General features: G+C 67.0%; 3 protein-coding genes across 14 annotated transcripts in view; 1 reads left to right on the forward strand and 2 right to left on the reverse strand.

The window, feature by feature from the left end:
* The window catches only part of TTYH3 (tweety family member 3), a 27,604-nt gene extending 10,068 nt beyond the window's left edge, over positions 1-17,536 (reverse strand). The window contains exons 1-8 of the mRNA XM_070414277.1: positions 17,208-17,536; positions 4,738-4,907; positions 4,061-4,172; positions 3,718-3,938; positions 3,362-3,457; positions 3,042-3,114; positions 2,446-2,521; positions 623-678 (exon numbers count right to left, since the gene is read on the reverse strand). Coding sequence (XP_070270378.1) covers positions 623-678; positions 2,446-2,521; positions 3,042-3,114; positions 3,362-3,457; positions 3,718-3,938; positions 4,061-4,172; positions 4,738-4,907; positions 17,208-17,330 — 927 coding nt within the window. The 5' untranslated portion in view covers positions 17,331-17,536. The remainder of the gene's footprint in view (positions 1-622; positions 679-2,445; positions 2,522-3,041; positions 3,115-3,361; positions 3,458-3,717; positions 3,939-4,060; positions 4,173-4,737; positions 4,908-17,207) is intronic.
* Positions 17,537-24,273: 6,737 nt separating this feature from the next.
* IQCE (IQ motif containing E) lies at positions 24,274-48,043 on the reverse strand. Of its 12 annotated transcripts, XM_070414282.1 has the most exons (23): positions 47,252-47,464; positions 44,733-44,780; positions 43,479-43,524; positions 43,120-43,248; positions 41,774-41,844; positions 39,627-39,740; positions 39,482-39,532; positions 38,899-38,969; positions 37,144-37,216; positions 36,890-36,939; positions 35,929-36,092; positions 35,034-35,089; positions 34,208-34,443; positions 32,948-33,052; positions 31,561-31,651; positions 30,940-31,110; positions 30,492-30,548; positions 30,035-30,145; positions 29,504-29,625; positions 28,538-28,629; positions 27,587-27,652; positions 26,190-26,356; positions 24,274-25,045 (listed from the first exon to the last, which is right to left on the reverse strand). In XM_070414282.1, the coding sequence occupies exons 1-22, from the start codon at positions 47,285-47,287 to the stop codon at positions 26,190-26,192; spliced, it is 2,127 nt and encodes a 708-aa protein (XP_070270383.1). In that variant the 5' UTR covers positions 47,288-47,464; the 3' UTR covers positions 24,274-25,045. The 12 variants fall into 12 exon arrangements, with proteins under 12 accessions (XP_070270383.1, XP_070270387.1, XP_070270388.1 ...); XM_070414286.1 differs by lacking the exon at positions 27,587-27,652 and having other exon boundaries at positions 30,517-30,548; XM_070414284.1 differs by lacking the exon at positions 24,274-25,045 and having other exon boundaries at positions 26,098-26,356; positions 30,525-30,548; positions 30,940-31,107.
* A 391-nt stretch (positions 48,044-48,434) lies between these two features.
* Positions 48,435-60,700, forward strand: BRAT1 (BRCA1 associated ATM activator 1). Its single transcript, XM_070414292.1, is given in 15 exon segments — positions 48,435-48,502; positions 49,331-49,472; positions 53,486-53,640; positions 53,968-54,115; positions 54,480-54,852; positions 55,070-55,186; positions 55,449-55,540; positions 56,149-56,267; positions 56,345-56,437; positions 56,439-56,538; positions 56,727-56,800; positions 57,427-57,529; positions 57,643-57,741; positions 57,879-58,271; positions 58,274-60,700. Coding segments are annotated over 14 exon segments (2,700 nt in total). The 5' UTR covers positions 48,435-48,502; positions 49,331-49,345; the 3' UTR covers positions 58,981-60,700.
* Positions 60,701-60,948: the final 248 nt, after the last annotated feature.

The following is a 60,948-nucleotide window of genomic DNA, read 5'->3' on the forward strand; positions in this document are numbered from 1 at the left end:
CTGCTCCGGAGAGAGGCCGCGGTTGCAGCAGGGCCAGTGCCAGCGCCCCCCCCCCCCCAGGCCCTGCCCACATGGGGAGTCCAGGTGAGTGGCTGCACCAGGGCCCGAGGGGGCGCCAGCACTCTGCTCTGGAGGCTGGCGGGACACCCCTCCCTGGCCAGCAGGGGCCCCGGCACCCGGAAGACACGGCATCTTTAAAGCAGATGGTCCTCAGTCACGGGGAGTGGCGGGCAGCGGGCTAAGGGTTCCCCTCAAACCCACGCCCACACCTGCCCAGCTATCCCGAGGGGACACAGCACCCTCCCTGACGAGGCTTCCCGGGGACCCGCCACGCCCACCACTGGCTTTGCCTGTAGGGCTGGCCAAGGGCGACCCAGGAAATGAAAGGAGGGAGTCCCAGGGGTTTGGGGGCACCAGCAGGCCACCCAAAGGGGCACTGAGTGACATCAGCCCGCTGTTCGCCCAGCTGTGTCCCCACGGCCTAGGGTCAATGGCCGAGCGGGCCCGTGGGCTGCGGACGTCCGAGATGAAGGGCGGGCCTGCCTGGTGCTCCACACTGTGCCCTGGGACGGCCTCCCATGGGCGGGGGCGGGGGGTGGGGGTTCGGCAGCCGCGCTCTCACCTGCTGGAAGGGGCTGGCGGCGCGGGGCGAGCAGGCCAGGTAGTACTGCAGGGTGTCTGCGGAGAGAGCCGGCAGCTCAGCGACTGCCACTTCCGTCTGTGCGCGCATGGCTATGTGTGCGCTCACACAAGCACCCGTGTGTGCACGGACACGCCTGTGTGCCTATCTGCGTGTACTCTGCATCCTGCGGGTGCACGTGCACTGGCCTGTGCGTGGGAACCTGCACGTGGGTGGACATGCCGTGCGTCTGCCCGCACTGAGTGCCTACATTCCCGGGGGAGGGTGGGCGGCCTCCAGGGAGCCCAGGGCAGGCCCGACCCTCGGCTCTGAGTGTGTCCCCGCGAGGTTCTCTCCCGGGGGCCGCGCCGTCCCTGCCTCCCTCAGCAGCAGACAGGGCCCTGGCGGGGGCCGGGGGGGCAGATGACCCGGAGCACCTGCTCAGGGGTCCGTGGGGGAGAACACTCCTGAGGCCAGCGTCACCCCAAAGAGAAAGGCACGCAGCCCCGAAGTCGCAGCTGAGGGCCCAGCGCACACAGGCGGCCTGTCCGTCGCAGCCCCATTGAGCAGGCGTCTACGGACGGGGACTCCCTCAGTTCTGACCTGCAGACGCCAGCAGACCCCAGCCTGGCTGCAGCCAGAGAGGAGCCCTGGCCCGGCTGCCTGGCCCACAGGCCCCTGGGGGGTGGGCACTGGCTCTAGGCACCCCTTCCTGGGACTCTGGGCCCCGCGCGGGATGGAGGGCAGGGCTGGGGTTCCAGGTCTGGGGTCCGCCAGGAAGCACCGCTCCTCCGCGGCCGCCTGTGGGCGGAGCGGGCACGGGCCCTGAGGCGGCTGTTCGCGCTTGTCCAGCGCCCAGAGCCGAGCACCGAGGACCCGGGGAGGCCGGGCTGTGGCACCAAGGTGAGCGACAGTGGCAAGGACAGCTGTCAGGGCGCTGCCAGACCCCCCACAGACCCGGTCCCCCTCCCCCGCATGGGGGCGCCCAGGCTGAGGTGGAAACGGCTAAAACCCAGCCTCGCATGCACCCTGGGGCTTTCCTGGGCAAACGGGGGAGGGTGGTCCCACGAGGGACACTCAGCACCCCCAGGCTCTGCCCCCCACTCAGCCCACAGCCTGGGTCCTGCCGCCTCCCCCTGCACCCACACTCGTGGGGAAGTCCCGCCAGCCCCGCCCCCTCCGCACAGCCTGCAGGCTCCACGCGTGTGCAGGCAGCAGACACACTGCGCTCCAGGCCCCTTGAGGCTCAGGGCGCCCCGTCTCCGCCCTGCTCCCTCCTGAGGCCACCGCACCAGCAGCCCAAAGCGGCCGAAAGTCCTCCATCTCCCCTGCTCCCCACCCTCCAACGGCCCCAGAGTCAAGTCCAGGCTCCGGCCACAACCTGCCCCGAAGCTCCCTCATCCTCCCCTCTCAACAGGTCTATTTTCTGCCTCAGAACACATGTTTGTCTCTGCCTCAGGGCCTTTGCACAAGACACACAGCGTCTTCTGGTTCAATTTTAATGCCGCCTCTTCGGCAGGCCACCCTGACTACGTGCCTGAGCAGCCACCGTCACCCGCTCCCCTCGCCCCTCCCCACGGCCACCTGCCCCCTCCCCCGCCTCCGGTCATCGCTGGACTCACGGTGCCTGTCCTTGTTCCCACAGCCTCCCACCCGTGTTACTGCTCACTCACCAGCCTCCTGTGCTGGGAGGTCCTGCCTCCCCCAGACCCAGACCCAGACCCAGACCCAGACCCAGGGTCCATGAGGGCGGGGGTGCCTCGGCCTCGCTCAGGGGGTCTTCCCAGCCCCGCCCCTGGTGCCAGCTCAGGTGGGCGCAGGCTCACCCCCACTCAGCACCGAGTGCTCCTCCACCATCCTGGTCACATAGGTGTCGGGATCCACACAGAAGTCACTGGAGCCCTGGGATGGACGTAGGCAGGAAAATGGGGTTACCAAGCTAGGCCCCCCCAACCCTCCGCTCTCAGAGGTAGAGCCTGGTCCCCACTCCTGGGTCCCCACCCCTAACAGGGACACTGGCTCTAGGCCGGTGGTTCTCAACCTTCTGGCCCTTTCAATACAGTCCCTCATGTTGTGACCCACCCATAACATTATTTTTGTTGCTACTTCATAACTGTCATGTTGCTACTGTTATGAATCATAATGTGAATATATGATATGCAGGATGGTCTTAGGCGACCCCTGTGAAAGGGTCGTTCGACCGCCAAAGGGGTCGCGACCCACAGGTTGAGAACCGCTGCTCTAGGCACTCCCTGCGGGTGCTGGGCAGGCCAGGCATCCAGGCCCTGGGGCACTGACTCGCTGTGTGCCAAGGACAGGACCCGCCCCTTTGGGCCCTCATGTCCCACGGGAGGGGGAGGGGCAAGAAGTGTGGCTCCCCCATGACTCGGCCCAGCAGACAGGGATCCCCGCTGCCACTCACCACAGACGCAGCCAGCTCCAAGCCCAGCGCACCCCAGCTGATGACCAGGGCCAGGACCCCCAGCAGGCAGACCCTGGGGCAATGAAAGCCAATCAGCACCCCCAGGTGAGGGGGGAGGTGAGGGGGTTCATGCCACCTGCTGGGATGCCAGCCAGAGGGCCAGGCCCCAGGGCACCCCTGGGGGTCCGCCCACACAGGCCTGTGGCTCCTCCCCAGGCAGGCCCTGTGTCTGACCCGCTGAGGAAGGAGGGTGGGGAGGGGCTGACTCAGGGAGACCGGCTTGGGCGCCTCCCCACCCCTGGTGGCAGGCCCACACTCACCCGACGAGGATGCCCTTGGAGCTGCGGATGAGGCCGACCAGCGCCAGCAGGCAGATGGCCACGTCCAGCAGCAGCAGGCCCAGGTAGCCCAGCCACCTGCGGAGCACGGAGGTGTGGGCTGGGGGGCACAGGCCGGGCAGGCCATCCAGACCGAGGGCCGCAGCGCCGAGGCTAGCAGCCGGGCCCCGGGGCCGTTTCTGGGCAACGTGGCCTGGAGTCCGTAGACAGACGGCCCCACGGGGACTCCTGCCCGAGCGGCTGCTGCAGACCCGGCCGCTCCAACCCACCCACCAGGCGCTGGTGCTGGAGGCCTGGCCCTGGAGGGGCGCTGGGAGGGCGCAGGGGAGGGGGCGCACCTGTACCAGTCGTAGAGGTCCACCTGCTCGGCCAGCGCCTCCAGGGACACCGCGGGGTTCCCCCAGAACGGGATGGCGGCCGTGTAGCCCAGCAGCGCGTCCAGCAGGCCCTGCAGCCGCTGCACCGCGCGCAGGGGCTCGGGCCGGGCGGCCAGCTGCTGCTCCAGGCTCTGCAGGCCGGGCTCCGCCGTGAGGTTCAGGGCGGCCGCGGTGTCCCACACCTGCGCCAGGTCAGCGGTGAGCACGGACCGCCCCTCCACCCGCCCACCCTCCCCACGGGCTCGGGCACCGCAGACCCGGGGGCAGCGGCAGGGAGCGCCCTCCCGTCTCGCCAGCCACTCACGCGGTCCTGCACCCCGGCCACCGTGCGGTTGGCGTGGCGGAGCGAGTAGGTGGCCCGATGGACGCCGTCGCTGGTCTCCCCGTTGCCATAGAAACCCACGGCGATGCCGGCGCTGGGACAGGGCAAGGCCAGGTGAGCGCGCGGGGAGGCCCCGCCCCGCCAGGCCCCGCCCCGCCCGGCCCCGCCGCTCACCTGCCAGGCCCCGCCCCGGCCCCGCCCCGCCAGGCCCCGCCCCCACCCAGGCCCCGCCAGGCCCCGCCCCCACCCAGGCCCCGCCGCTCACCTGCCAGGCCCCGCCCCGGCCCCGCCCCGCCAGGCCCCGCCCCCACCCCAGGCCCCGCCGCTCACCTGCCAGGCCCCGCCCCGGCCACGCCCCCACCCCACCCAGGCCCCGCCCCCACCCAGGCCCCGCCCCCACCCAGGCCCCGCCCCGGCCCCGCCCCGCCCCCACCCAGGCCCCGCCGCTCACCTGCCAGGCCCCGCCCCGGCCCCGCCCCCACCCCGCCCCCACCCAGGCCCCGCCGCTCACCTGCCAGGCCCCGCCCCGGCCCCGCCCCGCCCCCGCCCCGGCCCCGCCCCGCCCCCACCCAGGCCCCGCCGCTCACCTGCCAGGCCCCGCCCCGCCCCGGCCCCGCCCCCACCCAGGCCCCGCCCCCACCCCAGGCCCCGCCGCTCACCTGCACACCAGCGTGGCGATGACCACGCACCAGGCGGTGCAGCAGCAGTCGGCGTCCAGGTGCTCCTCGCTCTTGCGCCGCCGGCAGCACAGCCAGAAGGAGTAGAGGAGCAGGAAGAGGAGGTCCAGGGCGAGGCAGGCCAGCGCGGCGGCCCCGAGCAGCAGCAGCGCCTGCGGGGGGCGGGGGCGCTGGAGGTGGGGCTCCCGGCCCACCGCTGGTCCCAGCCCAGTCGCACGTGCTCCCAGAGAGCCCCCAGCCTGGGGACCGGCCCCCAACCCCTCAGGCAGTGCCTGTGGTCGCCCAGATCTGGGAACCCCCGCCGCCTCCTGGGCCCCAGAACCCAAGGCAGGTCGTTTGCACAGGGCCCCCCGCAGAACCCGTGAGGAGGCGCGGGGCGGGGGGGGGGGGGGGCGGGCAGGGCTCCCAGGAGAGGCAGGCACAGCCAGGACACCCACGCGTGTCCGCGGTGGGACCGGGCGCACAGCAGGCCCGGGAGGCTGCTAGCATCCGCCCCATCCTGGCCCTCCGCCCGCTCTGGACCCGGCCGCCTTTCCAAACCTTTGAGCCCCCGAAGCCCACCGCGTCGCAGGGGGCTCCCTCCTGGCACGGAGGCTGGGGGCCCCCCAGGGAAGCAGCTGACCTGCGGCTCAGCCCGGGGACCGGAGGGGGAGGGGGCAGCACAGACCCCCATTGGCCAAAACAGGCGCTAGCCCCGCCCCCTGGGCCCCTTCACCCCATTCACTGAAACAGACCTTCAGAGAAGGAATGGAGGAAGGACACACACGCCCACCCACGTCCCGTCCCCTCCGGGGTACAGGGCCATGTGCACCCCGCGGGGGCGGGCGGGGCCACACAGGAGGCCTAACACGTGGAGGGGCCCCCACAGCACCATCATAGCTGCGCTGTGACCACGGGGCGCCCCTCAGCTGCCCGCTGCAGCTGCCCAGCCCTCAGGACCCTGGACACGCCCTCCCTCCCCACTCAGCAGCGGGGCCTTCCGGGCCTGAGCTGGGAGCTGTCGGGGGTGGAACACCCCAGGTCCACCAGCCCCCAGCCGGGCCCCTGGGACAAGAGACTGGACCGGAGGCACTGGGACTGCTGCCTCGCAGCCCTGCCAGCTGCTGTCTCCCGGGAGACGGTTGCCAGGCAGCAGGGAGAGGAGGCGCTGGCTTGGGGAAGGCCAGGGCACCAGCCCTTCCCACAGGCCGCCCAGCAAGCAATCTGGGCACAGTGGGCGTGGGGGGGGGGGGCTGGCGCCTCCACTGCTGCTTCAGGCGGGGGTACAGCCACCCACTGCCTCGCACCAGCCCAGAGCCTGGCAGGCCCCATCGGCCCGACAGCCCCTGCCTCCAGCTGGACGGCGGGTGGGGAGCGGCCTAGTGGGGCGAGCACCAGAGCCACCTCTCAGCCCCAGGCTCTCTAGGTCCCCGGACTCCAAGGATGGGGGGGTCAGCTTGCCCAAGGTCACGGGGAGACAGGCCGGGACCCCGTCATGGTGGGGGCACATTCACTGAGGGCCTGGCACCAGGCAGCACCCCGACCCCACCCAGCACTGCCCCACACCGGGAGCCAGTAAACACTGGGGGCTTGGGAGAGCGCCATCTGTGGGTCCCCGGGGCGACCTCACGCGGAGCTGGACCCTGGTGGGAGGTGCCGCAGTCCTCCAGGCCTTCTCAGGGTCCGAGGCACAGGGCAGGGCGCCCACTGCCCCGGGGCCGTGGCTCCAGGGGATGTCTACCCTTTCACAGCCAAAGCCCCATCCAGCTGGCAGCCCCCAGGCCCCGCCCTGAGCTCCCCACCAGACACCCCCACCCCCACCTAGAAGCCGCCTTGGAGCCCCAAGACCTGCCCGCCCTGCCCCCGCGGTTCTGCGGGCCTCACGACTGGCCCATCTCCGCCTGCGCTGGCAGCCCTGCTGGATGCTGCCCTCTCCTCCCTAACAGCCTCCCCCTCGCTGGGGGACACAACCCGGGGGAGCAGGGCCCTACCCCCACTTCCAGAACACAGCTGGCTCGGAGCTGCTGCTTAAAGACAGCACGCAGCCCGGCTGGCGTGGCTCAGTGGTGGGCGTCATCCTATGACCCAGAGGTCACGGTTCGATTCTAGGTCAGGGCACAGGCCCGGATTTGGGGCTCGATCCCCAGTGCGGGGCGTGGGGAGGGGGGGCGGGCAGCCGATCCATGATTCTCCCTCATCATGGGTGTTTCTCTCTCGGGCCCTCTCCCTTCCTCTCTGACATCAACTTAAAAGATAAAAACATGAAAAAGACAGCAGCGGGCAGGTGCTCTCCAGAGACGCTCCTGGGTAGGCGGCGCAGCAGGGGCGGGCGGGGAGCTGGCCAGGACGGAGCCCGGATCACCGCCTCGGCGGCGCCAGGACACCCACTCCCATTCGCCAGATGAGAAAGCTGAGGCTAGATAAGATCCTGGCACGCGGGCGAGGCCCGGCTGGGCTCCCAGGTCTGGGCGGTGCAGGGCCTGCCCTCCCCCCGACCCGCAGCGGGCGGGCGGCGCCTGTACCTTCCCTGGATCTTCCTCTACTTCGATTCACTTCGTTTTGTTGCTGTGGGTTGTTTTTTTGGGTTTTCTTGTTTTTTTTTTAGCCACAAACACATGCTACTTTATAATTAAAACACAGAACCAGAAACCTGTGAGCAGCTCTTTTCAGCTGGGCGTGGGAGGCCTGGGGCAGGCCCTGCCGTGGAGACAGGGCCGCACTCCCACCCGCTTCACAGGGCGAGGGCCCGGCACCCCAGGCCCGTGCGGGCTGCCTGTCGCCCAGTCCCTCCGGAGCCGAGATCACGGAACTTCCTGGATGCAGCCACAGGAGGCCCAGGGGAGGGCCTCCTGCCTGGCCCCACAGCCCCCCCAAACTCAGGCCCGAGGGGAGCCCAGCTCTCAGGGAACCAGGGCGTCGAGGTCCACCCAGGCTACCTGCCTGGTTCTCGATGTGAGGTGGAGTCCGACTCTCACCTCCGTGCTCCGTGCCTCCACAGGGAGACGGAGGCGTGATGTCACTGCTGGTCACTTACTCGGGCTGAATGAGCTCGTGTGTAAAGGCTTAGAAAGGCGCCTCTGTGGGGAGCCCCATGGGGTGCTCCAGGGCCCCCTGCCCACAGGCAGCTGGTGGGCTGCGGACAGGAGGCGGGGGTGGGGGGGCAGCCTGGCTGTGGGGGAGGGCGCCCAGGGCAGATCACAGACAAGGTGAGCGTGAGCACATCCACACGTGCATGCCCCCACACGTTCACACCCACACACACACATTCACACCCACACCAGTACATTCACACATGTTCACACCCACACACCCATGTTCACACCCACACATCCACAACCACACCGGTATATTCACACATGTTCACACCCACACACCCATGTTCACACCCACACATCCACAACCACACCTGTACATTCACACATGTTCACACCCACACACACGTTCACACCCACACCCGTACATTCACACATGTTCACACCCACACGGGCCTATCACAGATTCACACCCACACACCCATGTTCACACCCACACATCCACAACCACACCGGTATATTCACACATGTTCACACCCACACAGGCCTATCACAGATTCACACCCCCACACACGTTCACACCCACACTGGTACATTCACACATGTGCATGCCCACACGGGCCTATCACACACACACACACGTTCACACCCACACTGGTACATTCACACACGTTCACACCCACACTGGTACATTCACACATGTGCATGCCCACACAGGCTATCACACACACACACGTTCACACCCACACTGGTACATTCACACATGTTCACACCCACACACACGTTCACACCCACACCCGTACATTCACACATGTTCACACCCACACGGGCCTATCACAGATTCACACCCCCACACACGTTCACACCCACACTGGTACATTCACACATGTGCATGCCCACACGGGCCTATCACACACACACACACACGTTCACACCCACACTGGTACATTCACACATGTGCATGCCCACACAGGCTATCACACACACACACACGTTCACGCTTGCACATAAAGGAGTTGCCCCGTGAGCTCCCGGCAGCGGCTGTAAACTTTCTGGGACTGTGGGTGAGGGTGCCCAAGCACCTGGGCATCAGACAGACACTCGTCAGAGCCTGAAGGGGCAGAAGGGGCCGGCAGTCACCTGCCTGGGGGGGAAGGACATGCCCATCCTGGGGGGACAGCCTCCCTGCGTCAGGGAGCTGGTCAAGGGTGGGACCTGTGCCCAAGAGAGTGAGCCTGTGGCCTGGGGCTCCGAGAGGGATACCGCAGGCAGGAGTTACTCCAGCGCGGGAGGCAGTGGCAGTGGAGGCCCAGGTGCCCACCGCGCCCTGAGCCCTGCGCACAGGGGGCCAGGTGTCCAGCATCAGGGCCTGCCCCCAATCTGTCTGCCAGATGCTGTCATCAGGGACCCCCTCCCACCACCCGGCCCGGTCTCTCTGCCCTCTTCCCCCAGGGGTGCTGGGAAGGCCGCAGTGAGCTTGCCCATGAGCAGGGTGGTGCCCTGTGGCCCGGAGCCTGGCACACAGTGGGTGCTCAGAAACTCAGGGCCTCTGGACTCCCCCAAGCTTCGACAGACTGGGCAGCTTCCTCCTGGGGCCTTAAAGCAAGGACAGTGGGTGCTGGTGTGGCCTGGGCAGCCCTGGACAAGCCGGTCCCTGTATCCACAGCCCCCAGGGGGGAGCAGGAGCGAACCCGGGTCCTAGCCCAGCACATAGGCCAGCACACGTGTCCTCCTGTCCCCGGGCCAGGTGCCAAGCGTGACCTTTGCCCCAGTTCCTGAAGGCAGAGTCTCAGGGATCAGGCTGCGAGGCTTCCCCGGCCCCTCCCACCCCACTCTGCCTGCCCGCTGGCTGGCGCCCGGCGCCCCAGCTTCCCAGGGCCCATTCAGAAAGAGCAGGGCTGTCTGCTCAGCATCTGGGCTCCGACCACATGGAATTTTCCGTCTGTGATGGAAGTGATGTCAGCACTGGGTCAGCGAGGAGAGATGCTTGGGCCGCATCCTGACCGCCGGCCACCGCGCTGGCTACCAGCCACCCGCAGCGCCAGGAATGCCCTGGGCTCGGCGAGGACGCAGGCAGCCAGGGCTCGGGTGGCCGCACGTGCACCGGCGCCCCAGCCCACGCGCCCTCCTGACCTACCGCTCCATTTCCAGCCTGGACCACGCATCCTTTTCAAGGACCCTGCAGCCCCCGCCACGAAGCGTATCCAGGAGCGGCCCTGCCCTGAGCCCACACTTTCCCGGTGCCCTAAGGCCCCCAAAGCCCCCCCCCGCCCCCGGAAACACGGATGAGCCAGAACTCGGGTCGGAAGTCTGTCTCCATCCCAGTCCAGGCCCAGGCCCAGGCCCCGGCCCCCACCAGGCCCTGGCAGGGAGACGGGGCGGGAAGGGGCCCAGGGCAGTCCTGTCCTGTGGGAGGCAGCCCCACGAGGGGCGGGCTATGCACCCCGAATCTTACTAAGAGCCATGCAGCCTGAGGCCCAGCTCCACCCGAGGGCACAGTGCCGGAGGGTGTGGGAGGTCGTGGCCTCGAGCCGGGCAGCCAGCCGCTCCTTCCTCGGCCTGAACACGCCTGTCAGATACCGTGTGGGCACCCCACCTGTGCAGAGTGGCAGCTCAGCACCAGGCCACCCCCAAATGCCCTAGACTACCAGCACCACGCATGGCCTGCCCAGCACATCCACGTGCCCCCTGCGGGGAGCACACCACCCCTGGCGCAGACACCGGACCCACAGACAGCCTGCCTGCTGAGCACGCACCCCCACGGCTCCCGGTGCCGGCTCTGGCCCTCTGCCCGCCCCACAGTCCACAGCCTCCGCCCCGGGAGACCCTCACAGGGACCCTGACCCGGCCCCAAAGGACACATCCCACACCCTGCTGCCCGGCCACAGCGTGACCCCTTGGCCAGCCTCGCTGTGGGCGGTCACAGGCACCCAGGCAGGCTGGAGAGGTCAGGGACTTCTTCAGGCACAGCCCAGGATGGCAGCGGCCTGCAGGCCCTGGCAGGAGAGCCCTGAGGCGGCCTGGGCCAGAGGCCTGCCCACCTTGGCCCGGCCCTCCCGCTGCCCACAGGTGGTACGGGGAGGCCTCCAGAGGGGCCTGGGCCCTCAGTGCCTGCTCACATGCTGGCACCACCGGCCTCGCTGCCAGGACAGCCTTCGTGAGCAGAGGCCGAGGCTGGGCAGGCCAGATGCCTGGCATGTGGTTCAGCACGGGCCTGGCACTGGGGCCACAGGGCACACAGACAGCTGGGCTGGGCTGGGCGGGGCGGGGCCAGCGTCTCCCAGACCCCGCAGTGCAGGCCGGAGGCTCAGAAGGACCGGGTGCAGAAGTGTCAGGGGGTGCCAGCGGGTGCCAGCGGGGCACCATGAGAGGGGGACAGTGTGGGCAAAGGCCCAGCACAGGTCCAGGCTGCAAACCTGCGTCCTGGACGGCCACAGGCAGCTGAGGCCAGGCGGGGTCCAGGCCTGGGCCTGCAGTGCCGGGGGCAGAGTGGGGGCTCTAGTGGGTGGGCAGGGCAGAGAGATGTGGGGGGGGCAGTGGGCCCCTCCACTGCATGGGGTTCGTCCGGCCGCAGCCCCAGGAAGACGTCCTGGCTGGAGCCCCGGGCTCACGGTGAGGGGAGGGGAGGGGGCGTTGGGCTGAACCCTCTGCCTGGTCCCCTGCTGGGAAGACACACACTCCAGAGGCCGCTCCCCTAAGGGCTGGCCCTCTGCCTCCGCACCCACCGGCTCGCTGGGCTCCAGACCCCCAGACGGGGAGGCACCCACGTCCCAGGCTCGGGGGCCTGAGGCCAGAAGGGACCCAGGGCCCACACTTAAGTGACGAGCTCCACAGGCCCCGAGGAAAGCTCCAGAAAACGCCCCTGCACCTCCCGCCAGGCCGAGGGGTGCCGTGCTGAGGGCCCTGGCTGAGGCCGAGAGGAGGGCCGTGCGGCCGCAGCCCCCGCCCCTCCAACAGGCTTGGCCGCTGCTCCCAGATGCCGGCCAGAAATTAAAAACACATTTCCATCGAGCAGGCTTGGGTTTCTCGAATTCCATGCCGGTGAGCTCGTGGCCCTGCGGGAGCCTGAGAGGGGCCCCCGCTTTCTGTCCAAGTCCCTCCCCCCCTCCCCGCCGAGGGCCGAGGTCCGAGGTCCAAGGTCCGGGCCATCAGGGCGCAGACACCGGCTGCGCTCACGTCCTCTCCGCTAGACACACACTACGCTCACCTCCCTGCCAGGAACCACGTGGACAGAGCCCAGGGGCCCCGGGAGCTCTGACCGGTCACCCCCAGGCCCAGCACCCGCCCCCCCTGCAGCCAGGCTCGTGTGGAGGAAGTGCTGAGGCCTGCTCTCCCCCCACACCGGCTGCCGGAGGGCTGATCAGACGCCAGAGACCCGCACCTGGGCTGCCTGGTGCCGGCCTTGCAGCTTTAATACCGCCCAGCGTGACACCCAGAAAGCCCCTGCCCTCCACCAGGGCTCTGCGAGCGCCTCTCCACGCCACCTCTGGGGACCCGGCCCGGTCTCAGATGGGGCTGTGGTATCACCAGGGCTGGTCTCTACCAGGAAGATGAAGCCTGAGGGGCACAGCCGGACCCCAGACTCGGGCCAGACCTGGACCGAGCGCCCCTCACCACAGTCAGGGACCCAACCTGGGTGCCCAGGGCCAGGGCGGGCAGCCCCCCTTCTCAGAGGCAGAAGTGGTCACCGAGGTTTTGGGGAGCCCGGCCTCACCCCATGCCCTTGGTCAACAAAGGACAGGCCTGGCCACAGCGGGGCCTGCGAGAGGAAACAGCCCCTCTGGCCCCTGCCCTCCCGTGGGGACCCAGGCCTCAACCAGCCTCCTGTAGCAAGAGAGGGTGGCACATGTATGCAGGCCTGCATGTGCCCGAGCTCTGACTGCAGGTGTACACGCTCACACACGTGTGCAGGCCTGCATGTGCCCGAGCTCTGACTGCAGGTGTGCACGTTCACACACGTGTGCACGCTGATACACACGTGCCCCAGCTCCTCTGGGCACACAAAGCCCAGGTCTTGGGCAAGGGGTGTGGAAAGGGAGGCTCACAGAGGGCCCTGCACAGCCCCTCTCCTGCAGCCCTCCCACCCACCTGTGACCTAGGCACGCCCCACACCCTGGCGCCTTCCCTGGCTCCAGACAAGAACAGGAGTGGCCTCGTGGCCAGCTGGCACCGGGACAGCTCCCTCCTGCCCTGGCACTGGGCTGGAGGCCTGGCCTTGACCCAGGCCCACCACAGCCCTCCAGTCCCCAAGCATGACAAGGACACCCGCTGCCTCGGCAGATGTCTGCCTGCCCCGGAGCCTCGGGGGCCTGCGGGGCAGGCAGCAGACCCAACCTCGCTGGCATCTGCCCTCCTGTCTCCAGGAGAGACCCCCTCAGCACCCAGCTCAGGGATGCCCTTTGGGAAGTGGCCCTGCTCGGGTGACCGAGCCCGCGTGTGCCCATCGCAGCGTCAGCACTGAGCCCTCCCCTCCGCAGGACTGCGGCCGCCCGAGACCCCGGAGGGCTCTGTGTCCCGGCCCAGCACAACCAGGGGCTCCCGGGGTTCTGCTCCTGCCCCCCCCCCGGGCCCCAGCTCCTCGGGGGCCACATGGGGCACTTCCCACATGGTGACCCATCTCTGTCTGCAGATTCGGTTCCTCTTCTCCAGCAGAGAACTCAGCAGAGCTGCCTGGGGGAGGGGTTCAGTCCCGACACCAGCACCTGCGAGGGGCCAGGGGGCCTCTCCCCCCGACTCAGAAGCGGCTCCGAGCTGTGTGCACGGGCAGGGGAGTGCCTGGCCGGCAAGGAAGCTGCCCACGTCTTCCGCTCACTGATGCCAGGTGCCAGCGGCCTCGGTTTTGCTTCTGTGGGGGTGATGGTGCCCAGAAAAATGCTTGTAAGCAAACAGCATGAGCCTCTCCGGCACAGCGGCTGTGGCCTGAAGGTCGGCGCCACCCCCAGAGCCTAACTAAGAGCCCCAGGCCCGGCCTCACCCAGCTGATGTCCCTGCCCCCAGACCCTCCAAAACCAGGAGCCGAGGGGCCTAACAATAGAGCTGGTGGTGCAGACCCCGCACACACCAGGCGGGGGACACGGGGTCTGGCCAACACCGACCCCTCAGCGGGTGGGCAGTTGGTGGCAGAGGCAATGACCACCTGGCCCTCCGCTGGCCAGAGGCAGGCACGTGACCCCAGCTCAGCCAATTGGATTCTTCCCCGGGACTTTGACACTGGCCAAGAGGGGGACAGGCAGAGTCCACTGGGCCCAGGGGGACTCCCTACCCCCCGACCCGTGCATGGGCCCTGCACCCCAAAGCCAAGCTCGTGAGCTGTCCTTGCAGGGGGTGCGTTAGAAGCTTCCACCCGGCCCCCATGTGCTGTCGTTTCAGCCTCAGAATCCGGACTGCCACATGGATCAGGCCAAGCCTCGAGAACCAAGGACCATGGACACGGTCCCAAACACGTGATGATTACAGGCAGGTGACTGAGGGCGCACGGTGCGACTCCAGGTCTCAGCGGACTCCCCCTGCCCCGCTCCCCAGGATAAGCGCATGGACGGGCTCCGCGGGGAGGGGCTTTTTCTGTCTCAAGCTCTTTCCTATTTTCCGAACGCTCCCTGGACGTGTATTCCTTTTGTAAAAGAGAAGAGAGGCGACAACTCCCGTTGTTTAAGCAGAGCGAGTTTCCTTCCCATCAGCAGTGAGGGTGACATCAGGGCCAGCCCTGCCCAGCGGACATGACCGCTCTGCCACCACGCTGCTGCCGGCATGGGCTGAGCTTGCTCAAATCGCATTCAACTCAGTGCTGCGTTCTGGTGGGAGACCCCCACGTGGTCTCAAACCCCTCAGGGGCCACTCAGCCCTCCAGGGCAGCATGTCAGACCAGAGGGACTCTCTTATTTGGGGCTGAGGCCCAGGCTTCCCCGACTCAGGGCCTTTGCACGTGCTGTACCCCTGCCTGGAACCCTCTTCCCCGAGGCCTCTGCACAGCTACCTCAGTCTATGTTTAGGGTCTTGCTGGAAACATCCAAGTCCTCAGGGCAAACCTGCGGCAACTGCTACCATCTGGCCTGGAAGATGGGCCCGGTGTGCCCACTGCAGACCAGGCTCCAGGCAGGTCCCAGCCTGCTGCCCGTCCATAGTCTGGCTTGCAGCCTCCATGGAAGGCCAGGAGCACCTCCCCCAGGAAGCCTCCCCTGACTGCCAGGCCCCAGCAGGACCTGTCCTGACCCCACCACAGCACTGTTACACCAGGCCATTCCCGTTTTTCTCCATCAGTTTGGAACTTCCAGAACCCCCTGAACTGGTGAGGACAGTGAGCAAGAATGAGAAAGACTGAGGGTAGAGAGTATGGCCTCGCTACGTGATCCGGAGCCAGTCTCCTCTCTGGGCCTCAGTTTGCTAATCTGTACAATGGGGAGAGTCCTCATCTCCCAGGCTTGTGTGACAAAGGGCTAGTGAGAGATGTCCCCACACAGCATTCCAGAAAAAGGGTGACCCCCGGGGCTTTCCAGTGGGGTTCACCATGGCTCCCAACAGCCGATGGTGGGGGTAGGAAACAGCAGAGAAGGGCGAAGGCTGGTCTCCCGGGCCACCCCCACTCCGGCCCCAGGCCCCGCCTTTCCCTGGTCAGCTCGGGAGGGAGAAGCCCCCACAGCTAGGAAGGCTGCCCCAGGGGAGGCAGGCAGGGGCCCCAGGCCATGGCCCAGGGCACCCCATCACCCACCCACCCAGGGAGGCTCCCTCTGCTGCACACCCAGCAGGGACCAGAGCCGGGCCCTCGCATTCCCACGGCGCCCCTACAGGGAAGGCACACCAGCGGGGTTTCGGGGTGAGGCCTGAAGGCCGACAGAGGCCGAGCGCTTGTCCAAGAGCACCAGCTCCGAGGGCAGAGGCAGCGCGCACCCCAGGCCTGGCTCGCCCGTGGCCCCCGCCAGGAGCAGGGGGCGGGATGGAGCCGGGCTGGTTTCCACCCCGTGAATTATTCAGTGGCTAATTCTGCTCCTCAGAGAGGAGGCAGGAGAGTGAGTCAGAGCCCTCCCACAGCAGAGGAGGGGACGGCTCAGGAGGCTGGCCCAGGAGCAGGGTCCTCTCGGGGGCAAAGGGCCCTGCAGGAGGCCAGGCTGTGCGAGGGGTGCCTGCCCCCCACCCCAGGCCTCCCAGGGCTTCAGGTGTCTGCCCCTGGTTCACCCTCTACCAGGTGTCCTGGAATCCCAGCTGGCACATGGGGGTAGGGGGGTGGCACCCAGAGAGCAGGAGCCAGGCAGCCAGTCCAAGCGTGGTTGGCAGCAGGCAGAGGGGGCAGTCCCCGGGCCAGCAGGAGAGCTCGGGGCGGGCAGACAGCCCAGGTGCCCAGGGGTGGCAGGGAACCTCCTCAGGTCAAGCCCAGCCCCTGACCTGTGGACGCAGAGCCCCCGCGGCAGGTGTGGCAGAGCCCGCCCACCAAGTTCCTGGAGGCACAGGTGCTGCCCACACTGGCCGCCCCCCGGGGCTGGGCCTCTAGAATGTGGGTGCTGGTTTATACACTTCTGCTGCCTCAGGGCGTGCCTGGGCCAAGCCCTCGCCCCCTTCCTAACCTGCTCAGACACAGGCCAGCAGGCCCGGGAGCCGGGAGCCGGGAGCCGGGAGCCGGGAGCCGGGTGCCCACGGCATCCTCGCCCGCTGCTTCTGGCTCTCTGCCCTGGAGAAGGGAGGCCACGGAGAACAGAGTTCTGCACAGGTGGGGTGGGGAGGGACACGGTCCACGGGATCCGGGACTCCCAGGCCGTCTTGACAAGCAAAGCGAACGCCACCCACCCCGGAGGCTGTGCAATGATTGCCAGACGCAGCCCAGGGGGGTTCCAGGTGACCAGGCACCCGGCCCTCAGGGCTGGAACCCGGATCCCCGGGCTGGAACCCGGATCCCCGGGCAGGAAGGCACAGCCCGCGGCCTGCTCCCCGGCCCTGCTCCAGCCGCAGAGGCGCCCCCGCAGGTCTCAGCCCTTGTGGGGTCCTCTGGGTAGGGGGGGGGCTCTGCCCCGCAACAGCCCCCAGTGATGGGCAGGGGCCTGGGCAGGAGCTGACAGCTGGCAGAGGGAGCTCCAAGGAGGGGAGGGAGGCGGCTCCAGGAACCCCAGAAAGGAGGGCCTCAAGTGACCCCAGAAGGGAAGCGAGACTGCAGGAGGGCCCCGCACCCTCGATGGGGGTAGGGGGCCCTGATACGCTGGAAAAGGAGTGACCCATGACCCAGAAGGCGACCCTCAAGCAGGGGAGCAGCCTGATTCCAGATGGCAGCAGAGTGGGGCGTCTTCAGACCCTCGAAAAGGTGGGGGCGGCGACCTTCGGGGAGGGGCTCACGACCCCGAGGAGGAGGGGCCGTGACCACCGATGGGGGAGGGGAGTCTTCCGACCTTTGAAAGGAAGGGCCGTGACCCGGCGCCCTGACCCCCGACCCGCGACCCCCCGCCCGGGGGCCCCGGTCACCTGCTGGTAGTCGGGGTCCTCGGGCCGGAACTGGCTGCTGGTGGGCTCCCAGCGCAGGCTGAAGTGCGGCAGCCGGTGCAGGAGGTTCACCCACCAGGGCGCCGTGTAGCTGACCCCGGCCATGGCGGGCCCGGCCCCTCGGACACGCGGCCGCCGCGCGGCTCCTCGCTGGCCCGGGGCGTGGGGTTCAGGGGCCCGCCGACCCCGGCCTGGTCGCCCGCATCGCCTGCGCGCTCCTGGGCCCGGCCCGGCCCGGCTCGGCCCGGCTCGGCCCGGCTCGGCGGTGCTCGTCGGCGCTCGGCTCCGCTCGGCCGCCCGCGCCCGCCGCCTCTTTGTTCGCCGCCGCCGCCGCCTCCGCGCGCCCCCGCCCGCCGCCGCCGGCCCGCCCCCGGCTCCCATTGGCCCACCACCCTCCGGCCCCGCCCCCAGCCGCGCTCCGACTCCGCCCCTGCGCCGCCATTGGCACGCTGCGCTAGGCTCCGCCCACCAGGACTCCTCCCTCCCCGCCCCCAGCCGAGGGGCGCTGGGCAGGAAAGACAGGAGGACCAGCGCCCTCTCCCCGCCCGCCAGTGGGGATGGGGCTCGGAACGCTGGCTGTGCTCCCCGGGCTGGGCCGGGCCGGGCCGGGCCGTAGCTCGTTGGTCCCACTGTTGCACGTACATTAAGCTTCTGTGGGGTCGGCCTGCCCAGCAAGGGACCCAGTGACCTGTCTGTAAAATAAGGACGATCTAGATTCAGGCCCTGGCTTGGTTGCCTACAGCTGTGTGACCTCGGGCAAGTGACGCACCCTCTCTGTGCACCCATGTCCTCATCTGTGAAAGGGAAGAACGACGATTGTAAAGAGCTCAGAACATCAACGTGTGACCGAGCTCAAGCTGTAAGGGTCTGAGGGTGGTCAGAACCCCTCCCTGGCCTTGCCTTTGGGAGAGGTTTGTCTTTGGTCCAGACCTAAGAGGAAGCAAGCCTGGCACCCTCGGCCTGGAAACTCAGGCAGCTGCCAGGAGGCGAGCACAGATGGTGGGGTTCCACAGCCAACACCCCCTATTGGGGCATCTCCACGCCCCTTAGAGTGCAGGTGGGGACCCCGACACAGGGGAGACTGGAGACGCTGTAGGTGCTCGGCCCTGGGCACCCCTCTGCACGGGTCAGTGGGTGTGTCCGTTGGCTCTGGCTCCTCACCGCCCTGGGGCATTATTTCTGGGTCTGAGTCTGAGAACCAGGTTCCTGGGCCCTGCTGCCTGCTGTGTCCCGCTCAACCAGCCGGGCCAGTTCGGCGAGCAGACGGGCCTCCTGGCAGGCTGGGCAGTGGCTTCTGGGGGGGGGGGGGGACTGTCCATCTGCTCATCCCACTGCCCTGACCCACCTGTTCCCTGTGATGAGGCAGCGGCATGGGAGGGTTGGGGCCAGACGCTGTGGTTTCTGTTCTCAGGGTAACTCACGGACACCACCCAGCTGGGGACTAACAGCGGGGCGGGGGGGAGGGAGGTCGCACGCGCCATCCCTACAGGACACAGTTCCCAACGCCTGTTACTAATAGGTTACACGGCCACAGACCCCTGCTTTGCCCCAGCACTAGTGTGGCAGCCCCCCGGGTCCCCAGGCGGAGGCACGGGGTCCGTGAACTCCTTTCAGGGTTTCCGGAAGCCTCACAAATGGTGCATTTCCCTGCTAAGGCCCCGGAAAGCCTGCCCCAAACATGATATGGAATGCTGACTCAGCTTAATGGTTGGCTTGTGTGCCCCAAAAGCTCGGTTCAGGTCCTACTTCCGGGAGCCTGTGACTGTGCCCTTGCCTGGAAGTAGAGTCATTGCGGGCGGGAGGCCGTACCAGGCCCCCAGGCTCTGATGCGGATAGAGACGCGGGAGGACACGTGGAGAGATGGAGGCAGAGATGGGGGCGATGCGTCTACAAGCCAGAGGACCCCGAGGAATGCCGGAGCCGCCCCGCCTCTCAGCCTCAGAAGGAACGACCTGCCGGCACCGGGACCCCAGACCTCAGCCTCCAGAACCCAGGCAGCAGTCCCGGTGCTTTAGGCCCCGCGCCACGCGCCTGGTCACGGGCTCCACAGGAAGCGATGGGCTGGGCGGCTTGCTGCTGCGGTCAGTGGACCTCTCCTAAGGGGTCCACGAGGAAGACGATAACAGGGTGCAGGTGGAGAAGAGGGGGAGCCAGTGCTCACTCACGGCCTGGAGGAGCCCACCGGGGCCCCTATCTGGACCCTGAGCCCCGAGCCTGCTGCCGCCTGGGGTCCACAGCTGGTGGGAAAGTGCCCGTAGGACTGAGAAGCCCCGGGAACGAGCCTTCCTGGGAGGGCCAGGGGCTCTGCAGTCCCACGCGAGCAGCTGTGTGAGCTCAGGGCAGCGTCCCTACTCCTGTCCCTGAACTGCACGCTGGGGTGAGGGTGAGCGAGAGGGTGCCAGGGATGGGGGGCAGGGAAAGCCCCTCCTGCCTGCAGCATTGAGACCTGGTTTTCCTGCCTGGCCTGGATGTGTGGCTGGAGTCTGGCCTTAGTCCCATTCTACAGATGGAGCAACTGAGGCCCAGATCGCGCCGTTGCTCAAAGGCATGAGATTGCCACCCAGTTAGGGAACCAGATTCCAACCAGGCCACAGACTGGGTGACCTGAAACAGGGCACCAGCGGCCCGAGAGTCAGAGACGACTAGGTCTGCAGTGCCGGGCACGGACTGGGGCACGGGGATGAGCCGAGATGACTCAGGGGTGACTCAGGGGGAGGTGACGGATGGGGAACTGCTCGGTCTCTCCCAGCTAAGGAAGTGGCCCCAGGCGATGACAGCGGCTGCAGCATCCCGGCTCCCCACCAGGGACCGGAAGGCCCATCTGCGAGGACAGGAAGGACAACCTGGCCATCTCCGGCCGAGAGCCCTGAGCCCGGGGCCAGGCCCGCTCCACCCTGGGCCCCGACCTCCCGCTCCCCAGGCCCTCCTTTCTCTTCTGTTTACGGATCTACGCCATGTGCTGGGCTCAGGTCCTCCGGGAGCTTTGCCTGCTCGTGGCTACAGCGAGGACAGTCATGCTTAGCTCACAGGAACGAGGGAAGCATGTAAAATACCGGACGCAGCAGCGCGGTCCGCACTGGCCAGAGGGTGGAAACGGCCCGCGTGCCCGTCAGCTGGCGATCGGAGAAGCGCCTGGCGGTCCAGCCGCGAGGAGTACTATGCAGCCGTGAAAAGGACGGGGCGGGGGCGGCTGGCTACAACAGGGCGCCTGGACCACAGGGTGCTGAGTGAGAGCCGGACGCAGACCTCCCTCCACGGGCAGTGGGGTTCCGTTCACTGCGGCGTCCAGAACGGGCACCTCCTTAGAGACGGAAAGTGGGTCAGAGGTTGCGGGCCTGACGAGGGGTGGGGGTGAGTGCTCAGTGAGTGTGGGTCTCTTTTCCGGGTGGCGAAGATATTTCCAGAAGAGATAGTGGTGATGGTCGCACAACATTGTGAATGTGCTAAATGCCACTGAGTTAGACTCAAAATGGTTAAAACGGTTATGTAAATGCACCCCACGCCCCCCAACAGGATGCATGGGAAAGGGCCTCCCTTGGGGTCTCCCTCCCTCTCTCTTTCCCTCCCCTCCCTCCCTCCTTCTCTCCTTCCTTCCCTCCCTCCCTCCCTCCCTCCCTCCCTCCTTCCTTCCCTCCCTCCCTCCCTCCCTCCGGGGAAGCAGAGTTTGTGAGTGAAACTGGGAGGAGGAAGGCTGAGGCAGGCCTGAGCTCCTTGGCAGCATCTAGAATGGAGGGGGAGGGGCCCGGCCAGGCGCTGCCCAGGTCCAGCTCCCCGGCCAGCAGGGGCTGGGCTGAGGCTCCGGGAGGGCTGTCCCAAGACCTGTGGAGCCTGGAGAAAGGCCAGGCGCGGACGGGCCCCCGGGGCCGGGGCGGAAGCCAGGACAATGGAATCCCCTGCGTTTGGACGTGGCCCAAAGAGGTTCATATTTTCCGTGGAGATAGAGCTCATGAGACAGCGGGAGGCTGGGTTTCCCTGGTGCCCGCAGCGATGCGGCCCGGCCTGAGGCCGCTCTGGCCCTGCAGCCAGCCAGGCCTGCTCGCCACGGACACCTGGCTGGTGGGTCCCGGCTACCGGAGAACCGCGGGCGCTGCTCACGCCGGCCACGGTGACATCCATGTGTCTGTCACACACCAAGGCAGGGCCACACATCTTCTCGCTGCTTCTCCCCCTCCGTCTGATGGTTATCTGCATCCTTTGCGCTAATAAACGGAAGCCGTGGGAATGCCAGCTGCCGGCAACGTGAATCATCCTCGAAAATCACCGGAATGAAGCCTGGTTTTGGCAACTCCCCAATCTGGCGATCGGGTCAGAAGCAAGGCCGTCCCGGGGGACAGTGTCCGCAGACGTCTGACCCCCGGAAGTCACCCGGTGCCCTTCACGCCACAGCCTCACCCTCACAGCACCAACGACCCCATCCCCGTTTTGAGGAGGAGACGAAGGCGAGAATGAGGTGCAGACGGGTGGGAACCATCTTACTTCCAGTCTAATGCTCTCCCACAGCCCTGAGCGACGCAGGCTTAAAAGCTGAAGGATCCGTTACCTACTGCTCCCGGAACTTGGTGGCTTAACACAACCCCGGTCTTTGTTCACCACCTGGGGGCCAGCGGCTTGGGCTCAGCTGGGCTGTTCTCCTGTCGGCACCTGGAGTCCCGTGGCAGCTCCGAGGGGGCTGGGGCTGGTGCTGGTGCTGGTGCGTGGGCAGTGGCTCCTGCAGGCCACCTCCGCCTGGCATCTCGGCGAGGCAAGAGGGTGCAAAGCCCCAAGCACGAAGGGCCTGCCAGGGTCCCACTTAGTGATGTTTGTTGGCCAAGGCCATGCTGGTCAAGGCGGGGACACGGGAGGCGCGGGCACGGGAGGTGTGGACATGGGAGGTGCAGACACGGGAGGCGCAGACACGGGAGGTGGCGTGGACATGGGAGGTGTGGACACGGGCCGGGCCGTGGCCGTGACAGTTCTGATTCTGGGCTCACACAACCGGGGGAGATTTCGTAACGTCTGATACCTTCAAGGGGTGTCCTTTCGTCAGCCAGTAACCCCCCGAACGCCCTGGTGGGCACGGGCAGGGGCTGGACCGGATGATGGGCGTGGGCGTGGAGGCCGGTATGGCCCCCTCCCGGCAGCCTCACCACCCTCGCTCCACCGGCGTTGGGGCAACGGTGGCAGCAGCTGCTGGAGGGGATGTCAGCCGCGTGGCCCTGCCTCGGGGGGAGGCCGCCTTTCTCGGGCCTGGGAGGCGGCCAGTCGTGCGGAGGGGGCCTGGTCGTGGAGGGACAGGCCTCCCGTCCTCTCCTAAGCCTGCCGGCTGCTCTGCCGTGGGCGGCCCGGGACAGCATCCCTTTCCAGGGCGGAGGCCCTTCGAGCAGGCAGCTGTCTGAGCCTTGGTCTCCTCGTCTGCAAAGCAGGAGTCCCAGCCTCCCCCGTGGGTCCCAGGATAACCCAGGGACGGCGCCACAGCTGGAGGCCAGCCTCCTGCCCCCCCCACCTCCACCCCCCCGAAGCCGGTCCCCGTGCGGCTCCCCCACGTGCCCTGGGGTTGTCACGCCCAACAGCAGGGTCTGTGCCATGGGGGGCCCTGGGCGCCCAGTCTCAGAGCCCGGCTCTGACAGCCTCGCTCCCTCCCTCCCAGGCGGTGTGAGTGTGGGGGGCGGGGCGGGCAGGGGAGGCCAGGGTCGCCCTCCCAGGACGGTGGCCTCTCCTAGGGGCCCTGGGGCCCAGGGAATATGACCCCAATGTCCTGCTCGAGGTCACCTGGAGCACAGCCACGCCCTCGGCCCTGCCGCTGCCCCCGGTCTCCATGAGGGATCTGCCTGTCCCTCCCCTGCTGCCCTTCCCATCCCCCGGCCTCAGGACCAAGTCCAAAGTCCCCCTCTGCCCTCCGCCTGGCCCCTCCCTCCCGGCGAGGCACTGGGTGAGCAGGGTTCAGACAGGAGCACGGCCTTGACGTTGTCACGGCCAGGCCCTCGGGAGATGGTCCCCAGGCTGGGACAGGCTGCCCTGGCCGCCGGCTCACACCCTCCCGGAGACATGGCTCCTCCCTGTGTACAGATGGGGAAACGGAGGCCGGTGGCCAGCGAGCACCCAGCCAGGACCCTCCTGGGTTCTGTGATGGCCGCAGGGCAGTGGGAGTCGGAGCCCCACTGGGCGGCCTCCCCATCTGCCCAGGGCTGAGGTCCCAGCTCCACGGCACAGTCCGCTCAGGGCGGCCACCCTCCCTGCCCCACCTGAGGGGCTTTAAGTGGAGAGAACTCCCCAGAGGGAAGCGGGGGCTGAGTGTGTGCGGCGGGTGCACCTGCCACCTATTTCTGTTGAGGGGCCGGCTCTCCTGTCTCGGGGAGGAGCCTCGAGGTTGGACGTCACCCCACGCTCCCTGCCCAGCTCAGCTGGAACCCCAGTCCCCGCCTCTGCTCTGACCCGGCCTTGGGGGGCGCGTGGCAGGCTGTCGGATGTGCCCGCTCTCGGCTGTCACGGCCCCATCGGCCCCACCGCGCTCTGCAAGCACCAAGTCTCCTAGTGCCATGCCAGCTCGCACGGGGGCATCGGCTGCCAGGACGGGCTCGGGCACACCCTCGGCCACCCCCAGGTCACTGGGGGCTCCGACCAGCTCCGCCCAGTGCAAGGGCCAGCAGCGGTGCCCGCGGACAGACCACGGACCCGCCTCGTTGGTGCACCGCCGGGAAGCCACGCTTCCAGGACACGTGGACCCTGCCTCTGAGGGCCGCCTGTCCTCGCCGCGGCTCTGCACTTGGTCCGGAACACGCTCGCCCTGCTGCTAGAGCGGAAGGGGAATGGGATTTGGGGAACGCGCCCCACTTTTCCTCTCCTGGTGCTCAGTCCTCACTGGGGAGCAGGAGAGACATCGGGGGACGGACGGGGTGCCCGGAGGCAGCCTGGCTGAGGCTCGTGGGCGCCCTCCTGCTCAGGGGCCCAGCTGACCAGCCGCCTGCCAGGAACCAGCGTGCGTCCCCGCAGCCCAGCACACAGGCTGCGCGTGAGCCACAGCCCACGCCTGGAAGCAACTGAATGTGCGGGTTTATGGGTGATGGTGACAAATACGCTGCAAACTGCGTTTATTCACAAAGGCCGGCAGCACGGAGCAGAGGGGACTCCCGCTCCCCAGAGCCTCGTGGCAACAGGTGCAGCCAGGGGCCCGCCCACCCAACTGCCCAGGGCCACACAGAGGGGACTCCTGGGGTCTTCAGGGAGCACGAGGGTGGTCAGCTGATGGAGGCGGGAGGTGGGGCCCAGCAGGTCTGTTGCTCTCAGGTCCTCAGAGCCCGAGGACAGGTGCCGCCACTCCCAGGGCGCTCCTGGGTGCAGCTGGGCTTTCTAAGGCCGCAGAGCCGGGCTGGGCACCTGCCTCTCCCGGCGCCCAGGCCCTTCCTCCTCCAGGACACACAGCAGCGCCTGCATCAGGGCCACATCCGTCCCTCCTGCCCACGGGGATGAGCCCTGGTCAGCACAGCGACATCCAGGGCTCATGCATGGAGGCCTGGGGCCTGGTGGCCAGGCCATCCCAGCCACGCACCCCCACTGGGGGACCACACACTGCACAGACCCTGCAGCCCCGCAACCGCCCTGGCGTCAGCCCCTCCTCTTCCTGCCTGAGGCTGGGGCCACTTCCCACCAGCGCCCGCCTCTCGAGTCCGTAGTCTGTCCGTGTGGGAGGGGGGATGTGAGCTAAAGGTGACCCTGTGGGACAGACAGCCAGCCGGGCCCGAGGGGGGTGCCCCTGGAGCCTGAGGGGTGGACCCCCATACCCGACCGTGTCGGCAGGTGCCCCACAGCTCCGCCGGCCGATGGTGTCACTGCCAGGTCAGGGTCTGGGGAGACAGGTGTGCTCGCTGTCAAGTGCGAGGTGATGCGCAGGGGCTGCAGGGAAATGGCCCAGAGCCACCCCTCCCCCCGCCCTGGACACGCAGGATCTGGGCCTCTGGCGCTCACTGAGGACACATCCCTGCTCCTGGGCCTTGTCCAGTCTCCCCAGGGAGCCTCAGTCTTGCTACCCGCTTAAGTCCCACCCCCAGACTCACGCAGGCCTGCTCCGTCACCTGGCCCTGCCCCTGCCCCCGGTGGACCTCACTGCTGGCGCCCACCTGGGTGCGGGAGCAGCGGGGCCAGTCTGGCAGCACGCGGAAGGCGGGCCCTGGGTCCCAGCCCAGGCTGAGCCCGGCACGCGCGCCTGGCAGGGGCGGGGGCATCCCCAGGGAAGAGTCGCAGAGTCTGAGGGGCCAGGGCCACAGGCAGGCTGCACCCTGCACGGCCGGCCGTCCGGGAGGTGGGCGTGTGCTGAGGCAGCGTCGAGGCTGTGTGCGCGGAGCAGCCCAGCAGTGCTGGGCCCAGGACAGGGCACAGGACGTACACACACCCACACGCCCAGGACACAAGTCCAGGGCTCGTCCTGCCCTTCCCAGCTCTGCCCGCGGCCTGGCCTCTGGGGTCGGGTGCACGGGCCTGGATGCCCCGGAGCCTGCCTGCTCCTCGGCAGGGCCTGCCCTCCAGCCCCGGAGGCTCCCTCAGGGCCCATGGCCTGGAGCTCCCAGAGGAACAGCCACGCAGAGGTTGGCTTCGGGCGGAGGGCGCCTCGGAATCATGCAGCACCTGCGGGGCTTTCCTGTCCCCCGGCTCTGAACCGGGACAGGCCCAGCGGGTAGAGTGAGGCTCGGCCAGCACCAAGCACCAGCAGGGGGGCGGGGGGCCCTCGCACCCACAGATGGTGCACCCCTTCCCTCGGGCCAAGGCGGCTCCTGGCCCCTCAGGTGTGGGCCCTGACACCGCCATGTGGACACGGGGCACCGGGCAGGGGCGACCACCTGCCCCACGGGGAGGGGGAGGCGCTCGGGCCTCACACAAACCAGCCACACGAGAAGCCGGAGGTGCCGAGGGAGAGCAGGTCCTGTTCTTTCCCTAAAGGTAAGTGACTTCCCAGTGTCAGGGCCTGTCCTCCAGCGGCTCTGTCCTGCTAACCTAGCTTTCCGCGGACAAAGCGTCCCCGTGTGCGGCGCGCCCGCAGGGACCCAGGGCGGGGGGCAGGGAGGGGCTTCTCTTCGAGGGCAGAGCTGGAGCCATGATGACTTCGTCCGAATCATCCGAGGAGACGTCTTCCCAGGGCGCAGACGAGGGAGGGGGCTCGGCTGAAAGGAACCAGAGGGGGAGGGAGGGGTCACCCCACTGCCCTCTCCTGGCAGGACGCCCAGGGTCACTGCCAGAGCGGTCGGGACGGTCAGACCTCGGACCCGCGTCACTGCCACGGCCTCTCCCGTCACCGCCTAGTCCCCCCAGCCTCTCGGCTCAGCTCCCAACACGGGCCTTTCGACACGCAAACGCGGGGAGAGGCAGCCTTGCCGGCACCGGCACCGGGAGGCTGAGTGTGGGCGGGGCTCCTGGAGGCAGGTCCGGCCACCCAGCAGCCACTCAAGCTGTGTGCCCACTGCAACCTGGGCTGCCACCGCAGGCGAGGGGCCCTGGGACCAGGGGACAGAGAGGGCTCCTGCTCCACGGCTTCGCGGGATCGGAGGGAAACATGGCTGAGCTGGCGGTGAGATGAGGGGGACTCCTGCAGCATCGGCTTCCTTCTGTGACTCTCGGGGAAATTACCACCAAAGCGGAAACTTAGGAAATTAAAAACGTCGCCCTGGCGGGGTTGGCTCAGTGGAGAGAGCATTGTCTTGGGGACTGAGGGTCTAGGGTTCGATTCCGGTCAAGGGCACAACCTTGGTTGCAGGCTCCTCCCTGGCCCAGGCCCTGGCCGAGCTTGTGCAGGAGGCGACCCATCGCTGTCTCTCTCTCACATCGATGTTTCTCTGTCTCTCCCTCTCCCTTCCACTCTCACTAAAAACCAATGGAAACACACCCTCGGGCGAGGACCAACAAAACGAAAAGATCACTCAGGCCTTTTCCCTTAAAAACACCGGCAACCAGAGGAGCCGGGCGCACGGACCGGCACGCAGACTGGCTCTGGGAGCAGCTGCACTCGGGACGCGCCTGCGCTGCCGTGTGTGACGGAGGCGAGGCTGCCGGGAGGCGGGTGGGCACATGGCGGCCCCATCACAGGACCAGGCCGCCACGGGGTCTGCTGGGCCAGGAGCCCGGCGCCCCAGTGCAGGGGCTGGGGCGGGGTCCCAGGACTGTGTGCGGAGCTTTACAAACGGAGGTTTGGAGAGAATATCGGAGTTCGAGAGCCCGGACAAGGCTGCAAAAGGCGACGAGGTGGCAATTTCCGATGAGGGATTCCGGGCGAGCTGTGCGCAAACTCAGCTTATCCTCAGCTCCCCTCCCCGCACCCCCTGCAGGGAAGGGGTGTTGGGCCGAGGGCGCCTCCTTCCCTGCCCCTGTGGCTGCTGCCGCAGTGGCCTCCCACTCACCAGGGCAGGGCTGCGGGGCTGGGCCCTCCATGGCGTCCCCGCCGCTCACTTCACTGTCTTCCTGACCTGAAACACAGGCCAGAAGCAGTCAGCACCGGGCGGGGCCCTCCCACCCTCCGTTCTCCCGACACCGTTGGTTCAGAAAAACGCTGCAGGCGATCACTGCTCCGGGTGCACAGATCCCGGCCACTGCGCTGTGTACCGACCCTCACACCTCATACCTCATGACACCTCGGAGCCCCAACGGCTGCTTCCTTTCGTAGATCCCTGATTGGGAGCACGGCGCCGCCTGCCCGCCTGCCCGCCTCCTCTCACTCGTCTTTCCCACCCGAGGACAAGGACGCAGCGGGCCAGTGCACCCGGGAAAGGCTGCTGGTGGCAGCACCTGCTGGCGCCTTCCCAGAGCCCGAGCTGCAGGCTTCACCGGCCGGTCTCAGATCTCCACCCACCAGGGCTCATCCTCCGCCAGCAGGTGGACATGAGCTGCCCAGTTGCAGGTCGAGGTGGGAGGATCCCCAGGACAGCACGGAGCAATTCCCAGCTGCCACCTGGCATGGCGGCCCCGCCGGGCTCTGACCTCACAGGCCCGCCACCCTGGTTTGTAAGTGGCGGCTCTGGGCCTTACTGAGCGGAAAAGGAAACTGAGTAATTCTTTACTTAAAACCCAGCCCCGGGGAGCACTGGCCGAGGGAGGGTCCCCAGCTGGAGCCGAGAGCAAAGCCGGGACGCCTGCCGGCAGCCAGGACCAGGTGCTGGCAGGTGACTGGCCTGCAGGTGACCGTGTGGGTTTTGAGTCCCAGGAAGTGCCTGGGCCTCTGTCTCCCCACAGCCTGGGGAAGGGGCGGAGCTGTGACGGGGAGGCTGTGCGAGACCCTCACTCTGCTCCACGTCCTCTGCTTCCGGGTGGTGGCTGTTTGGCCCCAGCACCGACACTCAATGACCTGGACTTACCAGCAGGCGCCACAGGGGGCGCTGGCGGGGAGGGCGCACTGAGTGTGGCCGGAACAGGCATCCTGGTAGAGGCTGCAGGGAGCGCCCGGGTCCTGGAAGAGAGTGACCGCAGCTGACCACCGCCGGGCCGGGCTTGCTGGCTTCCTCAGGCCACTGGTCCGACAGGATAGGCAGCAGGTAGCTGCTCCCGGCCGAACCCATCCTGACAGCTGGCCGTGGGGGCTCCCCGAGTCCTCCGTCAGCCTCCCGCATGCTCGCTGAGGCCGGGCCTCAGACACCCCTCCCTGCTGTCTCGGTGGTGAGGCCACCATCCACCTGCCGGCCTGGCTGAGTGCCCAGGGAGGACCCGCACAGTCGTATGGCGGCCCCCCGGACCGTGCAGTTCTGACTCGGCTGCCCTTCTGCAGAGCGAAGCTGTAGACCTAACAGCGCGGGGCCGCCCTCTGCCATGCAGGCGAGAAGCGGAGGTGTGTGGGGGGCGAGGGAGCAGCGTCTGCGGGACCGGGAGGGGCCTGCACTTCCCAGGCAGCAGACACTGTGGCGCCCACTGAGCTCACTGCGGACCCACCCTGGACCCCACCCGTGGGCTGAGTTCGCTCAGAGGGCTGAGTGCTTGCAGCCGGGAGTGCTCCCTGAGGGGCAGCGTGACCAGCAATGGCACTACTTCTTCAGGACGGTGTGGCTGCAGGAGGCCCGAGCCCAGGACGCCCCGTGGTCCCTCAGAAAGGGGGATGCGCTAGGACACGGGGCAGCCAGTCCACCACTGGGCTCTGCCAGCCACACGGGTCTCACTCTCCTACCTGACCCTCCCCGTCCGACCAGGACGGTGGCCCACCCACCTGCACGGCACGGGAGCAAGTTTCACAAGGTGCAACTTTTGCTCTGGTGACGCCGTGGTCCCGGCTCGCCCCTGCACCTGGGCGCACCTGTGCGGAGGATAGGGAGCGGGCCTGCCAGGCAGCTTACCTGTGCCCGACCCGTGCCAGGTGTGCCCGGAAGACCGACTGGATGAGGGTGACGGCCGCCTCCTGCCTGGGGTCGCCCTCGGCCTGGACAACGGGGCTCGGAGGGCGGGGTGAGGGAGGGCTCTGCGCGTAAGGACAGTGAGAGAGCCCTGAGAACCGCCCGCCCTCGGGTGGCACAGCCGGTGCCCCCTCCGGAGAGCAGGTGGGCACAGCTCCGTCAGGGGCTCGGCTCCTACTCTCCAGGCAGCAGTTTCCGCTGCAGGTCCTTAGTGCCTGGCTCTAGAGACCCTTCAGGTGACACCTCGCCACTTCCCCAGGGACAGGCGCACGGACGCTCATGCCTAAGCTCCCGCCTTAATAGCAAGAAGGACCTTCTGTGGATGTCCTAGCGCCTCCACTAACTGGACCCCAAGGGCGCCAGGCGGGGCCTGCAGGGCCGGGAGGGAGGCAGGCACAACCTCGGGCAGGCGAGGTGGACCGGAGCCTGGGAGGGGCTGCGGGGTCCTGCCCCGGGGGGGGGGGGGGGCATTACCTGGCTGGGGAGGCCGGGCACACTGGGAGGTCCGGGACCACATGCTGGGCTCGCCAATAGCCTCGCCCGAGCCAGGTGTCCGCGGAAGGCTGCCTGGAGCACCATGGCCGCCTGCAGGGAGAGGACGGGACTGGAGGTTAAAGCCAGGAAGGTGGCGGGTTCGGACCAGGGGAGATTGCGGGGTGGGAGCTCTGAGAGCAGAGGCAGGGCGTCCCTCACGACCGACCGCACGGTCACGGAGACTCACAGCGCCTCTCCCACCAGGACCCCCGCGGCTCCGTGTGTGCGTGAAGCACAGCTGGTGTCGGGTGGCCGCTCTCCAGGTCCCACCGCCACCCGCACCTCCGGAGGAGCGGCCACACGACCTCCCGCTGTGGCAGGACAGTGCCGCAGACCCGTCTTCGCGGTGGGATTTCGTGGGGACCAGCATGCGGCTGCCTGAGCACCCCACCCTCACCTCTTCTGGCACCGGGGAACCACACCTGCTCACCTCGTCCAGCGCGGCCTCCCTCTTCTGAAACAGAGACAAGGAATGAGTTAACCGAGGACCAACTTCTCACAGTGGAGTCCGTTTCCTGGTCCTGCCCCTGCCACAGTCGGGGGCGGGGGAGGGAGAGGAGGTGCCGGCTCTGCCAGCTGCCAGGCCTGGGACCAGCCACTGCTATCTCGAGCGCTCCCTCCTCCCCAGGGGGCTGCTCGTGCCTCCAGGGGTGGTGTGTGGTCCCCCCCAACCCCTCCACGCCATTCTCCGCGGTGTCTGCTCTGTCACCTGCACCGACCACAGACCCGCCCGTCTGAGGGCAGGTGACCGTGGGTCGGTAAACAACGGGCAGTGGTTTTGGCAGCTGGGAGGGGCCTCAGCACCGCCTGGTGGGTGCAGCCCAGCAGGGCCCGGGAGCCCTCACCTGGCGCCTGTACACCTTCCACTGGGCCTGCAGGGTGCTGGCGGCCGCGTGTCTCCGCTGCTCGGAGCAGGCGCAGGGCTGGGAGGGGCTGTCCTCGCCGGCGCCGGGCTCCAGCGAGTCCTGCGGAGAGGGACTGCCGGCAGGCCCAGGCTGGGGCTCCTCCGGGGCCTGCTGGGAACCGTGGGGGAGGGGTCACTGGCCCGACTCAGCCGGTGCCGGAGAGGTCTTGCCCGCACGCCCAGTGGACGCTCGGGAGGGACCGCGGCACAGGCGGGTCTTCGCCGCCTGGGCCCTCGGGGGCGCTCTCCTGGGACGCGGGCTCCAGGAGGCAGCCCAGCAGCTTTGCAGAGCGCAAGAAGGACCAGCTTCCTGGGCCCTTTCGTCCTCTGCGGAGGCCGTCACAGAAGTGGGCCTTCGGGGTGAAGGCCGTTCCTAGCCCGGCTTTGAAGAAGCCGGAGTGGCTGCTGTGACGGTCAGAATAAGCCCGACTGGGGCACTTGGGGGCCCACACACACTGCCTGCAGGACACCCCCAGAAAAGCCGCCACGAGCGCCGTCCTCGCCCCCGAGTGAGAGCTCCAGGGGACACGTGGCCGGAGTAAGCCTCCCGGAGAGGCCGTACCTCAGGGGTCCCCTCCGTGGGGTCGTCTTCCTCTGCCTCCTTCGCTGCCTGCAGGTCCTGACACTTCCGGGTCAGTGCTTGGATCTCCTCTCTAGCGGGAAGGGGACGGGGACAGGGACACCCTTTGGCCTCACGCGGTGCGCAGACGCGTGGTGGGGGCCCAGCTGCCAGGCAGCACCCACACGGGGCACCGGGTGTCTGTCCCGTCGGGCGGGAGCACCGTGGGCTGGCCCCCCAGCATCGCTCTGGCCAGGCGAGAACGGAAGAGGCGCTGACTGTGCGGTGTGGGCAGGTGCTCGGCGGGTGTAAGCAGGCAACGTGCACAGAGGACGTGCGCCCGCCGCGGCTTTAAAGGAACTCGAACACCTCTGCGCTGTGACCTGCCCTCTGGTCGCCCAGCCGGCACCAAAGCTGCACCTTTCGTCTGAGAACAAATGCTCATTCGGTCCCGGTGGCAGGGTCCAGGGAGGGGCCGGCGCCCTGTCTGCCACGAAGGTGGCCAGCAGCCCCTGGGCAGCCACGCAGAGGCCACGGCGATGGAGAAGACAAGGCGTTCGAGCAGAAGCAGAAAGAGGAGCAGGAGGCCCTCCAGGCCCTGAGAGCGAGGCCACAGGAGGGCCTCCGCCGGGGGAAGGGCCCGGCCGCCGGGGGAATTAGAAATCTGGCAACGTGAGCTGTCCCTGGGGCCTGGGGCAGCGGTGACCCGATCCCACTCCTGTTTTAGCATCTCTTGCTACTACAGCTGGAATGGAGTGCTGTCTGGGTGTACATTTAAGAATAAACTTTTGTAAAAATAAAGTTTGTTTCAGCAACCTGCCTTAGTAATTGCTCTGAGTGTAAATGTTTCTGCTCAGATTTCTACTCGTGGGGGCCTTTTTCACTGACGTGACAGCCAAGGTGCACACCCGTGTCCATACATCCACGGTGTTGGGGGCCGCCTCTCCTGCCTAATTCTAGGGCCCGAGGGTTCCCATCGCCCCAGAGCCCCACACCCGTCTGTCACCCCCACGCCCTGGCCTAGCCCTGCAACCACTGACCACTGCCTGCCCTGCCCAGCCCGCTCTGCACGTGTCGGGTCAACAGTGGCCTGTCTGCCTGCCGCTCCCGTGGACACGGTTCTGAGGCCCATCCATGCGGGTGCATGTCAGGCTGCGTCCCTCTCGTGCCCTGGTACGGACACCTCGTTTTTCTCTATTCATCTGCCGGTGGACATTCGGGTTGTTTCCGCTTAGGGGCTGTGGTGGACAAGGGCGCGTGTGGGAGGGACCGTCCAGGGAGGCCTGACGGGGGCGTGGGGGGTGAAGCGTGTGGGCGCAGAGGCGCCGGGCCAGCTTGCTGACTGGCCTACCTGGGGGAGAGGCCATGCCCGCTGGCTCCGCTCGCTCACCTCAGGGCTGCCTCCCGCGCTCGCCTGGCCTCCTCTCCTCGTCGCACCTCCTCCAGCTCCTTCTCCACGTCGGCCTTGGCCTGCAGCAGCTGCCTCACCTCCAGACTGGAGAGAGGACCAGACATGCGGTCAGTCGCCCGCCCGGCCTCACCGCAGGGGTGCTCAGCAAACAGCCCACGCCCTCAGGACTGCGGGCACACAGGGGCCGAGGGAAGGCGGAGCAGGATGGCAGAGTCCTGCGCCACATGCCCTGAGCACCGGCTGCCAGCGGGAGCGGGTGCAGGGACCGTGGAGTCAGGCAGGCTCCCCGCGTCCGGCCTCGCCGTCCTGGGCACAGGCGCCCCCAGGCACCTCCCAGGAGCTGTGCGCACGTGGCCATCCTGTCCCACGGGTGACGGGCTGAGGACGGGGCTTTCGGAGACCTGTCGGAGGTCCCGCGATCCCGTGACCGAGATCGCACGTGGGTGGTGGGCAGAGCGGGCACAGCAGGGCTCGGGGGGCAGCTGTTGCCCTGCCACCTGGCAGCTCAGGAGGCATCGCAGACGTCACGGCCTCTCAGAGCGACCAGCCTCGCGTTCAGCTCCGACACACGAACTTAGGAAGAGCCGGGCACCTCGCTTCTGGATGCGCTACTAGATCCCACTGCGGGGGCAGCAGCAGGCGGCGCCAGGGCGTGGCCTCCGCGGTCGCAGAAGCCGGGCATCAGCCACCGCAGCCGGGAGTCCGCCCCAGGCCTGGGTGTGCGCGCGGGCACAGGGGGCCTCAGCGGACACCAGTCAGATTCGAGGTCTGGGCCCCGGCCTCCAACCAGCGCATCCAACCTGAGGTGCCGCATCTCCAATCAGCCCCCAGGTGGGCGGGGCCGAGGTGCTGGGTGCTGGCTCCCCACCACCCACCAAGCAGCAGGTCTGAGAGCGATGCGGTCTCAGGAGACGCAGGCTCGGGTTACTCTCACAGGACGGGGACTAGCGAACGTGGAGTCATAAACACGGACCGAGCCTGTGTGCCTCTGCACAGGATTAAAGGAGAACGTGGAAGTCCCTCTACAGCGCGGGGTCAGGAGCCCTAAAGGCCCCTCTCATGATGCACTATGGCCAACGAATGTCCTCACACTCACGCCGCCTGCACTTCGCAGCCGGAACAGAGGCTGCGAGTTCCCTACCAGCATGCGCGGGGCTGGGAGCCGGGGACCCCCCCGCCCAAGAGCGCAGCGTGAGCCCGGAGAACACATCGGAGTGGACGCCGCTGGGGGACACGTACTCTCTCTCCTGCAGCTGGGCCCGCAGGGCCTTCCGCTCGCCCTTCAGGCTCCGCAGGGCGCCCCGGAGCCGCTCGCTGTCGTCCTGGCGCTCGCTGTCCTGGTGGCGCTCGCCGTCCTCCTGGGGCTCAGGGAGCGGCTGCCGGTGACCCCACGTGCTGGACGCGCAGAGCGCCAGGGCGTCGGACCGGCCCCCGTCCGAGGCCTGCGGCGGGGGGCTCTCCAGCGACCTGATCTTCTGGGGGCAGCACAGGCACCGGTTAGCGTCACTCCGAGCGACCTCCCCACCCCGGCGCCAGCGCCCCCAGCCAGGAAAACTCGGCCACTGGCCCTGGGGCCGCCTCCGGGCCTGTCCTTCCCAACACGCTTGGTTTTAAAACGCCCCAAATTATAAAGTTCTACGTTTCAGCTTCTAGACGTGAAGTCACAGGACTACTCGCTCAGCCAACAGCGCGGCGGCCCGGAGCCGCTCTTCGATGCCCGGGTGCCGGCCCTGGGCCCTCAGTCTGACGCTGGCATCAGAGAGCGGGGCAGCGTGGCGGGCAGTCTCTGAGCACAGGCGGCACACGCTGAGGGAGCCACCGCGAGGCATAGGCAGCGAGGAGCCACCCGGCACAGGCGGCCGCTGTCTGAGGCGCTGGGGCCTCTGCACCCACCCCGCTGGGCGCCCGCCCCCTCTGGTCGGTGCCCGTCTGCAGTCAGCCACGCTCAGGGCTGCCCGGCTCGGTCCCTAAGTGCAGGAGCAAAGCCCGCTTGTCCCCATCTCCGTCCCGCCCCTCCCCGTGCAGGGCAGGCCCTGACCAGGCGGTGATGCTGACAGGCGCTCACCTTCTCCAGCTCCGCGATCCGCCGCAGCAGCCGGGGCTTGCTCCACTCCACGCACCCTGTAAAGACAGTGTGCAGCCACCGTCTTCAGCAGCCACCCCGCCCCTTGCCTGGCACCGCTCTGGGCCCCCGTGATGCGGGCAGGTTCCTGCTCCAAAGGGCTTCTCCGCAGGGGGGTCTGCCCCTCCCACTGTGGAGTCCCCGGTACCCGTCTCCTAGGCCTCAGGTGACCCTCAGCCCCGAGTCTGCCCTGTCAGGCCTGGCCCGCTGGTCCATGGGCACGGCTCTTCAAGGCCATGGTCCTCACTGTGCCAGCCCCACAGCCGTCCCCATACGCAGCCTCTGGCCCCGCCCCCACACCCTGCACCTGCTCCAGGCCACCACTTGCTCCTGGCCCCTTCTCTGCTCACCCACAGGTGCTATGATGTCGCTCGGCCACCTACCCCCTGATGGCCACCTGCCCCCTGATGGCCACCTACCCCCTGATGGCCACCTACCCCCTGATGGCCACCTGCCCCCTGATGGCCACCTGCTGATGGCCACCAGGCCTCGGTCTGCCAAGGCCTAGACCCTGACCTCACTGACCCCCTCCCCAAATCTGCTCCTCTCTGCACTGTGCACAGCCTGGCCCAGGGCACCAGCAGCCCCTGCGAGGACACTGCAGGCCCTGCCCCTGGCCCTGATCTGCCTGCCCCACACCGACCTGCTGGCTTCTCCCTCCCTGCACCATGTCACCACGAGGGCGTCTGCCTGCTTCCGTTTACTACTGTATCCAGCCCCCAGGCCCGAGCTGGGCACACTGCAGGCCCTCACTAAGTTCTGGCACATTCTGCATGGCCTGCCCGTGGCGGTGTCTGCCCTGTGGGCCTCGCGGTGGGGGGGAGGCTGTGGGAGGTACCCTTGGTCCGGGCGACAGTGGGCGAGCTGCTGAGCACGCGGTCCAGGTCCTCCTTCAGGCTCTGGTTCTCCTCGGTGAGCTCCTGCACGCTGCGCGACAGGCTCAGCAGGGCACCACTCAGCTTCCGCTGCCGCCGCAGGCCGGCCTTCCGCTCCCCCGCGGGCCTGGGAACCAGATGCCGCTCAGGCTGCGAACTGCCATCCCGCAGGACGTGAGCTCTGACCCCGTCAGCAAGCTGTCCGCCCGCACAGGGCTCCGTCCCTGCGTCAGGCACCGAGGGGGAGGCCCAGCTGCAGACACCGGGGCATAAGCACCCCTAGTCCCAGAGCCTTAGAGCAGTCGCCCCCTGCCCACCCGCACACTCCCGTTAGTGACATGGTCGGCACGGACACGGCCCGGGTGGGACAGGCGCTGCGCCCGGGCCTCAGCCTCGGTCACTGAGTGTTGCCCGCGGTCTGCAGAGTGCCGCGGCCACCTTCCCACTGCAGGAGGCAGCCCCCGTGGCCGAGGGCTCAGCGTGACCCAAAGAACAGCAGGCACCTGGGAGGCGCCGAGACCAACACCTGAAACATGCCTGCCCCCAAACCGCGTGGCATTCACTACCCAGCGCCCTGCAGATGGGGTCACACAGCACCCCCCGCCCTCACACAGCAGGAGGCCACCCGCCCTACACAACGGGGAGGGCGAGGGCGAGGCCGCGAGCCGCGCACCGCGCCGGGACCAGCGCCTCCCTGTCTGCTGACAGCCTGTGCCCTCTGGGCGCGGACAGGGGACCCTGCGTGGTGTCTCCCCAACACGTGCGTCTGGGAAGCCAGTGCCTGCGATGCTGAGCGGGGGCCGTGGTGGGTGTGGACAGTGACAGCACAGGGACGTGCTGTTGGCAGTGAGCAGGGGACTGAGGGCACCTCCGTAACCATGGCAATGGCCCCAGAGGAGGGAGTGTAACACGAGATCATCCTACTTCCGTCCCGACGGTTCCGAGCTCGCCAGCAGCGTCTGGAGGCGGTGGATCTGTGGACACAAGAGAAAGGCGTGGAGTCCTAGCGCCACGGACGCCTCCCCGGAGCGAAGTCACAGGCCAGCTCTGCCCGGGAGAGAGGGAAGCGCTGGGTGCCTGACTCACATTCGCGGTGGCAGGGGACCGGGTGGCCACCCCAGCCAGCAGCGACCCCTCCCTCCCCCCAGCCCCACGCCCGCCCGGGCAGAGGACCCCACCTCCTCGTAGTACGTCTCCATGACGATCCGCATCTCCTCCAGGCTCGTGGTTTTCATGTCCGCCTGCAGCTTGCTGAAACCCAAGCTCAGAGTGAGCAACAGAGCCCGCACCCGGGGCAGAGACACGGCCTGTCCTGGGCCTCGGAGAGGTGGGGAGTGAGGGCTGAGGCCCCAGCCGCGGGCGCCACACAGGGACCCTTTCCTGACGGGAGACCGCTCAGCAGCACAGGCCCTTCCAGGCGGCGGCTGCTCCCAGGGGAGGGGACAGACCCCTGACGACGCCTTTGCCTTCGCTAGGGAGAGGCTGTCCTTGGAGCTGGACCTCGGGGGGCGGAGTTGTAACAGGACAGAGACCTACTTTCTCCTGTCCCGTCTGCAGCATCCTCCCTCCTCAGCTGCGGACAGACTAGAGAAAGGCGCTAACAGAGACGGAAGTTACAGAGTTCGGGGCCCTGCAGCACAGAGGGATCAGCACGTGACATTCTTACGTTGACAAGTTCAGCAAGAAACGGAGAGGGAAACTGACGCACCACGAGGAGACGAGGGCAATGCCCTCTGATGGCGCGGGTGCAGGGGGGTGAGGGAGGTGCGGGGGGTGCAGGGAGGTGCGGCGGGGGGGCTGGGACAAGCCACGCATCAGGGCTTCTTGTGTCAAGACCCACACGTCCCTGCTGCAGTTCGTGAAGAGCGAGCCCAGGGGCTAAGGAGAGAAACACCTCTTCAAAGGGGCAGCAGCAGGAAAGGCTAAAGGAAAACACTGCTCCCTACTGACACCTGCAGGAGACGGCTAGTAGTCACTCTCTTTCTGGTGGAAGACGGAGCTGGGACCAGGGCCCTGGGGCAGAGGGGGGCCCTGGACCAAGGGGGGAACTGGGGCAGAGGGGGGCCCCGGACCAAGGGGGGAACTGGGGCAGAGGGGGGCCCTGGACCAAGGGGGGAACTGGGGCAGAGGGGGGACCTGGATCAGAGGGGGGACCTAGGGCAGAGGGGGGAACTGGGGCAGAGGGGGGACCTGGATCAGAGGGGGGACCTAGGGCAGAGGGGGGACCTGGATCAGAGGGGGGACCTAGGGCAGAGGGGGGAACTGGGGCAGAGGGGGGACCTGGATCAGAGGGGGGACCTAGGGCAGAGGGGGGAACTGGGGCAGAGGGGGGCCCTGGACCAAGGGGGGAACTGGGGCAGAGGGGGGACCTGGATCAGAGGGGGGACCTAGGGCAGAGGGGGGAACTGGGGCAGAGGGGGGACCTGGATCAGAGGGGGGACCTAGGGCAGAGGGGGGACCTGGATCAGAGGGGGGACCTAGGGCAGAGGGGGGAACTGGGGCAGAGGGGGGACCTGGATCAGAGGGGGGACCTAGGGCAGAGGGGGGACCTGGGGCAGAGGGGGGACCTAGGGCAGAGGGGGCACCTGGGGCAGAGGGGGGACCTGGGGCAGAGGGGGGACCTGGATCAGAGGGGGGACTTGGGGCAGAGGGGGGACCTAGGGCCGAGGGGGGACCTGGACCAGAGGGGGGCCCTGGACCAAGGGGGGAACTGGGGCAGAGGGGGGACCTAGGGCAGAGGGGGGACCTGGGGCAGAGGGGGCACCTGGGGCAGAAGGGGCACCTGGGGCAGAGGGGGGACCTAGGGCAGAGGGGGCACCTGGGGCAGAAGGGGGACCTGGGGCAGAGGGGGCGGGTGGGAAGTCAAGCTACACCCGAGAACCTGGAGCCAATGCCAGTCTGAACGAGGCAGCCCCGCCCCCGCCCGCCCGCACCTGATGGTGCTGTCCTTGTCCTTGCACTGCTGCTCCAGCCGCAGGACCCTCTGCTTCAGCCCACTGATGACCTGCAGCAGAAGCCACACCTGAGGCGGACGGCTCCCTCCTCGGAGCCTGGCCTGCCCAGTGCGACCGTGTCTGTGCCCGGAGGCGCAGCTCCTGCAGCTGCTGGTCGCCGCCCAGCACTGCCCACACCACGGCCCGCCATCGCCGGTCCCCCATCGCTGGTCCCTCCTCGGCCACGTGTATTAAATAATGCGGGGGGGGGGGGGGGGTCCTTCTCTTCCTGCTCGGAACCAGGTGCCGGCGGCACCCAGCGCTTGTTTAGGGGGGGAGGCCGGTGACCGTGTCTCCTACATCAGAATCCACCTGCGGGAGCTGCTCAGCCCACCCTCTCCGGCCCCTCCCGGCCCCTCCCAGGCCCTCAGCGGTGTCTGGCGATGCCGGGCTCCAGGAGGAGGGTCTTAGAAGCTCTGAGCCCCTCGGCCGCACCTGCTTCACCGGGGCGGGCGGGCGCTCTGGAGAGAAGGCGCCTCCCTCGGGCGGAAAGGCTGCCTGTCCGGCCGCAGCTGACACTCACCCAGCCCGCGTCCGGCCTCTTCTCGCCCAGAGTCCACACAAAGTCCGGGCCCTGTGTGAGCAGAGCGGGACGTGAGGACACGCAGGCAGGCCCACCGCCCGGCCACGCCTCTGGCCAGGGCACCGCCCGGCGGGCGGACACTCACTCGGGACGGGTCCAGCAGCTGCTCGATCTGCCGGTCCTTCCGGCTGTTCTCCTCCTCGAGGCGCCGGAGCTTCGTCCTCAGCAGGTCCGCGTCGCTTCTCTGCATGTGCAGCGACTGAGGGGAGAAAGGACATACACCGTGCACACACACAGCATGCACACACACTGCACACCATGCACACACACCATGCACACACACCGTGCACACACACAGCATGCACACACACCACACACCGTGCACACACCATGCACACACACCGTGCACACACACCGTGCACACACACACCATGCACACACACCGCACACCGTGCACACACCATGCACACACACCGTGCACACACACCGTGCACACACACCGCACACCGTGCACACACCATGCACACACACCGTGCACACACACCATGCACACACACCGTGCACACACACACCATGCCCACACACCACACACCGTGCACACACACCGCACACCGTGCACACACACACCATGCACACACACCGCACACTGTGCACACACACTGCACACCGTGCACCACACCACACACCGTGCACACACACACCACACACACCACGCACGCACACATCATGCATACACTATGCACACACACCACACACCATGCACACACCACACACATACAGAGTACACATATACACCAGGTACACACAGACATATATCACACACACACCACACACACACACCATGCATACATACTGAGCATATACATTGGGTCACACACTGCGTGCACACAGACAGTGGGAGGCACCGAGTTCACAGCTGCCTGGCTGCCCTCAGGGCTGTGCGTGGCGGGGTGGAGGTGGGGTCACAGTACAGAGACCGAGGGCACTGCCGAGGGGGGGCGTTGTAAGTGCCAGGAGGGGCAGAACTGCCCCACGCAACTAGGAACTCTCCCCCCAAAAGGCCGTGGCACAAGGTCACGTGTTCTTTCCGTGTCCACATGAAGCACCCTTCTCCCTCCAGGGACTCGTGGGCTCAGGGAGGGCAGTGTCTGAACAAACCAGCCCCCCAGGGCTCCCAGGGCACCCCCCCAGGGGGGCGGCGGGCAGCCATGCTGCGTGTCCCGCGGGTCCGGCAGGCGCGCACGGTCACTGGGAGGTCAGGACGCCAGCGGTGGGACTCTGCTCCCGGAAACACGGAGCACCGCTTCCCTCTGCCTCCTGTGGCGCGGCTTTGGGCGTGTGGGGGGAAGGCAGGGAGCTGGGAGCTGGGGCCTGGGGCCGCACTACGAGCTGGAGAAGCCGGCCTGGCGGCCTGGACCAGCCAATGGGCACAGGCCAGAACAGCCCTCTCTAGCAGGGGCCGGCCTGACGGACGAGCGCTGCCCCACCCCAGCAAGCGCCACAGAACGTGCCCTCCCTGCTGGGAAGGCTGAGTGCGGCCCGGCCTCCGCCCTGCCGGCTGCTGCAGGTGCTGCCCTCCTCCCGGGGGCAGGTGTGGGGGTCAGAGGCGGCCCACTGAGGGTCCGGACTTCCCATCGGCCAGTGGCAATGAGGCCACACACACACACACACACACACTTAACAAAACTGAAGACAAATCTTAATATAGCGACAATTACATTACATGTAAATGATCTAAACAGGCCAATTAGAAGACAGAGATTGCAAAGTAGTCTAAACACCTGACCCAATCACAGGCTGTCCACAGAAACTCCTTTAAACTAACGAGGTAGGTAGGTTGAAAGTAAAAGGCTGAGAAAGAGATGCCGTCAGCTGGAGAGGAGCTGGCCGTGGCGGGGGGGGGGGGGGGGGGGTTCCGTTGGTTGGAGCGTTCCCCTTGGACAGACCGCCGCCCTCAAGGTCACCACCCAGTAACAGCTGTGAGCTGTGCAGAGCGGCCGAGTGAGTGCGTGGGAAACGCCCCGTTAGCACCAAGGAAATACACGAACGGGAGGCGTAACGCACTGAGCGCTGGGATCGCAGGCCGGTCTCAGGGCCACAGGGCTCTGCAGGGCCCGCCTCCCTGTGCGCAGAGCAGGGCGCAGACACGCGGGCGTGGGCCTTTCCTCCACCAGGGTCACCAGCCAGGGCGCGGCGGGGTCACGCTCCCGCTCTCCCATGGCCAGGCCCAGCACAGACCCTGCTTTCCCGTCATGGCTGGTTGAACCCGCCAGGAGCAGGGAGAGACGCTACCTTCTTCAAGTCCATGATCTCGTCATACATGTCCTCCTTCTCTCTGTAGACCGGAGTCCCTGGGGCGAGACCTGGAGGAAACACACAGCCTGTGAAAGACCTGGGAAGGAGGAAGATCTTAGCCAGATCTTAAGGAAAACCTGGGAGGTAATAAAATTATCCTGAAGAATAAAGAGTGGAAATGTTTCAATGCTTTTAGTCCAATCACAATCTGTCCCCCGGAGGAGTGGAAATGGCCATGCCCACAGGGCTGGGGGCGGAGCTACAGTGCAGGGCTGGGGCGGAGTCGCGGGAAGGGACACGTATACCTTGTAAACAGCCAACAAAACAAAGGCCACGAGCAATCCCCGCCAGGGCTCCATGCCGCTGCCAGGCTGAGGGGAGCTCGGGCCAACACCGACCCACGGGCCTCGGACGCGCCAGCACGTGTGCAAAGTGCCCGGGCGGTGCAGGGGGGCCACCCGGGCGCCAGGGCCACGCGGGGAGAGGCCCGACAGGAGACAGGGACGTGAGAACAAGCCTCCCGCTGTGAGCCCTGGCCTCTCGTGGTGCTGCGATGCCCACCTCTAGCCGTTCCTACGGCCGACGTCACTAAGACCGTGTGGGGAGGCGGGAACAGGGGGGCCCGGGACGCTGTCGCTGTCACGTCAGGAGCGCCACTTCCTGGGGGCAGAATGGACTTTCGGGGTCACTGTCCTCGGGATACTCCATAGAGGAAGCCCGACTCTCACCCCTTTCTGCTCCTGCTCGGTCACGTGGCCCCCGTGCTCCCATTGCTGGCTGAGCGCCTGGGTCTGAACGTTTTGCTCTCAGCGCCTCTGGCAGGTGGTTGGGAGGCGGGGGTGGGGGTGGGGAGAGGGGGCGCTGCTCCCAGGCAAGCCTGCTGGCCGGGGGCGGTCACTGTGCCAGGGCCCAGCGGGGAAGTGGAGGCTCTCCTCTCGCCTCCTCGTGGGAAGGCTCGGACCAGGGGCCGAGGAGCAGACGCCAGCAGCCGGCCCTCAGAGCGGAGAGCCCGCCCGACCGCAGCCGCTGCCGCTCCCACGGCATCCGTGTGCCCACGGCCCCCGTCCAGCTGCCCGTCAGTGCGCTGCCCACAGCTCACGGACTCCGACCCCCGACGGCGTGCAGGGCCGGAGCCGCCTCCACGCAGCACCGACCGCACGAGACCCGGACGGCGTCACCACGGAGACCGTCCCAGACCAGCTCTGTGTTTCGTAAAAGCCAGGAGGCTCCACGTCTCAAGGTCCATGTGAATCTTCCAGACAAGTCACGTTAAAACCCCATCTCACACCGCCCGCCACGCCTGCACCCCCGCGAGCCGCAGGTCACTGTCGGGCAGCACGGACCTTGCTTGGCACTTCCCAGCCACAGCCTCTGCGGCGTCAGAGGCGTCCTGCTTCCCAGGGGCATGCTCGCCGCCGTCCTCGGGGGCCGCCCGCTGGCCGCGGTCCTCGGCTTGCAGTGATACGGCGACTCTGGAAGCCAGCGCAGGGTCAGGGCGGCACCGGCCTCCAACACGCGCTCCGCCCAGGTGTCGAGCAAGGAGAAACCCAGCCGGAGGCCCAGGAGTGCGGCGCTGGCAGCTCGGAGGCTCGGGCCACGGCTCAGGAGCTGCTGGGCTGGGCCTCCCTCCCAGGACCCAGGACGCCCCCCGCAGCAGCCCCTTACCCAGGAAACTGGGGGCCAGGCGCCCGGCTGTACTTACTGGGCGATGTGGGTGGAGGTTTGTGGACACTTTTCCTCTTTGTTTTCTGGAAGAAAGGAGAGCCGGGGGCAGCAGATGAGTCCCATGCCCGGCCAAGCCCTGCCTGCTCAGGGTGGGGTGTGAGGGCAGCGACGGGAGACTGACCTGCAGGCCGAGCAGAGCAAGGCCCACAGGCTCAGGGGGTGCCACCAAACCTGGGGCCCATGTGGCTCAGGGGGTGCCACTAAAAACAGGGCCCACGTCGTTCAGGGGGTGCCACCAAACCCGGGGCCCACGTGGGCTGCAGCTGAGGAGGGTCCCCGAGGTGTGGTGGCTCCAGTCACATCACAGACACAGGGGATGTGGGAGCCTTAAATTCAGCTGGAAACGCTGCACAAGTGGTGGACCTGCCCCCCAACTGTCCTCAGGCCTGGATGGCGGTGTGACTGTCCCCAGGGTGGGCTCAGACAGCTCAGACCTCGTGACCAGGAGAAGAGGGAGTGTGTCTGGAGAGCCGGTGGGACAAGCAGGGTGGCGATGCAGAGCCGTGCCCCTGGGCTGCCCGCCTCGGGCCCTGTGGCCTCAGGCTTCCCCGGCAGGGACCCCTCACTTGGCCTCCGCCGAGGCACCAGGTCTGTCCCAGGCAGCTGGACTTCAGCCGAGACTGCTGGCCCGTCCCTCAGCAGGGCTGGGGGACAGTTCCTCACCCTGCAATGGCCCTCCCACCAGACAACGGCCGCAGAACGGGGGGAGTGCGGTGTGGGGAGTCAGCTGCCACGGGGGCAGCGGGCTGGCTGGAATGCCCAGCTGGGAGCCGGCTCCTCTCTCCCACCAGCGCAGGGAGCCGGCTCCATTCTCCAAACAACCCGGGGGCCGAGGGTCCACAGGTGCCCGGACCAGACCTGCCCGACCTGCTGCCTCCGCTCCTCGGGCTGGGACTGGCCAGGACCCGCGTGCAGCTCACGGCATCCTTTCTCCCACAGCTGCCCTGACCGCACCCTGAGCCCTGCTCCCTCCCCTCACCGGTCAGAACTGGGGGCTGGGGGCGGGGCCGACACCAGATGCAGGATGGGAACCTGCCCACTGGCAGGACCAGCTTCTGAACACAAGCTTGGCACTGACATTCACAGCTGCTCAGCTAAAGACCTGCCGCTTTCAGAGGCATCTGGGATCCGGGCTCCAGGTCTGCACGCAGCCGTGCAGGCAGTGCCGCTGCACCCTGAGGAGCGGAAGGGAAGTCACCAGCACGGCCCTCGGGCCTCCCGATCCACTCACCGTCTCAAAGTCGGAGTCGAAGGTAATCGCCGACAGACTGTCATCTCCCTGCAGGAGAGACGCACACATGGAACTTCCAGGCACCGGCCTGGCCCCCGCGGTCACACTTACACACTCACAAGGCCTCGCTGAGGCAGGAACCCCAACCCCAACCCCGCCCTGGGGAGCCGCCAGCAGGCTGCTCGGCTGTGTCAGGAGGGACCGCTCGGACACAAAGCAAAAACGCCTCCACCCCTCAACCCAGCAGGCGTGTCCCGAGTCGCTGGGGACTTTCGATCAAGAACCAGTCCCTGTGGAAAGTGCCTCTTTCATGGCCGGCGTGTTTAAGCGCTCTCTCTCTCATCTTCCATCGGAGCACCAGGACCCGTGACCTCTCCCGGTGAGAGCACGTCAAAGTCCCGTGAAAACCACGCAGGCCAGCAGGTGGGCTGGCGAAGGCCCTGCTTCCCGGTCCAGGGCCCGCCTGGCCAGCGAGTGAGGTCCGGGCCGGCTGATGGGGTCGAGGTCCCCGGTCCCTGCCGCATGGTGGCCACAGCCTCCAGGTCACACCCCGTGCCCACGCAACGGCAAGGGCAAACCGGGCTGGTCTAGGGCCTCAAACGGCCGCTGACCAACAGGAGCTTCTGCTGAGCCGAGAGGGACCCCTGGCAGGTGAGGCTGAAAGCCCGAAACACTGTCCCCGCTTGGCTCTGAAATCACTGGTGGTCACGACCAGGCTCCATGGCACCCCGGGGAGGGGAGGGCCCCAGGTGGTGAGCGCTGGGAAGTGACCAGCAAGCCCAGCGGCTCTGCGCTGAGGAACGCCGGGGCTGGGCCTGGACGGGCTGGACAGCCTGCCCCGCAAAGTCCCCGTTTGGTGAAACAGATCCCGGCTCAGCGGAGAAACCACCGCCCGCCTGTGCCCTGCGGCGTCTCCCAGGGCCGGGCCCAGGCTGCGTTCTGTCTGTGCCCTCCGAGCCTGGCATGTGTAAGGGGCCTGACAAACGCATTCGAAAGAGCGTTTCTAATAGCAAACAACGAAGTGAAGGAGCGAAAGCAGGGACATGATCAATAAAACAGGGGTAGCCACAGGTCAGATACTAAAAGTCACATTTCCGAGCCCTGGCCGCTTTGGCTCAGTGGGTAGTGTCCGCCTGCGGACCGAAGGGTCCCACGTTCGATTCCGGGCAATAGCACAGACCTCGGTTGCAGGCTCCATCCCCGGCCCTGGTCGGGGTGCGTGCAGGAGGCAACCAATCCATGTGTTTCTCTCACATCGATGTTCCTCTGTCTTTCCCTCTCTCTTCCACTCTCCCTAAAGATCAATGGATAACTATCTTCGGGTGAGAATTAAAAAAAAAAAAAAAAGATTGAAGCTGATTCACAGATGTCGTTACAAAGAACAGGTAAAGTTACCAAGTAGTGATAAACCGTTATTTAAAAAATAAATAACATCATGTTCTTGAAAACGTGTGGCCGTGGGAAACTGCTAACAATTAAGGGCAAAGGTTACAAAACAGTATACATCCCTCAATTTTTAAAACTGCATGGAAAAAAAAGGCGCTCGGAGAAAAGACTGGGAAGGAAATCCATGGAACATGGACTGGGCTCAGCAGGTGGTGGGGTCCGGCAGTCCTCCACATCCTCTGATGGGCATCACCGGAGGGTAACGGGCAGGGCAGAAGGCGTGTCTGCCTTCCAGGGGGGCCGGGCCCTGACCCAGGGGCCGGTCCCGTGGCCAGAAGCTTCCCACGGGGCCGAATACAACTCAAACGCCTTGCCCGGTCGGCGAGGTCGGCCCCCTCCAAGCTGCCTGCCCCCCACGGGCCGGAGCCCGCTGCAGCTTCCCACTCAGGGCCTGGCACTGGCTGCCCCTCTGCCCCAGGGACCCCGGGGCAACCGCTCCTGACCCCCCCACACCGCCCCGTCTGACCGTCTGACCGCTCGGTGATCTGTCCGTGCCTCGCTCCCCCTGGGGAACGCGCTGCCCCCACAGACGTCCCCCAGGTCCTGGGCCAGAAGCACCGGTACCGGGAGTGTCGAGAGCCGCGGGTCCGGATCCCAGGGAGGAAGGGGGGCGGCACCGCCTCCGGGAAGCCTCCTCCGATCAGCGCTGGGCAGGGTCCAGCTCCCTCCCACCGGGATGGCTCGGCCGCTCGGCCCGTCGGCGGCCCCGGCCCTAGAGGCAGCGGGTGGGCACGGGGCGGGCGAACACTCACACAGTGAGCTCCGTCACCCGCGGGCCGCGATCGCGGGCACCGCACACTCCTGGCCTCCCAGGCGAGGGCGCTGCGACCAGGAGGGCTTCCTGGAGGCGGCGGCCGGTGCAAGGGCGGGCGGGGTCCAGGGGTGCCGGAGGCGGGCGAGGGGCGGCGAGGCCCCGCCGACCGCACGTGGGCGGGGGCCGCAGGGCCGCTCTTATGCGGTAACAATCCCGGCAGCTGTCACCGGCGGCCGCGGCGTGCGCCCTCCCCGGCCCGCGTCCCTGCCGCCGGACCCGCGAGCGGGAGGGAGCGAGGAGGCCCGCCTCCCGCGCTTACCGTCTCCGAAGCCGGATCCCCGGTGCCCAGCGACATGGCTGTGGCGCTGCGGGCGCGGCGGTCCGGTTCTGGGGCTCCGCGGGCCGCAACCTCAAGACCCGTCCGCGCGCCCGCCGCGACCCCGCTGCCATGGCAACCGCGCGGGCCCCGGATGTGGCGCCCGGCAAGCCGGCCGACTGTGCGCGTGCGCGGCAACCCCCGCGGGCGGGCCGACCAGCTTCGCTCCTGGAGGTGCGGGTGGGGCCCCGGCCTCGGGCTCTGCAGTCCGCACGGCGCCCCCGCCCGCCCCGCGGGAAGCCCGTGAGCCGCTCTGCGCCCGTGTCCTCGTCGGAGGGGCGGCGGTGGTGCCGCCTGGAGGCGCGGAGTCGCCGAGTTTGTACCGAGCGAGGCTCTTCGCGCAGCGCCATCTACCGCCGCCCCCCCAGCCCCGCTCCCCAATAGGAGCCCAGCCCAGGGCGGGCGACAGGGCGGTCTGACCTCTGCACCCAAGTGCTTCTGGGGGCCGGGAGGGTGTGGTCCCAAGCGGGTCCTCCATCAAAGTTCACGTGTTTAAAGCCCCCTTTTTACTTTGCTTTAATACTCATAGGAATTCTGCTTCCCATTTCCTTGTACCTGCAGGTCAGGTATTTCCCCCAAAATGTTGAAAACTGACTCTGTACAGATGAGCCTTGTTTCTGTTTTTATCCGCGGGCCTGGAGGACCTCGGGCAGCGGCGGGCCCCCGAGGGCCCAGTTTTGAGGCCAAACGACCGCAGATTTTGCCTCCAGGGTGAAGACGCCCCTTTCGGGCACGTGCTCCACCCCCCAGCCCAGCCCAGAGGCCCCGTGCCTGGATAGGCCACGCCCCTTCCGGGGATAGTCCCGCCCCTTCCGGGGATAGTCCCATTTCTTCCTGGAGCCTCGCCTTCCTGGCGCTACGCCCGTCGGACGCTCTGGAATGTACCACTGAGTATCCCGGCGGGGGGATGTCCTCGGTAGCGGCGACCAGTTTGGCGCTGGCCTGCCCCCGACGCCTTTCAGGTTGATCCTGCTCCCTAGCTCGGGCCCCCTGGGCTCTAGAGTGGTCTCGCGGGAGCTCTCGCGGTTCCCCATGCCCGCTGTCCCGTCCTCCCCCCTCCAGGTTTGGCAGGTGGCGCGGCCCGGGGCGGGGCCTGCGGGGCGGGGCGGGGCCTGTGGGCGAGGGCGGGGCCTCGGCGGCGGAAGGACCCGGAGTGGATGAGCTGCGTGCGGAAGGGTTCCCGTGTCTGTGCAGGTCGGCGGCATCGGGATCTCGGGCGAAGGCGGGGAGCCGCCTGGGCTGGGCGTGCGCGGCCCCGGCTGGGTCCCAGCGGCACCGCGGCCGCCGTCCCCTGATCCCTGTGGCCCTTCCTGGCTGCCCCGGCCCGGCGCCCGCGGCGGCGTCCACAGGCCTGAGACTGACTCCGAACTGCAGTGAGGGCTGTTCTGCAGGCACCTGGCCTCGCTCGGGTGGACAGCGGACACCCCGACAGAGCCACTGGCCACCCCCCTCCCCCACCCCTGCCTCAAAGCCCTCCCTGACCCCGGGCTGTTTATAGGTTACTTATTGCACTCGGGGTGCGTGTTAACGCGTTTACACGAGCGCCCCCCCCCCCCCCCCCGGCCTCGCCCAGGCCCCACACGCAGGTGCACACCCGGCTCGGGAGGGAGGGCAGTGTGGACACACCGCTGGCCGCAGTGTTTCCGGACTGAGCCGCACTTGTGCACATAGCTGCCCCGGACGTACCCGCACCCCATCTCTGGCCCGCCTGCCGCCTGGTGAGCATCATGCTCTTACCCTCCCACCGGAGTCCACGGTTGGCAGCTTGGAGCTCCTAAGGCCTCGTGGTTTACAGCAGACGGCCTCCCTCCCAGCCCCGTGACCAGGAGTCAGGGCCCGGCTTGCTCTAGACCTCCCCCCAGTACCTCCACCCCCGGGCGAGGCTTTGCCTCGGTGCCTGCATCACCCCAGGGCTGTGTCATTGCGACCCGCCCGCCGTCTGGCAGTCCTGGGCCCTGAGCGGGCTTGGGGGCTGCTTGCAACTCGGGCTGGTGGGGGCTGGGCCTGACCTTTCCTTTGCAGGACCCCGGCCTCGCCATGGACCCCGAGTGCGCCCAGCTCCTCCCGGCTCTCTGTGCGGCCCTGGCAGACCCCGGGCAGCCCCTGGCAGATGACACCTGCTTGGAGAAGTTGCTGGACTGGTTTAAAGCTCTAACTGAAGCAGGTGAGGGGCGCTGTTCTTGTCTTTCCCAGAGGCCAGAGGGGAAAGGGCTCCCCTGTCCTGGAGGAGGGGTCCCCATCTGGTCAGTGTCCTTCCCTCACATCCTGAAGGCCCCCCCTGGCTACTTGGGGTCACATCAGGGTGAGGAAGTGATCAGGGCTCGAGAACTGCAGCTTGAAGTTTACCGATTCCAGCCGGATTCAGGCCTCCGCAGTTCCGTCCATGCTAGGTGGCTGCCGAGGGCCAGGGCACACGCGTTTTCCTGTTCTCAGTGCATTTTTTTTCTTTATTAAAAAATCGGTTTTGTTTTCTCTCTGATTATGAAAGTAAAACTTTTTTTTTTTTAATCCTGAAATTTTTTCCATTGATTTTTTTAGAGAAGATTGAAGGGAGGGAGGGGGACGAGAGAGACAGAGAGAGAAACATCGATGTGGTTGCCTCCTGCACATGCCCAGACCGGGGCTGGGCATCAAACCTGCAGCCCAGGTATTCCTTGACCAGGAATCGAACCCGAGACTCTTCCATGCAAGGCTGACACTAACCACTGAGCACACCAGCCAGGGGCATAACGCATATTCTTTATATAAAACTTCAACCACATGCCCAGCTGGTGGCTCAGTGGTTGAACATCGACCAATGAACCAGGAGGTCAGGGTCTGATTCCCGGTCAGGGCACATGTCCAGGTTGTGGGCTCCATCCACAGTGTGGGGGGTGCAGGAAGCAGCTGATCAGCGATTCTCTCTCATCACTGATGTTTCCATCCCTCTCTCTCTCTTCCTCTCTGAAATCAGTAGAGATGTACTAAAACTTCAACAACACAAAGGAGTAAAGGAAAATTAAACCAGTCACCTTTTTATTTCCTGCCGGCCATTTTCCTAACACGAAGCTGTATCTACAATAATAAAAGCGTAATATGCTAATTAGACTGGACGACCTTCCGGATGAAGCCAGGCTGTGAGGGAAGTCAGTGCTGGCAGCCGGGAGAATGAAGGCCTACTCTTGCAGGAATTTCATGCATCGGGCCTCTAGTTTTTCTTATAAAAACGAGGTCCCTCCATGCCGTTTCTCTCGTACCTCACAGCAGGTGTTTTGTGCTTGGAGCAGGTCGATTTACTGACTGTCATTCACTAGATTTTACCTAGTCACGTCTCCATTGTAAGGTGATCCTGTCTCTAACGGTTCGTTACTATAAACAGTGCCACAATTCTCCGACGCTGACTTCTGCTGTTTTCCCCTTAGTCAGTCTCTTACCCTCTTTTGGGTTGAACGTCGAGGCCTGTCTCGTTTTCTCCTATGCCGTGGACCTCCGTGTCATTCCTTCTTCGCCGACTCCGTCCACACCTTTGGGGACCCCTGGACCTGCTGGGGTTGGACCCCAGCACTCCTACACGCGCTCCTCTGCCCGGGCTCTCTGCCCGCCCTCCCTCAGGCTGCCCTGGGCAGCGAGTGCTTCTGCTGTAATGCAGTTCCAGGGATTTCATACTTTCCACCATGGTTGTTTTCTTCGGCCGGAAATTCTTTAAAGGTGTGTCTTTTAGATGCAAAACGTGGGTTTCTTTTCGTCTTCCCTGTTGATTGCTCATTCGTTTCATTGGAGGTAGACAGTATCTGCATCTCACTTTTCTTACATCTGTTGAGGTCTGATTGAGGCGCGTTGCACGGGGAGTTTTTGCAAATGTTCTGTAGAGTCTGCTGCATGTGCTGTGTTCTGGCGTATGCAGAGTCCTCCCTGGTGGCCTCGTTCGTAAGCCACATTATTTATTTAAATATATCTTTATTGAATAGAGAGGGGAAGGGAGAGGGGGAGAGAGACAGAAAAGAGAATCATTGATTGGCTGCCTCCTGCGGATCAAGCCCGCAACTCAGGCATGTGCCCTTAACAGGAATCGAACCCGGGACCCTTTAGTCCGCAGGCTGACGCTCTATCCACTGAGCCAAACGAGCTAGGGCTGTAGTCACAGTTTATTTATTTATTTATTTATTTATTTTTTTTGTTTTTTTTTTTTTAATTGATTTTTTACAGAGAGGAAGGGAGAGAGATAGAGAGTCAGAAACATCGATGAGAGAGAAACATCGACCAGCTGCCTCCTGCACATCTCCAGTGGGGATGTGCTCGCAACCCAGGTACGTGCCCTTGACCGGAATCGAACCTGGGACCTTTCAGTCCGCAGGCTGACGCTCTATCCACTGAGCCAAACCGGTTTTGGCTATTTATTTATTTTTAAATATATTTTATTGATTTTTTACAGAGAGGAAGGGAGAGGGACAGAGAGTCAGAAACATCGATGAGAGAGAAACATCGACCAGCTGCCTCCTGCACATCTCCCACTGGGGATGTGCCCGCAACCCAGGTATATGCCCTCGACCGGAATCGAACCTGGGACCTTTCAGTCCGCAGGCCGACGCTCTATCCACTGAGCCAAACGAGCTAGGGCTGTAGTCACAGTTTAAAAAATAGTTTTGACCCGCTGTACTGAGATACACTAATTGACACACCATGCAGCTGACGCATTTAAAGTGTACACTTCCGTGGCTTTCAGCGCATTTACAGGGCTGTGCAGCCATCGCCACAACCTCATTTTGTAACATTTTTCTCCCAAAGAGGCCTGGTTCCCAGGGACCCCCCCCCCCACAAAGCCGGCACTGGCCTTCCTGTGTTCTGTCTCCTAGCTCCACGCCTGTTCCTGCGTTCACGTGTTTGTCGTTCTTGCTCATTTTGCGTGGCTGTTTCTGGGAGGCGTGTGACCATCTCACGCTGAGATTGTGGGCCCGGCATTTTCTTTGGGAATCCTTTTCCCTTCAGGAGCCTTGGCGTGGGGAGCGAGCAGGCTGACGGGTCCGTCGCCTCTTCCGAAGCCCCGAGGGCTCTGTGTTGAAGCTGCTTTTTACAGTTGGAAGGTGCTGCCTGTCCCTCCGCCCTCAGCCCGCAGGTCCCCGTGCCGGCGTCTCCCGTAGCCAGCAGCCGGCCTGGGGCTCTGCACGTGGTCTGAGCAGCTCTGTTAACACCGGGAACCGGTTCCGTTTGCTTCCTGTTGTATCTGGGCCTGTTCTCGCCGCGTTCTTTTGTTTTCCGGTCTTTGCTCCTGTCCCTCCTGGTCCTGTCCTCCACGGGTGAATAAAGCTTTCGGTTTTGTCAGCCCTTTCTTCGGCTTTGAAGTTGCGCGTCCCACGCCTGTTCCTGAGCGGCCACCCTCCGCTCGCTAGCGTCTCCTCTGCACGTCCGTCCAGGGTCTTGGCGGTTCCTCCGGGCGGCACGATCGCTGGGCCCTTGTCTGGTGTTTGGAGCCAACCCAGCCCTTACAGCGGGGCCTGTAGATTTGCCCGGTCGGTGGCCGCCCTTCTTGCTGCCCCCTCTTCCTTGCCCTGTCCGTTCCCTTCTCCCCGAAGCTCAATGTGCGGGGTCCTCGCCGTGGGTCCCCCTGGGGACCCGCCTTCATCCGCGTTGCCTCCCGTCGGTCGCTGAGGGTGGACGCTGAGGTGCGGGTCGCAGGAATGGCCTCCTGCTGTGCTTCCGGCATCAAGTTCGCTCAGTTTAAGAAAAGTGTCCACTTGAGGGAACGATGGTCCTGCTGGAACCTGCACCTCCTGTCTGCGCCCTCGACCTGTGTGAGGTGTCGGCCTCCTAGTTTGTTCCCTGAGTCCAGTCAGTGGTTCTCAACCTTCTGGCCCTTTAGATACCGTTCCTCATGTTGTGACCCAACCATAACATTATTTTCGTTGCTACTTCCTAACTGTCATGTTGCTTCTGCTATGAATCGTCATGTAAATATCTGCTATGCAGGACGGTCTGAGGCGACCCCTGTGAAAGGGTCGTTCGACCACCGAAGGGGTCTCGACCCACAGGTTGAGAACCGCTGAGTTAAGTGCTGGAGCCTTCGCGGCTGTTGTGGCAAACATGTCCTCCCGTTAGCCGCTCCATCTAAAGGCCCGAGGGGAGTGGGAGCTGCCGGCCAGCCGGGGAGAGCGGCCCTCGGGACGCGTGGCTGTGCGGTGACGCCCCGCCGGCCTTGTCCAGGGCCCAGCCTGCGGCTGCTGCAGGACAGCCCCTGCCTGGTGGAGCTGCTGCTGCAGGTGCCGAAGGCCCCGGGCCTGAGTCCCCGCGTCCTCGCCTTCTCGCTCCGCCTGGCGGGCCTGCTCGCCGCCCAGGAGGACTGCTTCCAGTTCCTGCAGGTGAGCTGTCCTCGGCCGCGTGGCTGCCGAGCACGCGCCTTCTGCCCCGGCAGGTGCCTAAAGCAGGGGTGGCTGTCACCCCCGAGTCTCCGCAGTGGCTTGTCTTGTAAGGGGTTTGCGTGGGCCAGGGGACAGCCTGACCCCCGGGCGTGCGGGGCCATCCCGGTGGGGACAGCTGGAGGTGGGTGTGCCCTGATGGCCCCCCAGGCCGGGGCCAGGAGGCCAGGAGGCCAGGGGGTCCTTAAGCCAGGATGTCCTGGCAGAGGTGGGCCCGTGGAGGTGCCGCTGGGGGTGCCACTCTGGGGGGCCCGATTCCTCTCCTTCCAGCAGGGGGAGTTGCTGCCCGGGCTCTTCGGGGAGGCGGGCCCCCTCGGCGGAGCGGCCTGGACGGCGCCCACTGTGCGCAGCGGCTGGATCCAGGGCCTGCGCTCCCTGGCCCAGCACCCCAGCGCCCTGCACTTCCTGGCCGACCTCGGTGAGTGGCCCCCCCACCCCACCCCTGCGCGCTGTGGCCTCGCCATGTCGCTGCTGCGAGGAGGCCCGGGAGACCTCTGCACCGGCCCCGCGGGGCGGCGGGAGGGGTGTCGGGCTGTGAGAGGAGCACTGGGGTGACCGGGGGCTGGAGGCCCCTCGAGAGTGGGAGCATCCTTACTCACGGCTGAGAGCCAGCGGAAGGCTTGGGAACCAGCTGGGAGGGACGGGCGCAGAGCAGAGGACGCTGGGCCTCCGTGGCCCCTCGGCTGTGGGCGCCAGCTCTCTCCGAGGTGCTGCCACTGCTGAGGGAGCTGCGTGGTGTGGGTCCCCACGCTCCCCGTCCCGCTGAGCCGTCTCCCCCACAGGTGCCCTGGACACCGTGGTCTCCCTGCAGGGAGACTCCAGCCTGTTCGTGGCCTCGGCGGCTGGGCAGCTCCTGGCGCACATCCTGGGCCTGTCTCTGCGGGGCCAGGCCGAGGGCCACCCAGGCCCCCAGGTGTGTGACTGGCCGGCCAGTGCCCAGAGGATCGTGGGCCACATGGAGGAGTCCCTGTGCTCCCCCGCCGCCCCTCGGGTCACACAGGCCCTCAACGTCCTGACCACCACGTTCGGGCACTGCCACCACCTGTGGACGCAGGTGCTCTGGGCACGGCTGAGTCCCCTGGTGGCCTGTCTGCTCGAGAAGGACCCCGTGCCAGCCACACACTCGCTGGTGGACCTCCTCCTCAGCGTGGCCCGGTCAGCCCCGGGGTCAGGAGGGGGGCAGAGGGGCGCTGGTTTTCCCGGGAGCCTCAGGGCGGCTGATAGGCCGGGAGTAGAGGGGTCACCGGAGGGTCTGGACGCCTGCGCCCTGGGAGGGACCTGCGTCTCCGCCGGGCACAGCAGCTGCGGGCGTGGCAGCCGTGGCCTCGGGGGAGGGCAGGACTCACATCTCTTGCTGGGCCCTTCTCTGCAGGTCCCCCGCACTGAGGTCCGACGGCAGCCGGTGGGAGACGGTGGCGCAGGCTCTGGGCCGCCTGAGCCCGGCACACGCAGGGCCCCTGGCTCTGGGGCTCCTGACGCTGCAGGACTGGTGAGGGCGGGCGGGCGGGGCCTCGCTGTCCATGGTCCGAGCAGCACTGTCCAGGCGGTGTGTCCAGGCCGTGGGCATGTCCTAGCTGCTCCCACCACCCCCGCCCGCCGGGGGCCGGGGGTACCTGTCGAGGTGCCTGTGGGGAAGCTGCCTCTCAGGGCGCGTCCAGGTGCTGGCACTGCCCCCCTGTCCCCTGGCTGGGCCACTCGAAGCAGTCGCTCTCCTGGGTGGGAGCAGGGCTCACCGCACCCTCCGTCCTCAGTCCCCAGGCCCTGCGCGCCCAGGCCTTTGCCGTCCTCCTCCAGCCCCTGGCCTGTGTCCTGAAGGCTGCCGCGCAGGCCCCCGGGCCCCCAGGTACCGCTGGGCAGGGCGGACCCACGTGGGGGGACGGGACCTCGGTCAGGAAGGCTGGCGGGCAGCGGGCGCCACTCCAACCCGGGGTGAAGGACGGCACGGGGCCACCCAGCTCTGCCGCTCCTGTCTTCCCGTCCCCGCCCCAGTCAGAGGGCGCGTCGCCCCAGTGGGCACCACGGTGGCACAGAGCAGCCGCCTCGCCCGCCCGGCTGGGCAGGGTGGTGTTCCTGAGCCAGAACGGTGCCTGGGCCTGGCACCTGCCTGCCCCGCCTGGCTGGGCTCTGGGACTTGCCACTTGGGCCTCACGACGGCTGGGGGTAGAGAAGCACCAGGGGTGCCCTGTGGGCTGTCGGGCGCAGAGAGGAGCTCCCCACGCAGGAGCCGCCCCAGGCTGGGCAGCGGACGGCGGGGCCTCGACCTGGGGAGCCTGGGGCCAGGCTTAGGCCCAGCCTCAGCCTGGTCGGCTGAGGTCACCTGACGAGCCCCTGCTTGGAACCTCCCTCCTAGTTGCTGGCGTGGGGGTAGCTGGGGGGTTGGTGACCGGTGGCGAGGCCTGTGCTGCCCGCAGGACCTGCCGCTGACCGGGAGCTGTTTCTGGTCCCCCGCAGGCTTGTCGGCCGGGCCCGAGGGTGACCCGGCGGTGGCAGACACGCTCCTGTCCTCCCGGTCGGCCTGCGTGGGCCTCCTGTGCCAGACCCTGGCCCACCTGGAGCTGCTGCAGTCCCTGGTAGGTGTGGCCCCGGCCTGCGTCCCCAGGGCAGCAGGCAGCAGCCTCGGGCCGCGCTGACCCCCCTCCTCCTGCAGCCCCAGCGCCCCGCGCCCTGGCCCCAGGCGCCCCTGCTGGGGGCCGCGTTGACGGTCCTGCGGTTCTGCAATGGCTCAGCGGTGCCCGCCTCCGGCTCTGACGTGGGGGGGCCGCCTCTGTGCCATCCTGGCCGGCTGCGTCCGTGTCCAGCGAGCGGCTCTCGGCTTCCTGGGGGTGCTGTCTGAGGACACAGGTGAGCGAGGACGCTGCGCGCTCGGCTTGGCTGGAGCAGGTCCCACAGGCCGCCCTTCCCTCGCTGCTCAGGACGTCCTGGGCCTGTTGTCTTAGGGGGCGGCGGGGCCCTCCCTGTGATGGATTCTGGGAGCCCCGGGCGGGCAGGCGGGCGGGAGGTGGGGGTTCCACCTACCACGTCTGTCCCAGGGCCCCCCGAGCTGGTGACGCAGGTGTTTGCCGTCCTCCTGGATTACCTCCAGAGCCCCGACTCCAGCCCCACGGTACAGGCTGGGGTGCAGGCCTGGGGGGTGGGGCAGGGGCGGAGGAGGGCGCCCTGCAGGCCTCTGACCAGGCCAGTCGCTTCCCGAGGGAGTTCCCGGGGGCAGGCAGCTGCGGGTTCTGCCGGGCCTGGTGAGGCGGGATGGGTGCTGGGCGCTGGGCAGGGAGGGAGGCAGGAGGGGCGGGCTTCGCACGGTTCTCGCGGGAGAGGTGGCCCAGAGCCGGGGTACCCTGTGCCGGTGCCTGGTGTTCCCTGCAGACGCACCCGTTCTCATAGCCCCACGGCTGAGCCGGGCCCTGGCGGGGCACAGTGACGTCCACACTCGCCCTGAGCAGCAGTGGGAGTGGGCGAGGCCCCGGGTCCCTGGGCTTGAGGCAGAGGCGCCCTGTAGTTCTCGTGTCTTGGGCAGAAATTGCGTGTCCCCAGGAGTGAGGCCCTGACGAGGCTGCCTCTGCCCTCCCCTCCTCTCTCATCTGGAGGCCCCTCTGCTTCCCGAAGCTTGGGCTCCTGGAGACAGGCCCATTGCGGTCTCCCACAGCCCATCTGACCCCCGGGGCAGGGGCAGGGCAGGGCACGGGGTGGGCTTGCAGGGTCTCCCCTCCCGGCCTGCAGCCCCGCCCTCCCCAGGTTCTGAAGAAGGCCTTCCAGGCCACACTGCGGTGGCTCCTGAGCGCCCCCACGCCCCGGGGCTGCTGCGACCTGGACCCCCCCACCCAGCTGTTCCTCAGAGGTAACCCGGCCGGCCTCCGCAGGCCACCCTGGGGAGCCGCAGGGCTGGGCGGGGCTGGGGGGCTGGGCGGGGGCGGGCAGGCGCGGGCCACTCTGACCCCCCTCCCGCCCCAGAGCTTCTCCCTGTGCTGCAGAGGCGCCTGTGCAGCCCCTGCTGGGAGGTGAGGGACTCGGGCCTCGAGTTCCTGACCCAGGTGGTCGGACGCTGGGCAGGTGAGTGCAGGCGGCGGGGGGAGGGCTGGCCCCGCTGTGGCACCTACACTGGTCACCCTGGTTGGCTTTGGAGCCTGGACCAGCGAGGCTGCAGGGTCAGCTCTGGGTCACAGCGGCTGTGGCGCTCGCACCCTCAGGACAGGCCGGCTTCAGACACGCGCTCCTGGCTTCCGAGGTGCCCCAGCTCGCGCAGCAGCTCCTGCAGGACCCTGAGAGCTACGTCCGAGCGAGCGCAGTGACCGCCGTGGGGCAGCTCTCCAGCCGAGGGCTGCACGCCTCCCCCGCCAGCCCTGAGCACCCGGGAGGCCCGCAGGTAGGCGGCGGCAGGGCCTGGGACCTGCCTGGCGTGGCAGCCTGGGGCACGGCTCTGTCCGGCCCAGCCCGGGTCTCCCCCTCAGCTCCCAGCACCCCATCGCATGGATGTGGCCCTCCCTCCCCTGCACGTGCTCAGCCCGAGGCCTGTGGGCGGCTTCTGGGGGCTCTCCCTGCACCCCGAGTGGGCGCTCGCCCCCCGACCCTCCCACGTCTCCTGTCTTGCAGAAGAGCCTGCTTCCCGAGCTGCTGCACGTGCTGGCCTCGGACTCGGAGGGCTTCCCCCGCAGGGCGGCCATGCAGGTCTTCACCCAGTGGCTGCGGGACAGCCACGCCGAGGTGGCCGAGGACACGGAGTGCTTCGTGGCCAGGGTGCTCCAGGCGGCCAGCCGGGACCTGGACTGGGAGGTCCGGGCCCAGGGCCTGGAGCTGGCGCGGGTGTTCCTGGAGCAGACGCTGGGCCAGCCCGGCTCCCACTGTCCCTATGCTGTGGCCACCCCGGAGGCCGCCACCCCTGGCCGTGTGGCCCAGGCCCTGCGGGCCTCCTGCCGCGTGCAGCTCGTCGAGTTCGCCTTCCGCGCCCTGTTTGACTATGACCGGCCCGTGGCCCAGAAGTCCTGTGACCTCCTCCTCTTCCTGCGGGACCAGGCTGCCCCCTGGGACAGCCTGCAGGAGGCGGGGGGCAGCCCCGACGTGGCCTCCGTGGAGGCCGCCCTGCAGAGGTGGCGGGCGGGCGAGCAGGGCCAGCCCCTGGGGCCCCTGGAGCCCGAGGCTGTGCTGGCCGTGCTGCGGTCCATGGACCTGGAGGGCCTCCGGGGGGCACTGGCCGAGAGCAGTGATCACGTGGAGAAGAACCCCCAGTCGCTCCTGCAGGACATGCTGGCCACCGTGGGCATCCTGGGCGACAACGAGGCCGACTGCTACTGAGCCGCCCGCAGCCACCTCCCTGCCCCCCAGCGACCTCCCTGCCCTGTCCCTCCCTCAGGCCCGGGCCCAGCTCGGCCGGCTGCACAGGGACCCTCGGGAGCCAGGCCTGGGAAGACCAGCGGGCCAGTCATGTGTTTGGAAGTTATTAAAGTGGCTTATTTTCTACTAAAAATCAGTCCCGGTGGCAGGCCACTGAGTCAGTGCCGTGTCAGACGCCGGCCAGGTGGAGCTTGGAGGAGGGACGAGGAGGGACCTCCTGTGGCAGCCGCCTGCCTCTGGCCTGCGGGTGTGCCCTTGGCCCCCGGGCCTCTGGGATCACCAAGGGTCAGAGCATGCAGCTCGGCCTGGACACGGCCTGGTGTTGGGCCCTGGCTCCTCATGATAGTGGCCCCCGATCCAACCACGGCTGGGCTTCAGCCTCAACCCCCAGGATCGCCCTGAGCATGTAGCGACTCAGCTCACAGCCTCCCCCAGGCAGGTGGCGCTGCCGTGGTCACGTCTGGGGAGCTGAGGTCCAGGCTGGCCAAACAGGTGCCTTTCGGAACCGGGCAAGCCCGGCTGCCCTTCCCGCCCAGTGTGAGCGCCCAGTGCTTGGGCACGATCAGAGGAGAAGGGTCCAGACACTCAAAGATGACGACTCGGGGAACACCGTCACGTGGGGGACGCAGCAGGAGGGTGCGTGGGGGCATCAGCCTCGCGTGCTCACGTTGGGGACATCCACACATCAGTGACCTTCCACCTTCGGAAAACTGGGAAACGACCCAATTAAACCCAAAGTAAGTAGAAGAAATAAAAGAGCAGAAGTCAAACTGGAAACCGGAAGCCAACAGAGAGCATATCTAAACCACAAGCTTGGTTCTTTGACCAGCAGATCAAGGCGTTGGTAAGCCTCTAGCCACGCCGAGAAGCCGGCAGGCATCACCAGGGTCGGAAACGGAAGGGGCCAGCGCCCGGCCCGCGGACACGGGGAGGGGAGTGAATGCGGTGAGCACCCTACGCCCACGGCTTTGATGGCCGAGATGAACGGACAGTCGGCCGAGACCCACACAGAAGGAGATGGTTTAAGCCGACCTGTTGCTGCTAACGGGACGGGATTAATAACATTTCAAATCAGAGCGCCGGCCGAGACGGTTCCCTGGTGAATTCCACCAAACATCCAAGGTCACTCCCATTCTCTGCAATTGCTCCTGGAGGTGGAACTGAGGGGCTGTTTCCCGACTCACCCGCCGAAGCCAGCATCACCCTCACACCACGTCCAGACAGTCGGTCCAAGAAAGTGAGGGAGGCCTCCCTCTCTCATGAACACAGACGTCAAAATCCTTGACAAAATGAGGAATCGAATGCCGGGTCACTCGATTACTGTCCTGACCAAGTGGGTTTAGCTCAGGCAGGCAAGGCCGGCTCCGCCTCCCGACTCACACCCGCCACCGACAGCCCCCCGCTCAGACTCGGTGCCCGTGGCACACGTGGCCACGATGACGGGTGCAGAGGCTGAGGGTGGGAGGTGGGCAGTCGCGCCGCCTCTGCCGCGCTGCACAGCCCCTCGTGGTGCCGTCCACAGGGTTGGGGCACCTTTCAGTGTCGGCTTCTTGCCTCTGGGACACGGAGCCGGCTGAACTCTGACCCCTTCCCACCCTCAGAGCACAGCCCTTCGATGTCCAGTTTAAGGTGGGGGGGGCCTTCCGTACACCCCCACTTGGGCAGGTCTGGCCCGACGTTTGTCCCCTGACTCCCTGAGGTCACTCAGACCACATCCTGGCCATCCGGCCTCGCCCAGGGCGCTCAGGGTCCCGGGGGGCTGCGAGGACAGCAGTGGGCTGCCCCTCAACGCTGCCACCTGCTGGGCCTGAGGCGCTGCCACTGGCTGCGTCCTGCAGGGGGCGCTCAGCCTGGACGAGGCCCTGGGGAAGCTGCAGCTCGTCCTGGGCTTCCAGCTCGGAGAGGGACAAAGTGAGCCGCGCCCCGGGT

The sequence above is a fragment of the Myotis yumanensis genome, unplaced genomic scaffold (genome assembly GCF_028538775.1).
Source record: "Myotis yumanensis isolate MYYU_CA2020_CCGP unplaced genomic scaffold, mMyoYum1.0.hap1 SCAF_5, whole genome shotgun sequence".
Classification (NCBI taxonomy): domain Eukaryota; kingdom Metazoa; phylum Chordata; class Mammalia; order Chiroptera; family Vespertilionidae; genus Myotis; species Myotis yumanensis.

What these genes read in the sequence shown, in the direction of transcription:
- IQCE (XM_070414278.1), bottom strand. Translation starts at nt 47,287, where the DNA reads ATGTCGCTGGGCACCGGGGATCCGGCTTCGGAGACG. An exon ending in GACAAGGACAGCACCATCAG is followed by an intron (nt 37,217 to 38,898) that starts GTGCGGGCGGGC and finishes CTTGGGTTTCAG; the next exon opens with CAAGCTGCAGGCGGACATGA. An exon ending in TGGAGACGTACTACGAGGAG is followed by an intron (nt 36,940 to 37,143) that starts GTGGGGTCCTCT and finishes TTGTGTCCACAG; the next exon opens with ATCCACCGCCTCCAGACGCT.